The following is a 72,089-nucleotide window of genomic DNA, read 5'->3' as shown; positions in this document are numbered from 1 at the left end:
TGGAGTTTTTAATCAAGACAGCAGTTGATGGTCTTTTCGAAGTTTACAAAATATGTAAATGATCTAGTTTCTCTTTGTTCTTGCTAGAATTTGGTGTTGACGCTTTTTATTTTTTATTTTTATTTTGGGGCTGGGGTTATACTAACGAGTAAAGCTAGGGCCTAAACAGTCCTACGAACTGGGAATCAAGCATTCAAACAAATGAGCCTACGGGGGCCACTCTTATCCAAGACTTCTCTCTATAAGAACAAGTTCTCTTACGCCCCAGGCCCAGCCATCTCGGCAGCTCCCTGCCTGCCTTTTACACTCCTCAGGTGTCTTTTAGTGATGGCGTTATTTTATTTTTTGTATCACCTGCATCTCCCTTTGCCAGCTTTCTTTTTTTTTTCTTTTTTTTCTTTTTTTCGGAGCTGGGGTCCAAACCCAGGGCCTTGCACTTGCTAGGCAAGCGCTCTACCACTGAGCTAAATCCCCAACCCCCTTTGCCAGCTTTCGATGGATGATGCTGTTGGTGTTGTTTGTCAGGACTTTTAGGGCTAACTGCATCCTGAGTTTGTCTCCTCCTCTTGTACCTTCGAGTCATTTACCTAGCTTAGAGGATTTTCAAATATTATCTCTTCAAATACTTCTGCAGCGAGCCCTTCCAGTTCAGTGACACGAACTGAGTGCTAAGGAAGGCCAGAGGCTCAAGCTTCTATGCTTTCTCTGTCCACGCCAACCCTGTTGAGTTTCACTTTTGACCCCCTTTCTGTCACAGTATTTTCCGTTTCCTAATGTCTTCTGTTTCTTGACTAAGATTTTCAACTTTTTGTTTCAGGATAATTTATTCTTGATAGTGGAGATATTCTTATGATACCTGCATTAAAATCCTTCTCAAACAATTATTCATTCTCCACCTCTGATTTTTCTTGGCTTTAGCCAATTAACTGCCTTCTTCCCTCCCTCCCCTTTTTTTAAGACATAGTTTCAGTGTGTATCCTTCTGTCTTGTCCTTCCAAATTCTAGGATCCCAAGAAGGCACCATGCCCAATAAAGTCAGGGTCTCCCTCCCTCCCTCCTTCCCTCCCTCCCTCCCTCCCTCCCTCCCTTCCCCTCCCTCTTTCTTTTTTGATGTAGTCCAGTGTGATGGTTGGTTTTAATACTAACTTGGCCACACATTACAATCATCAAGAAGGGAGCATTACCTGAGGAGTTGCCCTGATCGCCTTCACTGATGTGGAAGACTCACTCCAAGCCTATGTGTAGCAGATTAAAGGAAGGCTCGGCAGAAGGAAAATTAATTACCTTTTGTTTGCTTGGGTGTCCCTCTTTCTAGTGAGTTAATTTACCCTGTTGTTTCTTTGGCTGATTCCTTCCTGGTTCTTCCTGGTAATCAGCACCAGCACGTCCAGGCTTCCACTGTGAACTAAGACCAACAGCTCTCGGAAACTTCCAGAGTTTTGGCATCAGAGGGCATCAGATTGGAACTGTCAAGGCTCCGGCCTTGTAAACTGAGAGGCTACTGGGTCACTGGCCTCTCCAGGACGAGGAAGCCACTGTGGGACCACTTCTAGCTGCTAGGGACAAAACAACTATGGGGCACTTAGCCTCTTAGGTGAGACACCTGTTGTTACTCTCATAATATATGCTGATTTAGCATATTTTCACCCTATGGGTTTTCTTTCTCCAGAGAACCATGGTTAGTACCTGGCCTTGGGTGCACAATCCTCCTACCTCAGCATGCCTTGTGGAGCTTGCTGTGTGTGTACTGAGGCCGGGTAGATGTGATGTGGGGAACTGAACCTAGGGCTTTGTCCATGCTGACTGCTTCATTCAGACGGCCAGACAGCCAGACTCTCTACCAACTAAGTCCGACCTCCTGCCCGAGGAGTGTTCCAAGCACTTCCACCAAGTCTTTTAGCCTTTGAACAGCTTTGCACAACTGGAACAGTGTTCTTTGGCTTAACAGTAGTCCCAAAACAACCACAAAGAAAAGTCAGCCTGATCTTTCCCCCCTTGTCTGACTGTCATCGCCTCTAAGTTACCTGGACTGTAGGCCGAGCCTCTTGGAAGCAACACTAAGTTCACGGCTGTCACTGGCTTGTGGGTCATCCGCTGATATTTGGGGTTTTACTTTGGTAAACCCCATTTCCTCTCCACATTTAGGTGATCTTTAAATTTGCTACTCAGTGGCGTGCGTGCTAGAACAAGGCCCCCCCATGCACTGGCTGTGTATTTTAATTTTCTGGTCCAGTACACTGAACCTGTCCTGGATGGCGAAGATGTTAGAATAAACAAACATTTAGCCCTAGGAACATGCCAGAAACACAGGTTCCTAAGTCCAGGTCATTGACTTTGGAAGTCGGAGGAAGGAGGTCCCTCCGGTTCAGGCTGCACATCATGGAGACCTTCAGGGAGGTCCCTTTTAGTTCGGTACGTATGTAGAGTGCTTGTCTTGTGAAGACAGGTTAATGGACACTACTCAGGTTCAACCTCGGACACGATGCCCCTAACAAAGACATCACATGTTCACTTAGCAGTAGTACATCTGACACCCTCACAGCAGGGGAGCAGAGGCCCCAGGAGTGGTGCTTATGCAGTGACACTGCCTACTCAGCCTAGGCAACTCTAGGACAGGAGAAGAACACCGCCCCTCCCCCATCCCAGTCTCCCCTGCCCCTAACACAAAACCTGACAGGCTAGAGAAGATACTATTCAACGATGAATTCTAGCGCTGGGGAGGTAGCTCAGCTAAGGAGAGCTTGCCTGGCAGAATCAAAGCCCGGGTCAGATCCTCAGTACCAACCCAAACACAAAGCAAGACTCGGATGTACCCCAGCTGTGGCAGGGGCTGCCGGTGAGCCCTGGAAGAGCTGCTGATTCCCACAAGAACATGCAGTGCTGTGGTGTGAAAGATTAACGACCAAATAACTAACAGCAGTATAGGTCATGAAGATAAAGACTAGGAAGAGATGAAAATGGCCGGGCTAGTGGTCACCCAAAGGGGTTAATTGCTAATTTATGGGAACAAGGGAGCTGATTTAGGGGAAATTGCTTTCGTGGCCTGCAGACAGGCAGTGCAGTGTGAGAGAGCTTCCTGTTCTACAGCCCATCCTCCTTTTTCCTGAAAGGAGAGGCTCTTCTTCTTTTTAGTATTTATTTATTTATTTATTTATTTATTTATTTATTTATTTATTTATTTAACAAAATCTTCCTGTTACTAAGGGGCTGCTTCCTGTGGAAAATCCTGAATAGCGTTTGGTGATTGGAAAACAAAAAAGCCATATAACAAAAAAGTAATAATCAGGGGTTAGGATCCTGGTGCTTAAGTCAGGAAGGAAAAACAAAACAAAACAAAACAAAAAACTGCATTTTCAACTCAGAGACCGTCCGGGGGCCTTTGGGAATCCCTGTTTTTGGTTTTAGCAATTTGTTTTGGCTTCTGAGCAACCTCAGAGGGTAACGGCTTTGCTAATTGGATCAGAGAGCACAGCCACTGTAATTCATTTAAGGGTGTGAACACCCCCTCCCTTAATGATATTTGCTGTTACTGAATTCTCTGAGGACCAAGAAAAATGATGCAGACTACAGTGATTGCATTTTCCACCAAGGGAGCTATTAACTCTTGAGGACAGAGAATTCACAACGAATCCGTTCGGACTCTGTTACTGTCTTATCATGTTTCTATAAAATATTTCATCAAAATCCAACAAGGTCCTTCTGGGGAATTTCTCACTAATTTTCAATGTAAACCTGACTGCAGAACATAGAAACATTAGCTTTGTTACTTTTTTCTTCAGGTAATTTCTTCCACACAAAAGTTTATGTCATTTGCTATTTGCCAATAGCAGACCAGTGGTCGTCTCATTAGTGTTGTGTATGGTCTGCTTGTTGAGGGGCAGTGAAGGAGGGTGGTGAGGATGTGGTTTGTTTAGTAAAATGTTTGAATCCCCAGCGTCAGTGTAAAAAGCCAGATGTAGATATGTGTGTTTGTAGTCCCAGGAGTGAGAAGGCAGAGACAGGACATTCCTGGTACTCACTAACCAGCCACTCTAGCTGAATTCATGAGCTCCGGGTTCAGTGAGAGACCCTGTCTCAAAATAGAAGGTGGAAAATGATGGGTGAAGATACCTGATGTCTACTGTGACTTACACACACACACACACACACACACACACACACACACACAGGTGCTCATGCATGCACACAGACACACACACAGACACACACACAGGCACGCACACATGCACACAGACATAAACACACACATACACACACAGGCATGCATGCATGCACACACATGCACACACAGACACACATTTGTGGCTACATGTGAACACGTGTACACAAACAGAATTGAAAAATGGAATTTTCACTAACCACTGAAAATAAGGGCACCTTGGTGAAAGCAATGAAGTAAAATTAAATCCCACAAAAAAAGGCAGCAGAGACAGGATGGTTGGGTGAGTAAAGGTATTTGCTACCAACCCTGTCAGCCTGTGTTTGAGCTTCCCTTTGTACTTGAAGTGAAGGAGAGAATAACCCTTACATCTTGTCCTCTGACCTACACACACACACACACACACACACACACACACACACACACACACACAATCTAAAATGTAAAATTATAGCAGGGTGTGGTGGTGGCATACATTTCAGTTCCAGTCCTCGGGAGGCCAAGGCAGATGGATCTATGTGAGTTCGAGACTAGCCTGGTCTACAGAATGAGTTCTGGAATAGCCAGAGCAAGGTAGTAGACCCTATCTCAAACGAATGGACAGCAAGCTACAATAGTAAAACTAAAAACGCTAAGGTTAAAAGTAAGGAAAACACATTTGTTTTCAGAAAGAAAGAGAAAGAAAAAAGAAAAAAGAAGGGAAGGAGGCAGAAAGAAAGAGACAAAGGAAACCAAGAGGAGGGGGGGACAGAAGCAGGCTTTTTCCAGGCAGCCTCTTGGCTGATGCCGTGGTCCACACCACCAAGTTGTCCTGTGTCAGAAGAGGCTGTGGCCCTGGCATTTGGGGTGCAAGGGAGAGATCTGGTGTAACTGAGTACCTGGGAGCTGACTAGATGGCTGTTGGCTGAGTGAATTGACCTTTTCCAGACCCTTTGTTCCATCCGAAATACCATCTCAAAGCTTGTTAGAGGCCAGTCACTTACTGCTTGTACCTCAGCGCCCCTAACTCCGTGTCTGTTTATGAGAAGGGTAGAGCCCATGAGTTTATGAGATGGGTGGACAGCACTTGCTGATCCTTCCTTCCCTGTGCCCCGTTAGCTTACACATGCGATAGCTAACCTCTGCCTCAGGACAACCCCAATAATGTTTTCAAAGCTTTATTTATTATTATCGGGGTGTGATTACATGGATGTGTGCATGTACATATTCACGAGGGTTGGAACTTACATGTCAGGGTGTACCTGTGGAGATCAGAGGAAGACTTTGTGCATTCAAGTCTTTCCATTCACCTTTACATGGATTCTGTAAAATTCTGGTCACCAAGTTTCTGTGACAAGGGTCTGTCTTTAGCTGCTGTGCTCTCACTCCTTCAGTCCCCACTGAGAATCGATAGTCCCTTTGCAGGTTGATGTCATTTTGCAGGAAGGCAGGTACAGGATAGAACGAGGCCTGACATTGGATGAGAAGGAAGGATGGGCGGGATTAAAGTTTTAGAAAGGAGAGAAGGGGCGGGAGGGAGAGGAAGGAGCTGGGAGAACATGGCGGCAGATGTTAAGATTCTTCTCTGCGCGTAGCTACAGTTTGTTCTGAGTATTTTTAAGGGATGGGTGTGTACAGGATTTTGTGCTGTCTAGGGCAAATTATATCTTATCAATTGGATCAGAGGTTATTGTGTGATGCGTTCTTTCATTGGGCGACTTAACTGAGTCCACAATAAGAGAGCGGCAAGATAGCTGGTCTCTGTATGAAACTGGAGAGGCAACGACCCGCCAAGAGAGCTACGAGTGAGGACGGGGAGGCTTGGCAGGGTATGGTGATGGAATAGCTTGCAGACCGCCTGAGTCAGAGAATACTTGGGGGCAGCTTGGAGCCACTGAGAGCGACCGCCACGGTGTGCAAGGAACTGTTCTGACCTTTTTTATTTTTTACTTCAACATCCCTTTTCCCAGCTGGGATGACCTATGGATAAGCAGAGATGGCCCAAGAGACCATATTTATTAAGTTCCGACTCCACTTTAGAGAACCTGATCTAAGTTAGAACTCAGGTCAACTAACAGGCCGGTATCTAACATTAGCTTCCAGGTTACCCCCCAACAAAACCTGAACCCATCTCCAGTGTCTAGGCTCAACCCCAGCAAGACCTGCATCTCCAGGTTATTACCCCAACAGTTCCGCACACCCTAGTGCAGAAGCAAGCACGAATTAAGTTTATGATATGACTCCAGCACTAACCAATCATGTTAAAGGCCGTAACAACTTCCTGATGAGATGCTCGCACACTCAGCACCCCCTCCCCCACTTACCACTTAAGATAAAGCCTTGCTCATAGGTGTTTGGTGCTCCTCATCACCAGAACTGTCCTGTGTGAAGGCGATGCACTGAGGGGGCCCGAGCTAGCTCAATAGAAAAGGCCCTACTGCGATTGCGTCGGATCAGCTCCTGTCTGCTTTGGGGGATCACTACAAGCCCGCTGAAGCTAGGACTCTTATTTGCAAATTCCCCTCAGGAGCAAGACTGCCAAGTCCTGCTTGGCCATGTGTAAGGGATGGCACGACATGGTTCCTGCCCCTGGAACAGAGGCAGCAAAGCTTGGGTCTCCACAGGTGTAAGGCTTGTTTGTGTAACAGTGTATATATCTTTACATTCCCCCTTCGAGGAACATCCTCTCTGCCAAGGTTAGTGACTCCATGATGATCGGAGACAGCATGAGTCTGGGAGGTAATGGCATGTTTATGTCTCAACAAAAATGGTAGAATGCTATGACCTTCAGGACAGCCCTTAAGGTCTTGGGAAAGAACGCTGGAAACGTGAGTTCAAAATATATTAACTTCTCAACTATGCAAGATATAAGGATGCAACATGAATTGTATAAGGAGCTTCTCAGACTAAAGGAGCAGAGGCAGCTGCACTATGAGCCAGCTTGTCAGAGACTAAGGAAGGCGATATTCAGATTTTGGGAGTGGCGATCATAAGGCAAGATCCTATCCAACTAAGTTTTTTTGTTTATGCTCACAAAGGTAGGTAGATTCCTGAGTTCAAGGTCAGCCTAGGCATGATCAGAATGGTAATTTCAGGGTGGGATCCCACCCAGCTATCTTAGTGTCTGTGCTTGTGCTTGTTGTCTCTTTCCAGTGAATCAAGGGGGTGGAGGGTCATGGGATGTGTATTCATGGGATAATCAAAAGGGAACCTGGGATACTGAATTGATATGTAAGATAAAATATTGGGCTTCTGATCTGCGAGAGATGAGCTATCTAGAGAGTTTGAGAATAGCAGGAGAAAGCTGCCCCGAGAGCAGAACACAGAGAGCAATCTGGAAAGCCATCTCGAGTAGAACATAGGCCATCAGTTTGTAACCCATGATTTGACTTTAAGTCATTTGTTTCACTGTTCTCAAACACCCCTTCTCTCAGGAACCCCCTTCTCCAAGCAGAGGCTGGTCCTTAACACAAGGCTGAAAAGATTGATTCTTTTAGACATTTGGAATATTATACTGTTGAGGTTTTGCCTTTTACTGTTTATTGTAATGCTTAGTGCTGGCCTCCAAGATCTGGAGTCCGCCCATAGCCTCTGGGACCCTGCCCCCAAGTTAATTCTGATTGGTGAATAAAGATGACAGATTGACGAATACAGAGTAAATTTTTCTATCTATAGTGTTAAAGGAAGCTAAGACAGGAAAAAAAATAAGAGAATTTAGTAAATTCTAGAGTATCAACAAGAGGGTTAACAATATACATCCATTAAATCTAGTTATGTAAATAAGGTAGAAATATCAAAGGTTTTTTAAAGTAAAATATATACAATGTGTCATGATTTGTAGATGAGATCTGGAAGATCTGTGGAAACAATACAGAAAGATTTTGTGCAATTAAGTAGAATTGAGGGCAGTTTCTTCCTTTTTTATTTGAGCTGTGTGTGTGTGACATGCGTGTGCGTGTGACATGTGTGTGACATGTATGTGCATGTGTGTAACATGTGTGTATGTGTGTGACATGTGTGTATGACATGTGTGTATGTGTGTGACATGTGTGTATGACATGTGTGTATGTGTGTGTGGTGTGGTGTGTCACATGTGTGTATGTGTGTATGTGGGTGTGGTGTGCCACATGTGTGTATGTGTGTGTGGTGTGGTGTGTCACATGTGTGTATGTGTGTGTTATGAACACTTGAGTCTGGATATGCATGCCCACACTATGATGCTAGAGGGTGTCAGCAGTCATCCTGTACCATTCCCTTTTTGTCTTATTGGCTTGAGTCAGAGTGTTCACTGAACAAGAAAGTCATTAGTTTGGCTGGCTAGCCCTCAAGCTCCCAGGATCCATCTGTCTTTAGCACTGCCCCCATCCCTGTGACCCCCTTGTGCTGGGGCTACAACACACTAGCATGACTGCTTTGTAGGTGGGTTCTTGAAATTTGAGCTCAGGCTCAGAGAAGCCCTTTTACCTACAGAACCACCGTCCCAGCTCCCAGTATATGTTGATCCAGGGTTACTTGCTGTCCGGAAGCTGGTGAAGTAGGTTTGGCTGCTGGCGGTGTAGGGATTACAAGCCTGTGTGAATTACTGCTATGCCTAACTTACCTTTGATGTGGGATCTGAAGTTTCAACTCAGGTTCTCAGGTCGGAAATACTTCAAGTTTTATTTTATTGGGCTGGAGAAATGGCTCAGTGGTTAAGAGTACTGACTGATCTTCCAGAGGTCCTGAGTTCAATTCCTAGAAACCACATGGTGGCTCACAACCATCTGTAATGGGATCTGATGCCCTCTTCTGGTTGTCTTAAGAAAATGACAGTGTACAGTGTACTTACATAAAACAAATAAAGCTTTTTAAACATTTTTATTTTATTTTATATTAAATTGTGTCTGTGTCTGACTATGTGCACATTTGTGTCATTGCTCATAGAGGCCAGAAGAGAACATTTGATCCCTGGACTGGATTTACAGATGGGGGCAAAGCACTCGACATGGATGCTGGGAACTGAACTCAGGTCCTCTACAACGGCAGCGATAGCCCTAGTCTCTGGGCTGTCTCTTCAGCTCCAGAAAGGCTTCTGGCGTATGCGGAGAGACTGTAGGAGACCCTTACAGTTCTGCGAACCTGGGCGATTAGCAGGCTGCCCAGTCTGAAAATGGTGCCACTGTGAGAAAACCAGACTTTGAGGCTGTGAAGGCTCATGCTTGGAACGCTTCACCCAGAACTTGAGGCTGGGGGTCATGAGGTTAGGGTCAGCCTAGGCTATAGTGAGAGTTAAAAAAAACAAGAAAACAAGAAAAAAATCGGGTTTCAAAAATATTCTCTGCAGAAATTCGGATTTTGTGACTTTCTTTAGGTGCCATAATTTCCAGGTTTCTGGGATGTACTATTAATGGTGTGTGTGTGTGTGTGTGTGTGTGTGTGTGTGTGTGTGTGTGTGTGTGTGTGTATGTGTGTGTGTGTGTAAGAGAGAGAGAGAAGAGAGAGAGAGAGAGAGAGAGAGAGAGAGAGAGAGAGAGGAGAGGGAGAGGGAGAGAGAGAGAACTTTTCATTCCCATATTTCGTTTTTTTAAACTTTTGTAATTATATTTATGTACAGAAAACTCTGTACATTTAACCCAGTTTAGTGGCAAGTTCTTTAGCCTTTGCCTTTTCCAGCTTAGCAATGCGAGCCACAGACTTAGGACCCAGGACGTTGCCTTCCCGGTGGCGGCGGATCTCGTCATGTCCATCATTATAATTGGTCCTGATAGCTTCTACCAGCTTAGCCAGAGCACCCTTGTCTTCCGAGTTCACCTGTGTGAAGGCAACAGTGGTGCATGTCTTCCTGTGGACCAGGCGCCCCAGCCTGGCCTTTCCCTTGATGATGCAGCAGGGCACCCCCATCTTTTTGCACAGGGCAGGCAGGAAAACCACCAGCTCAATGGGCTCTACATAAGGGGCAGTCACCACCAGCTGAGCCTTCTTGTTCTCCACCATGGTGGTGACTGTATTGACCCCTGCACGGAGGACAGTGGTCTCTCAGTTGGGACGTCCCCTTTGCCCGCATCTTTCTTCTCAGCTGGGCCAGCAGCCTCTGCTTCTTCTCCTGCTTTGTCTCTGGCCTGTACTTGTGGGCGAGCTTAAGCAGCTGAGTTGCTGTTCGCCTGTCCAGGGCCTGGGTGAACTGGTTGATGGCAGGAGGTACTGTGAGCCGCTTATAGAGGATGGCTCTTTGCTGCTGCAGCCTGATGTAGCAGGGCCATTTGACGAAGCGTGTGAGATCTCTCTTGGGCCTTTTCTCAAATAAAGGATTGACCGTCTTTGTGACCTCCTGTTTCTTGGTGACAGCAGGGCTGGGGCCACCTTGCTCAGCTGGAGGAGGGAGCTCGTTTTTATTCCAGTTCTTATTTTAACACAGTCTGGCCATCTTCAAGTCTCATGTACGCGTTCCTTTACATGTTGGTGAGAGTTGGTTTGTGCTGATGTGTTTATACACACAGTGTGACAGACTTTTAATTAAAAGCGTCAAGCGATGGATGGACGGGCGGAGAGACATTCTTAGTTCTTGGGAATCATCAGTTTTGTGCAAAGCGTTCTTCTGGTCACAGGACCCTGTGCAGCCTGCAGGCCTCAGCCTTTTGCTTTCGACCCTCCGTCACCTGTGGGTCATTTATCACTTGAGTTCAGAGGACTAATAAAGAAGAGCGAGTCCATCCATCCTTAATTGTCATCTATACAAGGAGGAGGAACCTAAATGCAAGCACATCATTCCTTGGACTGAGGGAAAGTGAATGTGTTGGGAAGAGAAATATTATCCGTTTACCTCCTATCTCGTCTCTACATTGAAAATATATTTGGACTTGTCAGCAATTCTAAACACAGGCTTCCTCATATCAAATACTTTAGGTTTGTTTAAAATAATTCAGTAATCTCCCTCCTTTCCTTCCTGTCACTTTGAAAGGACCCTGGGCTCTGTTTAGTTCTCAATGTATTTTTGTCTTCTAGATCCCCACTTTCGCCTGCAGTGGGGACCCAGTGAGGAATTACCTATCACATGCTAAGGAACCGTCTCATGTCTACCACATGCTAAGGAACCGTCTCGAGTCTACTTTCCTTCTTGACAGCCTTTGCCATGTTGCCTTTGGCTCAGTCCCTTGATACAGTTATGCCAGGAGAGACAGGGCTGTGGACTTTGGGGGCTGGTTGTTTCTGGAGCCTGGATTTCCATCACCCTTAGCGAGCAGAAGCCCTGTAAGAGTGCAGAAGAAGATAAAAGAATAGTTTTCTTAGATTAAAAATCAAAACAAGAGCTCTGTTCTCCCTGTGGTGTCTTAGCAGTCCCTGAACCCAAGGCAACTGGTTAGAGGAGAGGGGGCAGGCGCTTTTTTCCACGTAGGCGGCCACAGATTGGTCCCCAGAGGCATTCCCTCCCAAGCAGAACAGAGCTCGCAGCCTGGGTGGTCAGAGACGCCCTCCCTGGAAGATGTGAGGTCGGGACCAGGTGAGCTAGAGAGCTGGAGCCTCAAGGTGGGAGGCCTGACGGAAGCCATTTTCTTGTTTTCTGTTATTTTAAGTGGGCGCAACATTGTTCTGTTCTCTGTAGGAAGATCTCGCCAGTCCTTCCCAGCAGATAACAGTATTGAGAAGTGTGGAGTGGACCCAGGAAACCCTGGCAACTCCACCGCAATGTCCTGGCAGTGACACATTGTCCTGTTCTGCCAAATCTAAGAAAGGTTTATCACATCTCCTTCCAACTCCAGTGCTCACAACTGTCTTGTCGCTCTTAGGACCTATTCAATGTCCATTCCTTCTCTGCAAAGCTGTCCCTGACAACAGTCATCCCACCCAGACTGCCACGTTTTACCTGCTCGTCAGGCAAGCCACTCTTTGAGGAACAGAGCCTTTATTAAAACTGGTTGGTGAGCCGGGGAGATGGCTCAGTGTAAAACAAAGAAGTGTAAGTCCTGTTTGGATCCCAGAGCCCATGTAGAGCTGGACACGGAGGGCTCGTGATTAATCCCAGCGCTCCTCCAGTGAGATGGATGGGAAGACGGTCGAGCTGTGGGAGCTGGTGGGCCAGCTAGCTTAGTGTACACAGCCAGCCAGCAAACAGGATTCTATATCAGACAAGGTGCCGGGTGAGATGGACACCTGAGGTTGTGCTACCTTAACATGCATATTGTGATATGCACACACCCACATCCACACACATGAACACATATATCCCAATACACACACAAAGACAAAACGTATAAAAAATTATTTAACTAAGAAGTCCACGGGCAAACTGCTCACCTATTCTGTCCATTCTGGGGCAACAATGTGACAATGGGGACAGTATATCCAACTTGCCATGGTTAAAACTCATGGTCACCTTGACAAGCCTTAAATCACCATGGGTACACATCTCTGGGTGTGTCCCCCAAGAAGTACTTAATTGTGAGGTACACCACGAGCATAGTGGGTACCATCCTATGGGATGGGGTCCCAGTCTAAATACAAAGGAGGGAGAAAGCTGTGCACCAACATGGCCTCTCAGTGTCCCCTGACAGCAGACCCAGGGTGACCAGCTGCCTCCTCACCTACTCCTGTGCCTTCTCCTTGGAGACAGACGTCTGTATCTTTAAGTGTAAGCCCAAAGTGCCCTTCTTCCTTCTGCTGCTTTGTCAGATGTTTAACCACAGCAATGAGACAAGTGACCAGTGCCCTGCAGGGCCTGTGTTTCTGAGAGACTCTCGAACAGAATTTCAGGAAGAGAGGAACAGTCTTCAAAAGGGGTGTGGCTGAGCCCCTCAGTGCCTAAAAGCCATTCACATTTACGTCTTATTTGACTCCTTCCGCAAACTTCCTCGCACCCATGACCTGCTTTTCATACCAGAGCTCTCTGAGTCTTAGCTGTTACATGGGCCTGCACACAGTAGGTCTAAACTGCTTACTTGTTGAATTAAAAAAACAAAAGAAAAACAAAACCTTCATACACTGCTGATGGGACCGTGGGCTATTCCGGCCACTGTGGAAATCTGTAGAGAGGTTCCTCAGAATTTCTGCTGAGTCACCCCCACCTCATCAATCAAATAATCCACCTCTGCGTGGTGTTCCTCCTACACCGAGGCAGTTACTCTTTTTTTTTAATTATTATTATTTTTCCTTATTCACTTTACATCCCCCTCACTGCCTCCCTCCCAGTCACCCCCTCACGACTGACTCAGGCAGATGCAGACACCCACATCAAGCAATGGATGGAGCTTGGGGGCTCTTATGGAAGAATAGGAGGAAGGATTGCAGGCCCCTGAGGGGATAGGAACTGCACAGGAAGAACAACAGAGTCAACTAACCCGAAGGTCATTACTCTTAAAGTAAGGGTTTGATTTCACTTCCAGAAGAAATGGCGCTGACTTTCTAAACTGAGTGTGGTGCAGAGTGAGAATCCCAGGTCTCAAGTTTGAGGCCAGCCTGGGCGCTATAGACCGTGTTTAGGATGAAATTAGAGATTAAAGAGGTGTCAGAGGCATGGAGAGGGGGAGAGAGAAAGAAATGAAGATAGGGGGTGGGAGGGAAGGAAAGGGAGAGAGAATGGAACGGGAAGTGGAAAAAGGAAGTTGTTTTTCCACATCAGGAAGAAGCAGAGAGCTCAAAGCCAGGTCTTTGAACCTTACCTTCCTGGGATGGTTAATATAGTGTTGACCTCTTTGTTTTCCTCACTATCGGATGTCACAGAAGGATGTGGACAGCTTCTTCCTGTCTGGAAAGCCCAACTTTCTTTCTGTTAGTGACAGTTTAGCACAGCCTCTCTCCTAGGCTCTGCAGGGCTGCCTCTAAGGGCATTTGTCAAGTTCCTTCTTGCCTGTTGTTTATACTACTGCCCTTATGCCTTTGGACATAAAGGAGTGATGTGGCTTCTTACCCTACATCACTCAGGTGCATTCCTCCTTGTCTTTGCCTGTGCGGCACCTCCGGGTGATTTCTGGACTCGGCTGACTCATCGCTTGTGACTAATTTTGGTACGTTTCCTTCCCAAGGAGTAATGTTATAGTTACTCGAAACAAAGACAAATATTCCACAATAATGAGCAACAGAGTTATGAGTAACTGACAGAAACTTCGTGCCAAGTATGCCTTTTGAATGTCTTTGTAATTGACAGGGGGAAATGTTCACTTAGAAGCTGCATAGCAACATCTCTCTTTAGTCATGAATGAAGGAGGTTGAACCAGTCACTGTATACCTACCTGGCCCCAAGAATGACCAGAAAAAAAACCAGGAACCATGGCTGGCTCTGGCTGAGGAGGGTCTGAGGCTCCTGAGATAGCCCCTTGGTCTCTATTTCCTGGTTGAGCAGTGCTGAGCTTGGCAGGGCTGGGAGCAGGGGTCATGGTGGGGACAGCTGCTGATCCAGTGAGAAGGGGAACAAGAATGTCAGGGACAGAACTGGACAGGCCCAACACGAGGGACATGGAGACAGCTGGCTTTTGGCTCTATTCAAAAGAAGCTACTGTTAAAAAGTATCAAAGGGTACCTGGCTTTATTAACACAGCAGAACTCTTCCCTGCAAAGATGGGAAATGTATGCCTTGGAGTCTCATTCTGTGTGAACATAGAGACACACAGTAAGCAGTTGTGGGAGGCTTTTGAAATAATTTTTATCAGTTAAAGTGAAGAACTTATTACATTTTTGTTTTAAGTTAAATTGTTTTAAAAACAAGGTCTATTTTAGTTTTTGGGGTGTGTGTGTGTGTGTGTGTGTGTGTGTGTGTGTGTGTGTGTGTGTCTGCAGGTGCTTGTGGAATCCAGAAGGAGATAGTGGATCCGTTGAACTAGAATTATGGGAGAGTGAGCCACCCCACATGAGTGCTGGGAACTGAACACTGGGCCTCTAGAAAAGCAGTTAGTATTTCTTAACTGTTGAACTCTCTCTCCAGCCTCTTAGTTTTAACATAAAAGATATACATCTATATTCCTGATTCACCATTAGAAACATTTCTTTAAGAATACTTTTATGTGCATGGTGCTAGTATTCTGTCTAAGTCCCACCCCCTACAGTTGCCTGGCAACAGCCAGCTGTGCCTGTCTATAAAGGAGGCTGCTTGCCCCATCCTCTCCCTCTTGTTCTCTTTGTTCTTCTTCCCTGCTCTCTTTCCCTCTGTCCCTGTCCCTTCTCTCTCCATCCCCAGACCCACTTCCCCCCACGTGCCCATGGCCGGCCTCCTTTCCTCTCCTCTCCTCTTCTTCTCTGATTAAACCTCTCCACGTGGAATCATGTTGGCTTGGTGTGTTCTATCCAGGCGCAGGCCGAGACTTATACCCTTACATTGGTGCCCCGTGTGAGGATTTTGATGTCCCTGTACCCACATGGCCTGGTGCCTGTGGGGTGGAGTATAGGCCCTTCCCACAGTGTGCCTCTGCCACTCGCTGCGGGCCCCCAGCCCACCCTGGGCCCGGGGCACAGTCGCGGTCGCTCGCCACGGGCTGCGCGCTCGCATTGACTGTGGCAAGGAGGACTGGAGATGCACGCTGCTTCTGCACCCACGATCCAAGAGCTCTGCTGTGCGTCCGGCTGTTGGGCCCTGCCGTCATACCCGCCGCCAGCGCTTCTGCGAGCATCACACGAATTCGCAGCTGCTGCCTCCTCCACACCATCTGCGCCATTGGCCCACCACCATCACCACCTGCTGGCTGCTGTGGGACTCAGGACTTCCACTGCTCCAGCAGGCCTCCCATCGCCATGATGCCCTGCTTACAGCTGCCCACCAAGGAGAGCCCCTCTTCAAGCACATGCTGGTGAGCGGTACCTACTCAACCTCTGTGCGCTTTCTTTACCTCAGAGCTTGACTTCCCATGATGTACTATGGTCTCAGGAGCGTTCTTGAACTTGGAGCTGCTTGTTCTGCCCCCGGGGATGGATCCTTTCACTGACCCTCATTCTAGGACCTTTTCCCTTGGGTGAGACTTTTCCTCCCTCTCTTTTTGAGACAGTTTAAAATGCCAGGCTAGGCCTGGATTAAACTGCTCACTGGCTCAGGAGCACCCGCTCTAAATCTAGCCCCAGTACTGGTCGGGGCAATTAACCCCTATTCTCACCCACAGGTCTATCTGTCTTCGCCGCCTGTCCCCATTTCCTGGGATGTTTTGGTCTAATTTACACTAACCAGAAAACGATATCTCTGTCTGGCCCCATCCCCAGGCCTCCCCCTCCTCCCTTCCTCATTGCTGTAGCTCCTGGTTTGTGCCTATGAAAAGCAGGTATGGCCTCAGGAACCCGGCCTGTGAGGCCTGCTTTCACGCGCATGTGGCCCCTAAGACTCTAGTACAAGTAAGTTCTCTCTTTTTCTTCGGGACTTTGCTCCTGTGTGCTCGAACCACCACCCACGCATAGTGCCTCAGCTGTGCTCACCAGTGTCCCAGCTGCGTGCGCAAGCGCTCATGCCTCTCCCTTGCTCTCTGCAGATCTTAAAGGATGTTCACTTATAAGCTACAGGAAACCCACTCAGATCTACCTCTCATGGATTAAATAGACTCCACCTAGATAAGTACATCTGCCTAAAGTTCCTTTCCAAATGTACATCTAAGAAAAAAAAAGTTTTCTTTTCTCCCAAACATGCTTAATCTTATTCTCTACCTATAATATATATATTGTGGAATCCAGAAGGAGATATTGGATCCTTTGAACTAGAATTATGGGCAGTGTGAACCCCCCCCACATACATGTGTGTGTGTGTGTGTGTGTGTGTGTGTGTGTGTGTGTGTGTGGGTGGGTGTTCCAGAATCTTGTCAGGTCCAGGCACTTACTACACCCAGGGCAGGTCCAGAAAAGTGACCTTCAAAAAAAAGTGACCTTCAGATGTTCCAATCTCCTCTCGCAGACACAGACGCTTCTATTGGACCTATTCCTTCTGACCTATCCTCAGATGGTTCCACTGACCTTGGACAACAAGGAAATAGACAACTCTAAGACTGGACAAACATCCTCCTACCCATTTTTCTAGATTCACTAGAGACACATCGCCCCAAAGCAAAGAGGAAGAAGTCAGAGATCATGACGGCCCTATTCCTGTTCCATCATTGCCTCTAATTTTTCTTTTTATTTAAACCAAAATGGGGGAATGTTGGTATTCTGTCTAAGCTCCACCCCCACAGTTGCCTGGCAACAGCCAGCTGTGCCTGACTATAAAGGGGGCGGCTTGCCCCATCCTCTCCCTCTTGTTCTCTTTGTTCTTCTTCCCTGCTCTCTTTCCCTCTGTCCCTGTCCCTTCTCTCTCCATCCCCCCGACCCCCTTCCCTCCACATGCCCATGGCCGGCCTCCTTTCCTCTCCTCTCCTCTTCTTCTCTCATTAAACCTCTCCACGTGGAATCATGTAGGCTTGGTGTGTTCTATCCAGGCGCAGGCCGAGACTTATATATAACATATGATGTATGTGCACATGCATGTTTGGATGCATGCATCCATAGATGCTCATAGGACAAAAGAGTCATTCTTTTAAGTGTGGTAGGTATAGGCATGTGTGAGGTAGTAATAGGCGTCTTACTTTGATGCTGGGGATTTGAACTCATAACTTCCTGCTTATACAGGGAGTATCCTTGGAACTCTCTAGCTCATAAAATATATATTTTTTTAAAAAAATTTTAGGTCTTTCTTTTACATGTGTGTGTGTGTGTGTGTGTGTGTGAGAGAGAGAGAGAGAGAGAGAGAGAGAGAGAGAGGGAGAGAGAGAGAGAGAGGGAGAGAGAGAGAGAGAGAGAAGAAGGAGAGAGGGAATACCCATATGGAGATCAGAGAACAATTTGTGGGAGTTGGGTCTCTCCGTCATGTGGGCTCTGGGGATCAAAGTCATTTCATCAGACTTGGTGGCCAGTGCTTTTGCCCAAAGATCTATCTTTCTGCCTTTCCAGTATTTAAAGCATCTAACTTTATAGAGCACTGTCTGATAACTCCATGCATATGTCTGAAGACCTAGTCAGTCAGGTTGGCTAACATTATTATTACCTTAAACTTTTTTTTTGAGGTGAAGTCTCACATAGCCCAAGATGGCCTCAGACTAGCTATATAGCCAAGGTTGGCCTTGAACTCCTCCTCCCAAGGTCTTGCCTTCCCCTCCCAAGTGCTAGGATTAAAAGCTCGTGCTGCTACTCCTGGATACTTATAGTTCAAAAATGTAGCATGTAATAGTTGTGCATTTTCTGGAGTATAGTGTGCTCTGTCAACATGTGGGACACTTTGTGTTGCGGAACGACATCCCATTGTGTGTGAGGCACGTTTTCTGCATGCACCTGAGGATGCCTAGACTGACTGCATGCTTTCGTTATGAGTAGGAGGACGCTGGACCTGGACACTAAGCATCTCTGTGATAAGATGATTTACTCCCTTTGGCTAGACTCCCACAAACTCGGTCAGAGGAAGCATATAGTTACAGCTGTTTCTAGTTTCTTAAGGGATCACCATACTGTCATGGGAAAAACTTCTAAATTAGTTATAAAAGAACCCGGATGCAGAACTGGTAAGATGGCTCAGTAGTAAGGGAGCTTGCTGCGAAAGCCTCATGATCTGACTTTGATCCCCAGATCCCATGAAGGTAGAAGGAGAAACTGCAGGACATTGTTCTTCGAATCCTATACAGGTATCATGGCATGTGCACACTATGCATATCACACACAGGTAATAGTAATAGATACATAGATGATAGAAGATAGATAGATGATAGATAGATAGATACATAGATGATAGATGATAGATAGATTATAGATAGATGATAGATGATAGATAGATAGATGATAGATAGATAGATAGATAGATAGATAGATAGATAGATAGATAGATAGATAAAGTTTGTAAAGGCCAGTTGTGGCAGAGATCTGCAGTCTTGGCACTGTGGAGGTAGAGTTGGGAGGGTCAGGAGTCCAAGGTCATCCTTAGCTACATAGATAGTTTGAAGTCAGCCTGGGCTACCAGAAACTCTGTTGTAAAGGGAGAACATGTTTTTTAAAAATTCAAGAAAACAAGTTACCAGTAGTTTACTAAAATAATGAGTTGTCTTTTTCAATTTTTTAAAGATTTATTTACTTATAATATATAAGTACACTGTAGCTGTCTTCAGACACCAGAAGAGGGCATCAGATCCCATTACGGATGGTTGTGAGCCACCATGTGGTTGCTGGGATTTGAACTCAGGACCTCTGGAAGAGCAGTTAGTGCTTTTAACCACTGAGCCATCTCTCCAGCCCAATAATGAGTTGTCTTAAAGCAACAGGAAAAGGAGGATGTCAAGAGCTAGGTCAGGCAATTTAAAGAGTGGGAGGACGTTGTGTGTAGTGGCTCATGCCTTTGATCCCAGCACTTGGGAGGCAGAGGCAGGTGGATCTCTGTGAGTTCCAGACCAACCTCATCTACATAGAGAGTTCCAGAACAGTCATATATAATGCAATGCTATCTTGAAAACTAAATATGATGAAGATGATGATGATGATGATGATGATGATGATGGTGGTGGTGGTGGTGGTGGTGGTGGTGATGATAATGATGATGATGATGATGGTGATGATGGTGATGATGGTGGTGATGATGATGATGATGAGGAGGAGGAGGAGGAAGAGGATGATGGTGATGATGAGTTGTTTTAAGACTCATTATTAAGAGCGCTGACTGCTCTTCCAGAGAGTTCTTGAGTTCAAATCCCAGCAACCACATGGTGGCTCACAACCATCTGTAATGGGATCTGCTGCTCTCTTAGTCTTAGTGTTCTATTGCTGTGCAAAGATGCCATGACCACAGAAACCCTTACACAGAGAAGCCTTGCTTATGGTTTCAGAGGTTTAATCTGTTATCTTCGCGGCAGGGAGCGTGGTGGCACGCAGGCCAACATAGTGCTGGAGAAGTTGAGAACGTTACATCCAGATTCACAGGCAGCAGGGAGAGAGAGCCACTGGGCCTGCCTTGAGCTTTTGAAGCCTGCAAGCTTAGCAGGGGATGCCTAGGCAGGGACGCACCTCCTCCTGCAAGGCCACACCTCCTAGTCTCTCTTGTAAGCAGCACTGTTCCCCAGTGACAAAGCATTCGAGTACATGAGCCTGTAGGGGCCATTCTTATTCAAACCACCACACTAATAAAAATGATAACAATCATAATCGTAATTAATTGAGTGTTGGAGGAGTTGAGGCAATGGATTCCTTTGAACTGAGAACATTGGCCAGGTCTGAGTGCTTCCCATCTTCCTCAAGACTGACCCTCTAAGAGCCATCTTGAGCCCCGTCCAGACCCTCATCAGCTGGGGTACTGGGAGGGGAAACTGGAAGCAGACCCATGTTCAGATGGGCCGTCACCTCCTCTTCTGGGGGCTGCTCTAGACAACTTCCCTGCTCGAAGGCCTTTTCTACATTGCAAGCCCAGCCTCAGAGAAATGGTCCCTACTGTCCCTTCCCAGCAGTCTCAGGATTCAGTCCTTCAGTTCAGGGCACTATGAAAGCTTTAATCAGACTCTTATGGAGCCATTTGCTTTGTTTATTTTTCTCTTGTAAATTTAGTTTTACATGAATTTAATTTGTGGTTCAGCCAGAAACTCGGGAAGGGTAGTGGAAACCACCATTCATTCCCTATCCTTATGCAAGCTGAGAATCACGGAAAAATAATGTTCAACTGTTGGCACCCCCAACCCTCTATCCCTGTGGGTGTACCCTACATAGGGGACGTGACCTGCACGGGGGTCGCACACCAGGTATCCTGCATATCAGATCTTTACATTACGATTCATAACAGTAGCAAAATTGCAGCTACGATGTGACAATGAATTGGTTTTATGGTCGGGGGTTGGTCACCACAACCTGAGGAACTGTGTTAAAGGGTTGCAGCCCTGGGAAGCTTAAGAACCACCATCAATCTCTAGTCAGTGTCCACTCCCACCCAGACTATCTATCAATACTGTATGCTGTATTTACAGAGGAAGACTGTGCATACCTTAGTTATAGACATTTCTGGCTACAGGAGGGTAATAGGCAGGAGGGCAGAGAACAGCCCCGGTCTGTAGATTCCAGTTCTATTGGGAAAGCAAGGGCAGGTGAGGGGCGGGGCAAGGAAATATGTTTTAAGTTAATGAGCAGTTACTGCAATTTCACAGGACTTGTGTCCTAGTTCAATTTCCCTTCCACAGTCAACATGCAGCCTTTTGAAATACATTGCAGAGTTAAATTAGCTTTAACACGTTTTAAAACATCATTCCGAAGGGCAGAGGTGTGCTTTGGCTTGGTTCTGGCTATTTTCCACTTCTTTAAATCCACAGATTTCTGTGTCCCAGCTCAGAGAGAATGTTGAGGCTTCTCAGGGGCGCCACAGAAAGTGAAATGGATTCAAATCTAGGCATAGGCTCCTCCTCAGGGGAGAGCCACCCTGAGTCACCTTTTTACTGTCAGTGTTCATCTAATGCAGTGGGTGCCCTGACTGCCTTCCTGGGTCACTGTGACAGTTTGCTGGGCTCTGCTCTGGCACGTTTACAAATCCAGATGCTGGCCATGCTTTCTGTTCCCACCTGCACAGACTTTCTGCAGCGACTGCAGCAAGGGACACTGGCTGGACCCTTTGCCTCAAACAAGCTTCACTCTAGTACAGTTCAGTTCCTAGGGATGTCGAGCTCTAGAGAATGGTGGTCTGAGGATCATTTCCCTGTTTAGCTTCCCCAACACTGTCTCCCTTGCCTCCTACACTATCTCCTTTCCCCTCCCCTCCCCTCTCCTCCCCTCCCCTCCCTTCTTCTCCCTTCCCCTCTTCTCTCTTCCCTTTTCTCCCCATTCTAGTCTTCTCCCTCTCTTCCCCTCTTCTGGGAATGACTTCCCAAATAATTTTCAAGTGGAAAGAGCCCTTTATCTCAGGCTCTCCTTCTATGAAACCAAACTCAAGACACTGCATAAAAGCCCTTTAGCTTATCAAAATCATCGAGCACTTATTCAAAATGTAGATGGAAGCCCAAGACAGTGTGCCCATCAACACCTTTTTTTTTTTATTTCATCAAGACAAAGACTCAGATCCACTTTGTAGCTGAGGGTAGCCCTGAACACCAGATCCCTCTCCCTTTAGTTTCTGTGTACACCACTGTGCTCAGTTTAAGCAGGCACTGGGATGGAATCTTGGGCTTCAGGCATGCCAGGCAGACAGTCTGCACCCAGAGCTACATACTCAGCTCCCTCAGTGCAACGTTTAATAGGCCTGCACAATGTCTTTACCTAACAAAGCAAGCCTCAGACTTCAGCGCTCCTCCTGATGCTGGCTACACATGCACTGTGTCCTCCCCAAAGCTTGCACACCTGAAACTTCAGAGGTAAAGAATGGACATGAACAGGGAGGGGACAGCATGGGGAGAGGAACGGACACTCTGCTTTTCAGGTTTCAACTTTAAGACCATGTGGATGTATAATTCTATGCAACTTTTTAAAAGAAAGTGAGTTCCTAGTGGAAATAAAGACATGAGGATTATATATGTTAATTAAGGAACCATGTAATATTTTTACCCATTCGCATTTTGTGTAAAGCTTGTGGTAGGTCTTTCAGTCATCGGAAGTCTTTTCTTTGTGGTGTAAACGTTTAGTGCCTTTCTCCTGGCTTTCTATCTGTGCTCGCTCTACTGCACAGCCTCATCTTGAGTGTGTAAGCTCACATCCTCTATGCTGAGCACCTCTCCCGGGATCTCATTCCTGTTCTCCCCAGCCTCCAATAATACATACTGTGTGCATCCTATTTCTATATGGATTAAATCCTCTTTATATAGTGCATTTCTGAGATTATAATCACGTCATTTCCTTCCCTTCTGTCCCTCTAGTCCCTTCCATATACCCTAATTTGCCCTTTCAAATTCATTGCTCCTTCCTTCCTTCCTTCTTTCCTCCCCCCCCCCTTTCTGAAACTTGCTCTGTAGGCCGGGCTGGCTTTATACTCAGTGTTCACAGAGCTCTGTCAGCCCCTGTCTCTTGGGTGCTAGCAGTAAGATGTACATCACTGGCTCAGCCTCTTTTTCTTTCTTGTTTTTAGTGGTGGTGGTGGTGGCAGTGGCGGCAGCAATGCTGGTGTGTGTGTGTGTGTGTGTGTGTGTGTGTGTGTGTGTGTGTGTGTGCATTCCTAAACCCGCTGAGCCTGTGTCATGTTACTCGCGTGTACACGTTATCAGGGCTGGCCATTTGGCAACCGACAAGTGTGCCGTCTCCTGGGGAAGACTGTTTTCCCACTCTACACGCCTTAGCTGCGTGTGTGTCTTTGTCTAGGGGTGATGCCTCTTTAGCGTTCTTGATCCCACATTAGCATATCTGTGGGTGTTGTCCTTGGTCAGGTCACATTTAGGCAGCCATGTTTTCGTGTGATTTCATGGGAAGAGCATCTAGCACATCCAGGAGACACAATCTCATCGCAGACTTCCGGTCCTCCGGCTCCTCCAATGTTTCTGCATTCTTGTCCTGAATGGGCCCTGAGCCTTACATGCAGGGGTTGTGTTGCGGATATAGGAGTTGGGACCAAATCAGCTTTTAAAATTCTACCTGTACTTGAAATCAGCAGTACGTAGCTTTCTGTACGGACTTATTACATTTAAATAGTGAGCTCCAATTCTATATTGTCTTTTTTTTTTTTTTTTTTTTGGTTCTTTTTTTCGGAGCTGGGGACCGAACCCAGGGCCTTGCGCTTCCTAGGTAAGCGCTCTACCACTGAGCTAAATCCCCAGCCCCCTCTATATTGTCTTAAATGACAGGGTTTTATTATTTCTAGTTATGTTTGTTATTAATATTTTTTACAGATGAATAGTATTCCATTGTATATATACATGGACCACATTTTCCTTATTCTTTCTTGACCGATGAATATGTCAGCTGTTTCCATTTAAAAAATATTTTATGTAATGAAATGTTGTAGTCAAAATTAATCGGGGGTTTCTACCCCATCTTGGATCATTTAGTTCCCAGACAAAAGACACAAAACACTTATATTTATAATAAGCCTTAATAGCACTAGATCTGGGCAGGTATCAACCCTACTTCCCTGTCAATAACCCCGAGTTATAACTCGCCATGTTCCGCCTGGGCTGCTCTTTCTCCAGCTGGCCAGACCTCATGGCCGTGTTCTCACGAGTCACCTAACCGATGGCTCCCACCCCGTGGTGGGTGTCTCCTCGCTCTTTCCCATCCTGCTCTCTTTCATGGTCTCTGCTCAGACCCCAAGCCAGGAAACCAAAACCTGGCTTACCTCCCTTCTGCCCAGCTATAGGCTGTTGGCATCTTTACTGACCAATCAGGAATAACCTGGGAGCAAGGTTGCACAGCACACGAGGACCTCCTTGTCTCTGAGTCAGCCAGGGCCAGTGTCTAGCATTGCCAGACACAGCAACAGACTATGCCTCAAGAGTGAAATGCAGTGACTGTAATAATGTGTGTGTGTGTGTGTGTGTGTGTGTGTGTGAGTGTGTGTGTGTGTGTGTGAGAGAGAGAGAGAGAGAGAGAGAGAGAGAGAGAGAGAGAGAGAAGGAGAGAGAGAGTTATTTGCACACAAGCATGCAGGGACTTTCAAAGGCCAGAAGAGGGTGGAGGCTCCCCTGGAACTACAGTAACTAATGGTTGTGAGGCTGCCAGGCAGGTGTCAGAAACTGAACCCTGGTCCTGAGCAGCAGTGCTGTTAGCTGCTAAGCTCTTTCCAGTCTCCGCATTCCTTCACTGTTGTCACTGATGCTACAAAGAATACGGGGTTTCAATCGTTCATGGGTACGTGTACGTGCGTAAGTGCATGTAGATGGATATATGTATATATCTGTATATATATTTGTGTATATATGCATGAATGTATGTTTATGGAGATATATAGATATGGCAGTATATGGGATTTATAGCCATATACTACTAGTTGCTTTTTACGTTTCTTTAGCCAAATCTCCATACTGTTCTACCTCATTACTGTACCAACTTATATTCCTATTGAAATTATGCAAAGGTTCTCTTTTCCTACATGTCCTCACCAGCAGTTGCTGTTTTCATGAAAATTTAAGACTTAAAAAAATGTAGGCAAAGTGTGGTGGTACACACTTGTAATCTCAGCACCTAGAAGGCAGAGGCAGGAGGATCTCAAGGCCAGCCTGGCCTATATAGTGACTTTCCAGGCTACATAGTGAGACCTGGCTCAACAATAACAATAACAACAATAACAACAACAGCAGCAATAACAATAACAACAGTAACAACAGTAACAACAAACCCACCCTCAAAAAAAAACCTTATAAATTGAGAAAAAAATCAAAGTAATTTAATTCTGTAACTAGCTAGAAGCAAACATACAGGGAACAACTACTTGAAGTGCCTCTAGCATTCACTTGATTCTAACACCTAGGCAGTGGTTCTGAACTTTCCCGATGCCATGACCCTTTAATACATACAGTCCCTCATGCTGTGGTGACCCCCAACCATAAAATTATTTCACTGCTACTTCAAAACTGGAATTCTGTTAGTTATGAATCGTAATGTAAATATCTGATATGCAGGCTATCAGATATGTGACCCCTGTGTGGGTCGCTTCCCACAGACTGAGAAGCCTTGCTCTAGAGGAAAGTGCTCTATGGGAAATTATACACCAAAAAAAAAAATGGTTTCTTTAACAATGACAACAGAATTCACAAGGAAAATAACTGAAAAAAGATGGAGAGGAAAAGCCACAGACTGCAACGTGTGAGGTAGAAGCTCCATCAGGTACGACATATAGACCGTGCTCGGTTCTTCACTCAAAAAATTGCCTGGGAGGAAAGGAAACCATGGTGAGGCGATTGGAGAAGTCTGGGCACTGCTGAGAATCTGGTGATATTGAGGAAGTATTGGTGTTTTTTTCATGTTTAAAATCACTCAGGATGGGGTTGGGGATTTAGCTCAGTGGTAGAGCGCTTGCCTAGGAAGCTCAAGGCCCTGGGTTCGGTCCCCAGCTCCGAAAAAAAAAAATCACTCAGGATTTAAACACTGATTTTATAAAATGAAATTACAGGTGATCTAATTTGCAACTCGATTTGTTCACATGACTGCTCTTTCGAACACACCGCAGCTAAGATCCTGCATGTGTGCTGTGAGGAACAGCTCGGGAGGAGCTGCTGCTTCAGGAGACTTGGTCAGACCACCCCAGACTGTGAGGTGAGGATCACATGGGCCTTGCTGGACACACAGACAGCACCTCCTCCATGTAGGCCAAACCTGGACATAAAGCAAAAGGCCTGATTCAATTTTTTGAAGGTAAACTCTTTGGACAACTTCTCTCTTACTGAATTCCAGCTGTCCTTTTGCCTCAGGCCAAGAAGAACTTGTTTTTCTTGTTGGCTGTCTACCGTTGAGCGCCTACTGACAGGTGCCCCTATACCTCTGTACCCTCACCCCAAGATAGTAAGTGTCTTGGTCATGTCTCTATTGCAGTGATAAAGCACCGTAACCAAGGTAACTATAGAAGGAAGGGTCTATTATGGCCTTCCCCATCACCACAGCGGGGAAGTACGGCAAATACCTGCTGTGGTGGCAGGGTACAGAGTCCCCCCCTCCCCTAGTGGCAGTGTTGTAAACAGAGGGGCTTTGACCAGATAAACAAGCCAAAAGGCAGATTTCTGTTCAAGAGAAAAATTGATATTCTATATAAAGCTGGGTTTGCTAGGAACCACCCTTAATCCCTCAGAACCTCTCTCAACCTTCCCACAAAGGTCAATTACCTTGGGCAAGGCTGCCCAGTCGATTGGAACAGCCCATAATGCTCAGATCCCCACTCTGCTGCCATATATAAAATCTACTTACTTTTCTGACATTTTGATCTTCTCTCTGACCCCCTCCCCCAAAATGGCCTTGGCAGTTTGACCTCCAATAAATCTTTCCTTCTACCCACAGGGTAATCTCATCGGTAATTTCTCTTCACTGTTGCTTATAGCAGAAACATGGGAGAGTTCACACTTTAAACCTCAAACAGGAAGCAGAGAGAACAAACTCTCAATGTTATAAGTCTTTTCTGAACCTCAAGCCCTAGCCCCAGTGACACATTAACTCCAGCAAGACAACAGGTCGTAGCCTCCTCAGAAAGCCACTCACTGGGAACCAAGTATTCAATACCCAAGAACATAGGGGACAACTGACTCAAGCCTCCTAGTAACAGAAGTAGAAATGTTTAATGACTAAATGGTACCTAAGATTGTTTCAAAATAATTCTGGGATGAAGTAGGTAGGTACTTGAATTTATACACACAGAACCCCATTGATATGCAAGCTTTTCATGCCTTTATGTATCAGCTAAAATTTAAATTTTAAAGACTTGTGTAGCAAGTGAGAAGGAAGTGGAGGGGGAGCAGGAGGGTTGGCGAAACAAGGGTCGGAAGAGAGAGCTTGGGGAAAGGGAACAGCATGGGCAGGGTCAACTGAAACCCAGGATCTACAAGGTTTTATAGGCTAACAAAAAACATAATTAAAAAAAAAAAGTCTGCATGGAGGTAGCCTGCATGGAAGGACAATGCTGCTCCCAGAAGCCACGGACTTAGTGAAAAGCCTGGTGCCCACTGCGGCCGCTCTCAGGGGCTGCCGGAACAACAGAGGCTATTGACGCTGTTCTTGGCCACCTGCTAGAACTGAATGATACGCCCTTTGTGCTGCAGACATCCCATGCTCAGGATACACGGCCCAGAGGATGCGAGCTGGGGTTGACCTAGAAGCTTCCACACTGTTGGCTAGCATCCACAATGCTGGAGGTGCAGTACAGTTACAGGAGGTGAAGATTCTTCATTAGCCTTACCCAACCGGGGACCCTGCAAGCAGCAATATTGATCTTCTGGGTGAGGTGTTGAGTACTAACACAGCCATGGGGTGGCTGTTTGTTGGTTAATGCCCCACTCCCAGAGACACGGAAGTAAGTAACACGCTGCTGTTCGCTTTTGTTCCGTTCCCCAGACTCTACCACCCGTCTTCAGAATGAGTCTTGCACATCACTTCACTGATCACATGCCAATTGTTTCTGGAAACATCCTCACAGTCATGCCCCGAAGTATGCTTTATTAGTTTTCTAGGCAACTCTCAGTCCAGTCAGGGGCCGTAAGACACCATCATGTCTGCTGTTTCCCTACCATGCACCTCTGTCATGTAGTAATAATGTCCTAAGTGTCTTTAACGCATGTAGAGCCGATCTCAGATTTTTGTCTTTAGAGATTCTGTACGGTAGGAGGCCCATCTCTAGGAACATGTGATCGCAGCAGGCCTTCACACACACGTGTTTATTTAGGAGAATCTTCAGACTCTAGTGCTGTTTTCAGGAGGGCACTGAAAAGCATGGGGAGAAGGCACAGAGTCCTCTGAGGAGTTAGCCCAGTCTCTGGAAAGAGATACTTCACACACACACCATGAAGGAGCAGAAGACAGAGTAAGTTTTCATTAGCAGAGCCTGTGGCAGATTCCTTACTCTGTGGAGTGTTTATGTGGAGTGTAAGGCAGGTAAGGAGGCCTATCTGTAAGAGTGATTGCATTTTAAGGACGATCAGGGGTGTAGTTCAGTGGTAGGATGCTTGCCTTGCACACGGGGGGCTCTGGGTCCCATCTCCAGAACCAATCACTATCACAACAGGATCAACGAGAGCAAAACCTCTCTTAAAGATAAGTGAGGGGGCAAGAGAGAGTTCAGAGTAATGCTCACCAATATGTGGGTATGCATATATGTCGCTCCTTGCTTATAAGCTGTTAAATTTCTAATGCGAGTCATGAAAATTATTACCAAACTTACCAAAGATGATCAAATCATCATCATCACCATCACCACCATCATCATCACAATCAGTCTGGTGTTCATCTTAGCTATAAGTGAAAAACGTAATACACTTTTGTCTGGCTGCTGGCTAATGTATTTGTAAAATTGCTTCTGCTAGTACTAAAAGCCCAAAGGATAAACATTATCCAGGCAAAGAAATTATTTAACAGTGTTCAGTGGAGATCCTCTTTGTAAAAACACCACACTTCTTCATTTTTCAAAATCACCCCTGCAGGTGATGCTAAGTCGCCCGGAAAACAGATGTAGGGACTGTTAAAGTCATCCCTGTGACTCAGTGGTTGATTTGGGAAGATAACTGGCCAGATCATAATTGATCTATCTTGTCACTAATATTTAACACACGCTTCCATGCACTATACTCGTAAACCCCTAACTGTGGTGGTTTAATATTACATGCCAATGGAAGCAGAATAAATTACTATTCCAGACAGCAGCTGACCTAATTATTAACAGCCAGCATCCTCAATGAAGACAAAGGAGAATATTCCAGACAATTCCCAAAGAAAGAGTCTTAAGCTTAGCTTAGTATGTTTTCTTGTGATTTTGTTGGGGTTTAAGGGAAGATGGTCCAAGCTGGCAGGCAAGCTTGAAAACTGTATTAGACTAGTTAATGTGTGTGTGTAGGTCATGTCATGATGTGAGTGTGACGGTCTGAGGACAACTTCCAAGAGTTAGTATTCCTCTCACACCATGTAGGTGCCAGCGATTGAACTTGGGCTGTCAGACTTTGTGGAAAATGCCTTTATTTACAGTCATTTCACTGGCTGGAGAGGCAAGTTTATTATTATTATTATTGTTGTTGTTGTTGTTGTTGTTGTTGTTGTGCTCACTTTAGTTATACTGAGGAAAGCATCACACTTTTGTCTACTAGCTGATCTGCTTATGAGATTGCTTCTGCTGTTGTAGGAGGCAAGATGGCAGAATGTGCAGGGAAGGAGACTGCTCAGCACAGGCCTACGGAGGCAGACCATCAATTCCGGCGACAAGTTGATTTTCCATATTGTGGGCCTATATTTCAACATTTTCCCCATTAACTCTGGACCGTGGCTTGAGAACAGACTGCTCCCGGCTTTACCAAGTTAAGGTCAAGCTTGTCTTTCACACCTGAAAATAGAGCTCTCTGGAAATAGAATTTGTCAAATTACAACATGAGCATGGTTTGTAAATGTGTTCTGGCTTAGTCAAGCACACTCTGTGCTAGAAAAACGAAAGAGCTCTGCCCTGGAATGTGCTGTCGTTTTGATATTGAGACCATCTAAACCACAAGGCAACATCCTGAAAAATGCTCACCTCTGTTCCTGCTCATCTCAATAAACTAGGGTCCTCGGGAGGGAGTGGGAAAAGAGTCTGACCCAAAAGTAAGAAATAAAAGTAAACTTCCAAGGAAGACACGGTGTTCTTTTGGGGTCAAGCACATGTAGTGAGTTATTTCGTTTATTATAGCCAGGGAAAGACGGAAAATAAGCTGCCAACAGCAGCAGCAGCAGCAGCAGCAGCATTAAAAAGCAAGTTTATTGGTCTGCTGTGTTAGCCATGGCGAAGCCATCAATATTGTTTCTCTGTTGGAACTCATATATGGTCTGGTCTCTAAATTAAACTTGACATTTCCTGAAAGGCAGGTACCCAGGGTATTTTCCTTAAGTATTTTCATCTATTTCATAATTACAGAACTTAAATTATGTATTTAAATATTTATTTAATTATTAAATGTTGATTAATTAAATATGCAATTATGTAAATAATTTAAGCTAAATAGATAATTTAAATTATTATTTAAATGCCCTGATGGTGAACAAGATGGTAAAGGAAATACAAAATGACAAAAGGTGATTAATTTGTCACCACCATCTAGAGTTGAGTTCTTTATTGGTGGGTAGCCACGAGCCTCATGAAACCACATCCTCTTAAGATTGTGGCTAGTGTACCCAAGGGCCTGACACGTTATCTAATTGACATTTAAGTGGATACTCAGCTTAGAGATTGCAAACAACTTATCTTCACTGGGGACAGAACTTCCTCCTTTTTCTTTCTTCCCTTTCCTCCTTACAAGAGCTTGTTATTAGCCCAGGCTGGTCTTGAACTCATGATTTTTTGGACTCGGCCTCCAAGTCTTAAATTCTTCCTTCCCTCTAGTCTTACACCTTAGGAGGCTTGACTCAAAAGAACTTTCAACCGTCAAACCTTTTGAGAGTACAGAAGTCACACATTAATATTCTACATACCAATAGGAAGAACCCAGTAGATGAAGAAACCGGTATAAAATACAACCACCACACACTCCAGGGACCACGCCTCCCACCACTTCTTCCTTAAAGGTAACATCTTACCCTCAATATCAGATTAGCTTAACTTTTTTAATGGTAAGCTAATTCTAAAAGTGTCTAAGTAGGTTCAATATTTTCATGTAAAGTATTGTGGACTTTTAAAACCATAAGGAATGGGTAGTGGCTTGCTAGCTTCTGGTTCGGTTCATGTTCCTACTTCTGTGTGGTGTGGGCCTGACACGAAACAGAGGTAGGATCACACCCCAAAGGCTGCTCATGCTCAGGGTTTGGACTTTCTAAAGTGCTCCTTTCCTGGACAGCCTGTAAACCAAGTGCGTGGCCACAAATGCATCCCAGCACTCTTTGTGCAGGACTAAGTCACTACCTGGTAGCATTGCCCATCATCCTGAAGGCCTTTCTTTCAGGGAGAACAAGTATCTGAGCAAAGTTGTTTTCTGTCCAATGCTATCTGTGGTTGGATGTAAGGTTCTCATGTGTTTGGGACTTAGTCCCTAGGTGGTGGCACTTTCAGAAAGCTGTGCAGCCTTTACAGGGTCTAGATGAAGGAAATGGGCCCGAGCTGGGACAACACTTAAAGTCTAGAGGCTGGCCCCACTTGCATTTTTCTGTCTCTGCTTCCCAGACCTCAGAGCTGAGCAAGTGGACTCAAGCTTCTGCCTCCAGAGTCATTTGCACTCACACCTCCCCTTCCCCATGGCCCCACACTGTCAAGCAGAGTCAAAGCAAGTCCTTTCGTGTTTATGGTGCTTGTTCTGTGTTTGCCATCAACAAAAACAGTAACCAATTCTTCTAAAACATACTACTTCAGCATCTGCTTTGAAAATTTCCCTAGCTACATTCCCTGGGAGTTTTTCTTTCAAACTCAGAGATCCACCCGCCTTTGCCTCCTAAGGGCTGGGATTAAAGGTGTGTGACCGTACACCCAGCTTCCAAGTGAGTTTAACATGAGTGCAATGTGAAAACAAAGTGAAAGCCAATGTTTTCATACCCCCAAATCAATGTGGAGGGGTGCGTGTATGTGTGTATGTATGTATGTATCTGAACCTCAGATTCAGAAATCCAAACTCAATAGAAACGAAACATTATAAACCGTGAAATATCGAACGCAGAGTTTCAGACCTGATCTTATTTGACCCAGGCTGGTCCTGAACTTACTCTGTAGGTGACGATGACTTGAACTTCTTCCTTATTCTCTTGCTTACACCTCCCAAGTCCTGAGAATAAAGACAGGGGCCACCAAGACTGGCTTATGGGTAGGTGCCAGGTATAAAACCCAGGGATTTGTGCATGCTACCCCAGCACTCTGCTAGCTGAACTGTACACCTCTAGCCCTAAAGAATAGCGTTGAGAAAAGACGTTACATACAGTATTACTGTTTTTGAAATGTGCTCTAGTATATACTATGTAACATACACATCTTGAACAAAAGAAATAAAGTGGTGACTTCGGATAACTGGACAAGCTGTACCATTTTTTTAAATTTATTTTTTATTTAGTATAGTACTGGGCACAGAAAGAGCATCTAAGCCTCATTTATAGTGGGACACCATTAGAGGGCTAGTATGTAAAAAGAAACTATTTTTGTAGATCATACCATCATAACAAAACAGTTAAATGAGCAAAGGAAACTGCGCACTTTTCTTTCGAGTGCACGTATGTAAGTGGGTGGGTCTGCCTGTGCCATGGCGTGTATGTGGAGGCCAGCAGGCTTGGTCCTCTCTTTCCACCATGTGGCTCCTGAGGGTGAAGTTCATGGCAAGCACTCTTTCACACTGACTTACCTCGCTGGTCCTCCAAATTACAGATGGAAGTCATTTTTTCAGACTTAAGGCTCATTTTCTTCTTCTCAGATGTGATTTAATAAGCTGCTTGAAACTGTTGACAGGATCTCAGTACCTCTAAGACACAATGAGGAGTCTTATGTCTCTACCAAAGCCCGGACAGCATCTTAAGTCGGAGACAGTTTCTGGCTATTCAGATGAGATGAATGAGCCGATCACTCCTCCACTGGGCTGTGTAAATGTTAGGAGTTGGACATTTTCACCCTGACTAGTGGACATATTAGATGGGCTTGCTAGCCCTATATATATATCTTCTTCCTTGCATATTATTTTTATGGAAAAACATCCAACTTTTTGCAATGTATCAAGAGACATCTTTTAGAGGCACAGACTTACACGTGTGGTTTCACATTTTGGTTACAGTGAAGTCTAATGCATGTTCTCTTTAGCAGCAATGGGCAATCTCAACAAGCTGATTGTCTTGAACTGAACAGAAATAACAATGGTCCTCTGGTCAGCCTTTAACACAGACATCAACAAGCCCTGTGAGAAGCATGGGAAGAAGAACATGGCGGCACAGGAGGAGAGGACACCTTGTGTCAGTGTATAAATAGGGCAGCAGCAAGCGCATGCGTGAGGGGCAGAGCAGTTCACCTGGGTGGGCTTCACAATGAAGCTCGCTCCATTGCCAAACACATCCAACCCTGCGAGCCATCAGCATGCTACATTTGTCATCTTAAAAGAAAGCCCTCAATTTTGGTATTGGTTAGTAACTAAAATTTGAACACTCCTAGTATTATTACTAAAATTTAAACCTTCTCATTTGCAATTCAATACGTTTGGCACAAAATATTTGATAGTCACAGGTAAAACTGGGGGCTTATTGCCTTTATGGATATTCTAGAAGCACCTTAACCTAATTCAATCCTAGTGTTGAATGAATTATCCATTTCAGCAGATGCTAGGTAGGACTGACACAATCTGGTCCTAAGTTAGCATTCTGCCCGTGGCTACCTGAACGCAGGGTAACTCAGGACGGGTGGAAGCTCACATGCTCATTCGCTCACAGGGAAAGGCAGCCTTCATTCATCTGTGATGCATTCCCAGCTCTACACCAGCCTGCTTTCAGAATCTCCTTGGTAACGGGAGACAGGTCAGGGCTGGGGGCAGGGTAAAGATGAGGAGCTGGTTTTAATCACTGCCACAGACACTTGGGAAAAAGATAAGCCTTAAGTCACCAAAGACCAGTATTTCCTTACAGTATTTTCAAAATAAATATGAGACTGATCTTCAGAACAATACATGGTTAGAGATATGCTAAAATGGCCAGGAAGAAGGATCTTTGGGACAATGCTTGAGTACCACATAATCAAGTCCCAGGAGGACTGACATGTTTCCAGTTTCCTGCCACAAAACACACACACTCTCTCTCTCTCTCTCTCTTACACACACACACACACACACACACACACACACACACACACACACACACTCCTCTCTCCCTCTTCCTCCTTCCCAAACAGCAAACACCCCAGGACCAAAAAGGAAAACCAAAACAGGATGGTAGGGATGTGGGGTGTGACATTTTAATATTTTATGAAGCAGATTATATTTTATGTGTAAGGCATGTGTCTTAAAGGGAAAAAAACCCATATATACAACTCTAAAAATGTTATCAATGTTTAATGTGAAGATTAAATAACAAATCAAAGATTTTGTACTTAAACTAGCTTCATTTCCTCTGAATTTTTCTAAGAGTTAGAAATTTACCATTACATTTACTAGTTTAGGACCACCAAGATTTTACTTCTGAAAAAATCTAATACCTTTAAAAAATAATTTTAATGTTAGCACAAAATTACTTCCTAACATTTTGTTTTAGAAAACTTTCAGCAGCCAAAGCTATTTTTGAATTACAGTACTGCAAGGCACATACAGGACTCAGCTCCTTTAAAACACACAGGAGATGCCCTCCCTGAAACAGGATTTTAAAGTCCTTGGACAACTGGAAATACTACAGAGTTGGGTTAAAAACACTGCCTACGGCATCATGCACCTTCCGTAAATCACTTGCCATGTGTGGTGTAGATGATCCTTTAAATGACACTTGTTCCTCAATCTGGAGCACAATGCCGAGGAGACGGACAGCAGCCCAGAGACTGGCAGCTGGGGCGGAGCGTGGTATCGACTCCACAGAGACTTGAATTTAATATTGGGGTAATTATGCCAGAAACGAAGACTTTCATTTTTCTTAAAACAAGATATATATCTAGCATCAATTCTTATAAGAATGCAAAATGAATTATTTTGTTCAGTACAAGTAAAATACACCATTTCAATCCTTCTACCAAATTTAATGAGCTTAATTAGAGACCAGGTATGCCTTTTCCTCTCAACACTTTTGGCCAAGCATGTCTAACCATAAATGCAAATGGAAGTTTAAGAGGTAGATTTTTTTTTTCCATGATGCATTTTTGTCAAGAAAATAAAAACAACCACTGAGTGTATTTTCTTAAGTATTTGGGTCTAATGAAAAGAAAAATAAAAGCTAGATATGCTCTAGGTCACAGCCTAACATTTTAACAGCCACAGTATCGGATGTTTGGTGACCAGATGCATTTTCAGTTCTCTCAGGGTCAAAAGACGAGTCTGCCAACTGCGTTAAATCCTCCTCCGCCCCCTCCACCCGTCGGCCCACAGCTTCCTGGTGGGTCATTGTCGTCAAATCCATTGGGCCGAAAGGAGCATGACGCTGACGCAGCTTGTAGGGCCCGGGCTCGAGCATTCAATTCTTGTTCCTAAAATTAAAAGTAATGTTTATGAAACTAATTAGCCAAGTAAACAGATGAGTGTGGCACATACACACTTCTTTTCAAACTGTGCTCATCTCTACCAAGCAAGCAACCTTCATTTCAAACTCTGACATCCAGGCAGGCTCATGTCTTTAATCCCAGGATGCGGGAGGCAGAGGCAGGCAGTCTTTGAGGACAGTCTCATCAACACAGAGTTCTAGGATAGCCAGGGCTACACAGAGAAACCCTGTTTGAAAGAAATTAAACAAAAATAAAATAAAACCTGACATCTATCTTTGCTATCTCCCCCTGAAGTACATGGTCACCTTTGGAGAAAGCAAGGCAGAGAGGGCAAATTCCTCAGTGACAGAGACTTTACAACAGAGGGTCAACTCCTGCGAAATGTCTAGTACAAAAGGAATTTCAACATCTATAATCCATTTTGGAAGTGTATGAATACGACAGGTCAGAAATGACCACTAATGCCTAAAGTTTTCCCTCTACTGCTTCCGTAGGTTAATGAGTCAGACAGATCTCGAGGAACAGCGGTAAGTAAATGAAGCCTGTCTCTGTATAGTGGGACAGGGGGACTTAGAACTCTCCTCTCCCCCATGGTTTACTAGAAAGTTTCCCAGAGAATCAGTGATGTCTGCCTATGAGTAAACGTAGGTGCTCACTAAACACTAACGCTCTGCTTTAGAACACCATGAGTTACGGAGAAGCTGAGACGGACAGCCTGACGGTCTGAAGCCCACATGGTAGGAGAACGGACTCCCATAAACTTCTCTCATTTCCACATGTGAACAACATGCATGCACACACATACACTGCAAAACGTGTAAAGGCTTAAAAAGAAATCATTATCAGTTTACAGAGGGCAACTGTGAATAAATAAAGGCAGAATCACAGAGTGCAGAGCTGGACCTAAATCAACCATGAAAGGAATGGCTGCTCGCAGTCAAATACCACGCGGCCACATGTAATGTGCGGACTCGGACTGTTTTCCAAGTAGGAACAGCCGCAGCTACAAAATGTGCGTGCCAGCTCCACCATGGATACAGCTCCTCATCTGGTGAATGTCGGAACACTGATAATCTGTTTACTTCAGAAGGGACGGCTGTGCCGCGCCTTGTAGTAAGCAGTTTCCCAGTGTTCAAACACTATCATCTGTAATGACTGGACACATCCGACTTCCTTTACCTGGGTGTGAAGCCATCTGCACTAAGTATTAATGGTCAGTCAGTCTAATTCTAAAATTCTAATTATTTTGCAAAGCTAATTTAATTTTTGTAACACTCTAGAACATTGCCATTCCTCTGGAAAATGTATCATGTCTCATCCTTTGGGGAGGTTATAATTCAGTAAATTTAAAAGCCTTTGAATAGCCCTGCAATTTCGTCTGTAAGTCACTGTAGCTCCTTCCTGTTTGAGGGCAGGGTCTCCTCATGTGTCATATGCCAGCATCCAACTGCTGTCTCCAGTTCCTTCCTGCTTGACTTTGCTGGCATGCACCACCACACCTAGCATCTAGTGGCTCTAGTTGAGAAATTTCACACACACACACACACACACACACACACACACACACACACACACACACACACACACACAGCCAAACAAATTTGAAATCTGAATTCCAAAGGAAATAGTTTCTTGAAAAACTTATTCATAATAAATCCCTGTCATATGAAACTTTTACTCCATAGCTTTTCCTTAGCAAATATTCTTTATTCCTTGGCTCTGTGGTAAATCTTTGAAGAAAACAAACATCCTTTACATATTCATTAAGCTCTTTATCTGGCTCATCTGCAGATCAATACATTTTCCTTAGAATACTGACAAAAGAGTCTGTATTTGGTGAGGTGGTTCAGTGTGTTTGCTGTGCAAGCCTAAGGGTCTGAGTTAACAGAGCCATTGCTCTGCAGTTGCCTCTGACCTCCACTGCTGTCCTAAGCACCACAATAAAAACAGAAAAAACAAACAAACAAACAAAAAAATAGCTCTTTTCCCTGCAGGAGAAACTGAGGGGCAGGAGGAACTGAGGAAGCAGAACACTTACATTCCTTTAAGCCCGTTTCTGTACGGCATGATCTGATAATACTTTGTACTAATAGGACACCATTTGCAGTTATAAACAACTGAGGCACAGCTTTGTAATTAAAGACAAAGTCTTTGGGGTTGGGGATTTAGCTCAGCGGTAGAGCGCTTGCCTAGCAAGCGCAAGGCCCTGGGTTCGATCCCCAGCTCCGAAAAAAAGAAAAGAAAAAAAAAAAAAAAAACAAAAACAAAAACAAAAAAAAACCCAAAAAAACCAGGGGTCTTCTATATTGCAAATAATTGGCAATATTTCATACTACATGTATGAGTGGAAATCTATACATCCAGACTTAGGCGTCAGTACCCTGGAAAATGTGTCAGGTTTAAAGTTGGAGCGCTGGATTAACTGTGTTCCATACTGTCTGTCAGAAACGACACCTGTGCTTGCAACTCACCTGCAAATACAGTTTGTTGTCCTTTGTTATGGCATCCATGAGCTCTTTCTGTAGTGGTGGCTCTCCATTGACCCAGACGCCACTGGCTGGATTGTCACTGCGTACACCATTAGTTCTGCTTTGCTTTTTGTAGAAAAGCACGTACGCTGTGTCTTTTGGAAACCTACTTGTGATTTTCTGGACTGACTGAAATGAAGTAAATGTCACCCTGCTGTCATTAAATAAAAACCACTCTTGTGACATTTCCTTATTTTCCAAGTCCTGTTCAATGACTGTATTGGGGCTTTCTCCCCCTAATAAACTACTCTGGGAGGGTGTTAATGACAGACTTTCAGACTGGGGGCGCATCTGGTAGGAAGACTCTGTACCTGTGATGTTTCTGGCATAAGAATAGTAATGGCCACTTTCAGAGGACACACCAGAGTGCACAACAACAGAACTTAATAGGTAGGGCACTAATTTGGGGCAGAAAGCTTCTTCAGTCCCAGAAGGTTTTAATTTTTTAGCTAGGTTCTCATTAACATCAGTGAAGTCAGCATCTGCAGACCAACCTTCCGACAAGGAAGAGAGGGAAGTCCTTTTAACGGGCAACTCCAAAACCAGCGGCAGTGACACATTGTCTAAAATCTTTCTTCTCACGTGGTACTTCTGATCATAGGAGAATCTCAGGAGCGTAAGGATAAGGTACTCAGGCTCCTCTGTGATCTGCATAGTCTTCTCTGCATTCTGTAGAGAGGCACAGCTCTCACAGTAATATTGGTTCTCACCAGTCAGAACCTCGGGAGCCAAAAAGTAGTTCAGTAAGTCAGTCACCGAAGTTGTGCTCTCACCTCCTGGGTTCTGAGGTACATCTTTACTGACAAGAATCTTTGCAGATTCCCCAGGGACAGAAGAGTTTTTGGCACAGGGAAACTCAACAGGAGGACTGCCCAATCGTCTTTCATTCACAACTGAGTCACAAACAAAGGCAGCTGCTGCTGGGTTACAAACTACTGGCTCTTCTTCTGCGTCAGTGACACTGGTTTGCATTAGCCCATCATCTTGTGCACTGGGTAGCGAAGCTGGGTCTTGGAAAGACGAGTCTTCCACAGAAGGGCTAGGACAGAAGGCTAGCGAAAGATCTGTGAAGGCTTCCACTTTGTGTGAGGTACTCCTGCAGTTCAGGCAGCAGATGTGAGTCCGTAGTTTCCCTCCAAACATTTTCTCTATTAGAGTCTTCTCACTGCCACCTGTGCTAGGGGACTCTGAGGGCACAGCTACCTTATTGGTTACTTCTTGTAAACAAGTTTCAGTACAGCCCAGACCTTCAGAAGGCTTATGTGAGGACTGAATTCGTAAGATCTTTTCTTCTTCATGGAGTCTGCAAGAGGGTATATCATTACATAGCCAAGATTAATGGTATTTATGTTCGAGATTATACAAACATGTTAATTCAACCAAGTACAAAGCTCATAGTCGTTTTCTCCTCCCTTACTCAGGAGTGTGAACAGTTAGTAGGAAAGGCCTTAAAGAGCATGCTTGTTCTCCATTCAGCTCCCATCCTGTGCACTGTCATACAGCGTACACACACACACACACACACACACACACACACACACACACACCCCTGCTCTACTGCTCTGTCTCACACAGCTCCCTGTGCTTGACATCTCAGCAGCTTAGCACCAAGAAACCAACACTACACTAAGGAAGGAGGACTAGCTTTACTAGTTGTTCATACTAGAGAAAGGAATGGACGCAGAAGTATACAGGTACTGTAGGTCTTATTATTAATGAAGAGGTAAAAAGACATCATAAAATACCAAGTCCTTAAAGTCTTGGCTCTTCAAGCCTGCTGAGGGCAGGCTTTGAAGATTTTATAGCCTGGTCTCACTTTCCATTCTCTCCCTGCTTCCCAACTGCCAGGCTGGTCTTAAACTCCTGCTGCCAGGCCTTCTCTGCCATGACAGACTAAAATACTCTGAAACTGTGAACCAAAACAAACTTTTGTCCTCTGTCTTGTTTCTGGCCATGGTAGTATTTTATCAAGCAATAGAAAAGCAACAACATACATACATACATACATACATACATACATACAATAAATTGATATTTATATAAAATATATAAAACAATATATCTAAAATGAATCCATTACAAATTAATTTCCAGCATTTCTAAGCAAGCATCATCGCTCCACACGTCACTGCAAGCGTGTATCTCCACAGACGACAGCTGGACACGGTACCTGCACTGCATCCTTCCTTACTGAGGTCCGCTGTTACAAGATGAAATATGTGAGGAAAAGCTGAGCTCCCACACATGTAGTTAAAAGGGGATTGGGCAGATTTGTGAGGTTTTGGCAGCCCCTTGGGAACTCTGCTGCTATATTTTTGTAACAGGTACTCTAAAGAGAAAGCATCCAAAGCGAACAGCAGACTAAGAACAAACACAACCTTATAAACACACAGCCACACGGGGCGCTTTAAAGATCAAGTCTGAAATGAGAATTATGGAAAGTAGGTACTAAGACAACTTAATAAACTTTAAACTGTTTGTACCTGTCCAGCAGAAACCTGAGGTACTCAGAGCAATCCTGTTGTGACCTGGGAGTAAACCACGGAGGTCTGGAAGCCTCAAAAAATATCCGAGGTGCGTATGCTTCCCTCTTGATTGTGCAAAGGAAAATGCAAAAGTGACTTACAGTACGAACCAGTGACTGGGCCTATAAAGATTTCTCCCATACTCCATTTTTACCAAAATATGCCAGGCACTGGTACAGTGCAGAGGCAGCATTTACATTAAGCAGCCATTAGATTAGTCATAATGAATTCTGCACAGAAGTGGAATCCCTGAAAAGCCATGGGAGCTGCTGACATGGAACCAAGCAGACAGGGTGCTTACACCTTATACTGGGACTCAGACATTTCACACTCCTGCCACAGCGTCCGCTTTTATCCCCCATGACATTCATGGCTCTGCGTCCCTAAGTTTCTTGAAAAAGACAAATAACAACTCCCCCTCCCAGAGTGTAAGAATGATATTAATGAACGTAAATGACGTGTGTGTGTGTGTGTGTGTGTGTGTGTGTGTGTGTGTGTGTGTGTCTGCTGTGTAGTGCAACAGGAACCGTGCATACTTACTTTGCTGAAAACTTCTGTCAGGTATAAGTTATACATGTGTGGAGTGGGAACATTTTGTTGTTGTTGTTCTTGGGTACAGTTTAATACTGTGTTAGTAGCACTATGACTGGCTTGAGACGTGCGTCTGTCTGAGCCTCCTGCGCCCAGCCCTGGAACACCGGCACTACAGACGTGTGCCACCACACCTGGCTAAGAGGCAGTTTTCATGTCCCTGGGTCCTGATGTTTATTTGTTAACATATTTCCCCAGGTGAATCATATCCTCTGAGTGTATCACCAACTCTAAGCCACCACAGCCATCTCAAACTCCCTCTCATTCTTTTCATTTCACTTTGTAAGAATTTATTCCAGCTCTAAAGACTCTCATTTCCTGACAATCGCACTGAGACAATGGCAATTAGAGTGAACCAGAACAATAATGATTTATGCTCTTTATGAGCAACACGTAAATTCTATGCATGTTCAAGCCTTAGCTAGAGGGTCCTCGGGAGCAGGATCCCTGCTTCATTCTCACTGGATGACACACAGAACCTCTGAATATGTCTGCTCAATGAATTTACCTAGAGGACCTATAGACCCCACCTCAAGTCGACTTCCCTGAATTAACTTGTGGATATAGAAGAATACCACAAAGTTTTAAGTTCAAAAGCTTAAGAGATCTGTGATCACAATAGAATACCTAAGAACACAGGGCAGGCCAGCTGTGGTGGAGCCCACGCCTTTAACGCCAGCACCTGGGAGGCGGGGCAGGCAGATGTCTGTGAGTCTGAGGTCTACAGAGTGAGTTCCAGGACAGCCAGGGCCACAGAGTGAAACTTTGTCTTGAAAAACAAAGCCATAACAAAACCAAAACAAAAGGACAATGGAGAAAAAAAGCCTAGACCACAATTACTTTGTGTTCATTATTATGTCAATATATTTAGTCTCTGTAAACCAACGAAACAAAACAAAATCCCAACCAGTCACTTCTTTTCCCTCCCTCCCTCCTTTTTTGTCTCTTTTTGAGACAGGCTCTTGCTACATAGCCTAGACAGACCCTAAAGTCACTGCTGAGTCCTGCCTCAGCTTTTTGAGAGCTGGAGTGGCAGGTGTGTGACATTAAGTCAAGCTTTAAAATTCTTTTTTCAGAAAGGAAATTCTTTATCAACTAGACTTCATGTGTAGTAGGTTTTACAACAATATGTCAGCATAGTAATCCTCTGCAGGGAAGGGAAGCAGGGAGAAGAGACATGGCTTCTAGGTGTCCAGGAAGAGTCCCTGAGCATTTGGAAGTGGATCTGTTTGTTACTTGGGTAAGACATGTATATAATAGATAGATATAATTATAATATATATATAGATATAATTATAACTGATAGATATAATTCTATCAGTTAAAAAGATTCATTATGCTATGTAGTTTAAAGAACACAGTCATGCAGTTAATATGTACATATTACACACATAAATACTCACTTGTGTATGAGCCAAAAAAGCAAAAAGATGTTGTAATTTTTTCATTAAGGAATTACACCCATTTAGATTTAAAGATAATACTTGTCTTCTGAACCTGAAAAAGAACAAAATCTAATGTTATCTCTATACTCCTACACTTTTTATAAGTGAAGCTAAAGAAAGCTAGTTTAAGAATGGGTCATCCTCTGCGGTCCCTGACTTACAGGACAGCTCTTTCCTAACAAAGTTACTACTGCACTTTGTGTGTACTCAGATTTCCCCTCACCTCCTGAGTGCTGCATTACTGGTATATGCCACCACACCTGGCCCGTAGCACGCTCCTTTTAACTCTGAGGAAGGGAAAGAAATTCAAGTACTTCCTGAGGCTGTAGGAGGATCCCCTCGATCTGGAGTACCTGCCTGACATGGGAGCTGGGAACCAAACTCTGAGCCTTCTCTCTGCCACCATACGACTTCTGTTTTTCGTTGTCTGTCTATGTTGATGTTTTGACCAAGTGTCTGTCTGTAGACTTACATTACAAAGGAGGCAGAGTGACAATAAATGGATGGGCTCTTGCTACATGGCCTGGTCTAGATGCTATCATAGTTTTATTTTCTGGGTTAGCAAATATAAATTGGCTAAATATTAATTTTAACTTATAAAAACCAACTTAATGTTAATTATTTCAGAAGTAAAAAATATTCTTCCATCAAAACATACAAAGGGTGATCTAAACAGAGTAGGAGTGGGGCTGGAGAGGTGGTCAGCGGTTAAGACCACTGGCTGCTCTTGCAGAGGCCCTGAGTTCACCTCCCAGCACCCATAAGACACTCACAAGCACCTGGAACTCTGGTTTTGGTGGCTCTGGCAACCTCTTGTGGCTTCCACAGCACCAGGCACTAAAGTATGGTACGGACAGACACTCAGGCAAATATCAGCATAGACGAGGTAAAAATATGTCATATAGTCCCAGCACCCACGTCAGGCAGCTCACTCCAGCTCTAGGGGATCCTGCAGCCTCAGGAAGCACTTGAATTCCTTTCTCTTCCTCAGAAATAAAAGGAGTGGGCTACAGGTCAGGTGTGGCAGCACGTACCTGTAATCCAGGACTCAGGAGGTGAGGGAAAACATGTGTCTGAGGCTAGTCTGGGCTACCAGAGTGAATTCCAGGCCAACACTATGAGAGATACAAGCTATCTCAAAAAACAATATAGGAATAGCTAAAATCTGAAAAAAAAAATCACTCAAAAGTAAAAAGGGACTTTTTTTGTGGGTCTAAAATCTAGACAATACAAAAATTGAAGATGGGACTATATAAAACAAAAAAATATATAAATATAACACTATAAATTTGAGTCACATGGTTGGAAGAGTACTACAATATTACATACCTAATTTATATCATATGAAACAAACAAAAAGTCAACAGAGAAACACAGAAAGAAAATAGCTCATTTACTTGGTTGTGCTCTCAGTAAAGAGGGAAAACTTCTCCAATGGTCAGCAATGTTCAAGTAAGGACACAATCATTGACCGTGTTGAGTCTGGGTGTGGGTCTGTAGTCTATAGTACAAAGAGCGCTGTGGCAGGAGGATTGTGAATTTGAGGCCAGTCTGGGTAAAACCCTATTTTCCTAAAATAAGAAAACAATAATAATACTCAATAAATTGTGAAAAGTTCAAGACTGACTGATTGAATCAAGTGCTGTCAGAGGCAGAGGCAGAGTCACAGATATAGTCCTATATAAAGTATATAAGGTCAGATTTGGGCTAGGGAGATGGTCCATTGGGTCCCCTCATGTCTCCAGCACTCATGTGAAAGCTGTGTAAGGTGCTTCTCCTCTGTCACCCCAATACTGTGGGGCAGAGACAAGTAGATTCTAGGAGCCTGCTAGCCAGCCAGTCTAGCTACAGAGAGGAGCTCCAGGCTCTATGAGGGGCCAGAAGGTCAAGAAGTGACTGAGGAAGCTATCCTGACATCAGCCTGTGCATCGAGGAATGTCCACACGGGTTAGCACTCCCCTCAATCCCTGTAGTGTGTAAGGGGAAATCATTTGGCATGTCCTTGTCACGGACAGTCTCATCTGTGCATGCTAGAGAAATGTCAACTATGTGCAAAACACTCTGATATTTACCAAAAGTATGGGTAAGGAAACGTGAGGCTGGCACGATGGCTTGGTGGGAAAGGTGCTTACCCCGTGGGCCTGATGATCTGAGCTTTAGTCCTGGAACCCATGTAAAGGTAGAAGGAGAGAACTGACTCTACACTTTTCTTCTGGCTTCTACACCTGTGTCATAGCACTCGTTTATTATGTCCCCCCTTAACACTAACAAACATAATTAAAGAAAAAAGATAAACACCATGTCAGGTGACTGACAAAAACAATTTCAACAGGGTTCCTTCCAGATGTACGTAAACATGTGTTAATTATATGCAACAGTTTTGTATTAGATAACTGTACAAAAAAGATCTAAAACAATGCACACAGCTGACATTTTTAGAATGTGTGCTTCTCGGTTTTTACAAGTTCTTTTTTTAAACCGAGCAAAATAATTTATGTATTTCCTAAGAGATTTTTGTTCTGAGGTATCATTATCGGTGGCCACAGCACTTTGCAGTTACAAGTGCTTTGGGTCTCTACTTTCCCTGATGGCTAGCAAGGTGACCTCTGGACTCTTCAGCCTTATATTTAATACCACGTGTGTCTACGAGTGCCCATTTACCCATTTAACAAGTTATTAAATGCAAACTAACCAACGAAACTCAATGGAACCCCAGATAGGTGGGTTTTATGGTCTGGGACAAACAACCGAGCACTAAAACCAAGCCCACACGTGACAGCCCACACGTGACAGCCCACACGTGACAGCCTACACGTGACAGCCCACACGTGACAGCCCACTCCTCTAGGAAGTGTGTAAGTGCTAACGCCTTCCATCTTTGGGTCAGCTCAATTGACACTATTTTTAAGGAAAAGTTGACAATTATTTTGTATCTTCAAGGACAATTTCTTCTGAGACAGAGCCTCTCATGTAGACACACACCATGCACACAGGGATCACAATGAACTCTTCGTCTTCCTGACCCTATCCCAAGTGCTGGGACTACAGATGCCCAACGGCAAGCCTGGCTTCATGAGGTGCGGGGGCCATGCACGGGCAGGCGGTACACTAGAGGAAGGCACTCTAGTGGCTGTGCTAAGAACCCATTTCAGGTTTGCTACATTCAAAAGAAAACGAGTTTGAAAAAAAATTCACAGGAATGCAAAAGAGCATGCCTCTTCTCATATCTGTTCAGGAACCAAGAGCTTGGCACGGAAACAAAGCTTAGGTTTCCTAAAAGCAAAAAGTCACAATATATGAATTTAAAAATACAGTGGGACAGTAGAACACTGTAGGGCACACAAACCCTTTGGAGTAGGTTCAGTCAATACTTTTGGTTACATTACAAAAGTCCTACTGATTAAAGATCAAACAGTGGGGGTTGGGGATTTAGCTCAGTGGTAGAGCGCTTGCCTAGCAAGCGCAAGGCCCTGGGTTCGGTCCCCAGCTCCGAAAAAAAAAAAAGAAAAGGAAAAAAAAAAAAAAAAAAAAAAGATCAAACAGTGCACTGTAAATACAATGTCGATGAAATTGGTCAGAGTCTGTATGATGGTGTCCCAACCCTTCGAGGCATTAGAGTAGGTTCCTTTCTGACTGAGGAAACTGATGGCAATGTGAACACTGATGCTGCTTACACGTAGGTGGATGATTCTCCCCTCCTCCTGCCTCCGCAGCAGGGACGCATTCCTACTTCAACTCAGAAAGTTCATATTTAAACTTACTCTGTAGCCATAAACAATGCTTGTAAAACACTGTTCATGTAACACGTGTTTCCCAGGTTAATAAGACCAGTTTTCCCAGTTTCAGATTTTCCAGAAAGTCTAGACAAGCAAGATGCCAAAGCGTTGGATTGAGAAGTCCAGGCACTTTGATTGAGAATCAACTTAATCTTCTCTTCAGTGGGCTTAGGAAAATCCTAGATCATGAAGAAAACAACAGTTTAAACGTAAAGAGAAAGCGATAGTTTGGTTGAACAAGCCAACAACACAGTGTGGTCTTCCTGCTGGCGTTTGTGCTCTTTGCTCTCACTCACTTTATACATGACAGACAACATTCAATCCGTTCCTCAGAACATCACATGGCAGGCAGGGTGATGGCTAATTTCAACTGTCCACTTAAAAGCAAGGACAGTATAAACAGGCACAGTCTTTGGGATGTGTGAGGGTCTCTAGAGAGGAGTCACCTAGAGGGAGACTTCCCCTGAGTGTGGGCTGCAAGTCTTTCTCTGCATAGGTCCTTCTCATTACAGCTGAGAGTTGCTCATGTTACCATGACGCCCTCAGACTGTGAGGCACAGGTACCCTTCCTCCTAGTCACTTTATCACAGCAACCACAAAATGAAACAGGGACAAATGCCTCTCAGAATCTTGTTAAGGGCTTTTTTTTTTTTTTTATTTTTTGAGACAAAAAACTCAATCTATAGCCTAAGATGGCCATCAACTCACAGTAATCCTCTTGCCTCAGTATCCCAAGTATAGAGATAACAGGCATAAAATATGATGCTTGTCTTAAAATACTTTAAAAGTTGACGAAATCAGGAATTCAAGTTGTGTGTGAATCACTTGTATTCCAATCCTATGATTAAAACAGATGATGACTCTGGCGCACCCAGTCCCAGCCCTTATAAATGCTGGCTTTTAGCAGTGATGAAAAGAGCGGTTACAGAATCACCCGGCTGTGAAAGGTAAGACTCAATGTGATGGCTGCCATCTAGAAAATTACTACTACACACCTTCCTCTTACTTAGTAAAGCAGGAAATAACGAAATAAAAATCTAAGTGTAAATGATTTCATGCCTGAGCAGGGCAATGGGCAATAAGGAATGCTGGGAAAGTAATTTTTGCTTAAATGATTGGCTTTCTAGATCAAGTGTGGTGGTCTGAAAGAAAATGGCCCCCCTTGGCCCATAGGGAGTGGGGCTAGTAGGGGTGTGGAATAGGTGTGTCACTAGGGGTAGGGTTTGAGGTCTCAGATGCTCAAGCCAGTTCTCTTCCTGCTACCTGCTGATCCAGATGAAGAACTCCAAGCTCCTTCTCAAGCACCATGTCTACCTGTATGCAGCCATGCTGCCCACCAGGATGATAATGGACTGAACCTCTGAACTGTATGTAAGCCAGCTCCAGTGAATGTTGTCCTTTCGAAGAGTTGCTGTAATCGTGGTGTCTCTTCCCAGCAATGGAAACTCTAAGTCATCAAGATCACCATCTAACGTTTACACCACAAAGGACTAACACTTTGAAATGGCATTTTAAGCTGCTTTTGTCTTGTTTGATTTTGCTGCTGACAGCTACTTGAAAATACTTTCCTTGGGCTAAGAGTAAACCCCTTGCTTCTGAGTACTGGAAATGGAAAACTATTAGTCAGCAGACATGGTGGTAATGAGGGAGACAGTAACAATCTCTCAAGTCCCTGGCAAACGCTTCTGTGCACCATTTACACAGGCCCAAAACCTTGTGATTCAGATGTAGTCCTCAGTCTGAGTTAGTCGGGAGGAGGCAAACCCAGCTTGTTCTTAATTTATCTTACGTGTATTAGTGAGGCAATGAGGCCTGTATATTGCTTTTGCTACATCAATATAATGATTACGTTGATATCTAGCAACTTCTGATTAAGCCCGACTGGACTCAGCTCTACGAGTGTTTGGCTATGTTCTGATTTTTGCAATCATCCATTTCTCTTATATTTTTGGTTGTGAGCCTAGCCTTTAACGGCTGAGCCATCTCTCCAGCCCACAATCATCCATTTCTCAACACAAATATTCACCACTTTTTAGAACCTATCTTTTATGAATTTGAAAATCAAGGTGACAGATAATTTAAATAGTAATTCTAAAAAACTTAGACATACGTAAAGTGTACAACACAAAACAATCAAAAGGAGGGAATTGAGCATTGCCTTGGTTGTAAGAGGACAGGTTTAATTGTCCACACCTCTGAGACTGATGCAGAACTGACGCCTGTATGCATCTTATGCAGAACTCCATCACTGACAATTTCTCTAACAGCTCATACATTTAAAGTGACAGCTTTTATTTGATGACACTACAGAATTAAGAAATGTGGTTATTGATCTAGCATGGTGATAGGAAATAAGAGATTATGCCCTGGCACTAATGAAACCACCGCCTTAAACACAGCTCATTACAGTAATGTAATATATTTACCGAATTTGTCCCTTATGTTGTGTGTAGCTCACAAAGCCGACATACCTTCACCGCCTCCAGAATAGGCTCATAGAGATCTGGAAACCCAGAATAATGGTACATCATACAGTGAACCAGCTCTGTTAACTGCACTAAGAAGGCTGTGCTGGAAGGCAGGCCATCACTTCTGAAGGAGTGAACCAAGTTAACTATATGAGGGACAATCTGAAGAGAAAACAGAGACAAGCATTCTTAATTCATACAAGCTGACAGAAGAAGGACATACTTTTCTGCGCGTTTAGTCTTTTTTTTTTTTCTTAAAGTCACACACTGTTCAATTAGCAAGGTAAATCTAATTTTTTAAGTCACATAACTGCAACTGCATTACAAATGTATCTTTTATTTACGTGTGTATGTATGTGTCTGTCTGAGTGTATGGATGTGTGCCCACTGAGGACAGAAGTGGGTGTTGAGCTCCCCTGGAGCTGGACTTACAGGTGGTTTGAACCGCACAGACGTGTGTGCTGAGAACTGACCTGGGGGTTTCTGGCACGCACTCTTAACCCCCGAACTCTGTCCCCAGCTCCTGTAATTGCATTCAATATGCTTCTCCTTCAGCTCAGCTCTAAAAACCATCTGTCTCCCACCAAGCCAACAAGCTCAGGTTCAACCTCTGGAACCTACAGTGTGGAAGAACTCACTCTAATTGTCCTCTGACTTCCACACACACTTAATGATGTCAAAGAAAATGATTTACAAGGGTCAGGGAGATGCCTCAGTAGGTAAGGTACTTGCTACTAAGCCCTAGGGACCTGAGTTTGATCCAGAGGACTGACTCCCGTCAACTGTCTTTTGATCTCTGTGTGTATGCGCACAATGCACCTAAAACACAAATGAAACGTACGTAGGAGTTTCAGTCACTGCTGCATTTAAAACACTTTCAGGTGAAAATGCTACGGTCATTCTATTGAACAGACCAATTGTTTTTTTTTTTTTTTTTTTTTTTGGTTCTTTTTTTTGGAGCTGGGGACCGAACCCAGGGCCTTGCGCTTCCTAGGCAAGCGCTCTACCACTGAGCTAAATCCCCAACCCCGACAAATTGGTTTTTAAAAAACATCTTTTGTGTACCATGGCTCAAGCCTTACCCTTGTGTATGCCAGGCAAGTGCTCTATTAGGAGTTACACCAGAACCAACCAGACTAGTTAACAGAACAATGTTAACACTCCCACAAAAATAACAGTGATCTCTCCCCGCAACGGGAATTAGCAAAAGAGCTCCATCTAGTGTTAAGTTTAAGATTTCCGACTGAAAAATTAAAAAAAGCACATAGCAATGTATACTTCAAAAGTCTTCTGAAGTAACTTAAGTATTTACTAAAATTGTGTTCGGGTAATAACAGTCTTATCGGTTGACAAGCACAGGAATGATACCTTAGATAGATCAAATCCTTATTAACAAGACAGCCACTCCAAAAAAATAATGCTAATTATTGATAAAAATCTTAAAAATATTTAATACTGGTGAACAGTACAGTAATGCTCTTTCACTTAAAATCAGTCTAAATACCAACTCTTATACAATCAAAGATTTAAGACATAACCAAAATGAAAATTCTAGTTTACAGAAGTGGCTGATATCAAGATAGAATATTTTTTCAACTAATTATTAATCATAATTTGATACTGTATATATGTGTGTATGTATGTGTGTGTGTGTGTGTGTGTGTGTGTGTGTGTGTGTGTGTGTGTGTATGTATATATACTTCTGAACTAAAGGTGTCTCAGGTTTTGTATGCATAATACCTTTGTAGCTCCACATTCTGATAAACCGCATTCACAATTCTATCAGTGTTGTCTCACCAAACAGTACTAAGAGCAGCCAATACTGGTCCAATCAGCTCCCTTTCTTGCCACTGTGGCCCCAATCAGTGGTCAGATTCTCCAGTTACCAGTGATTGCTGTCCTACACTGTCTGGACTTATTCTGTGTCAATGCATTAAGTCACACTGTTTGTTCTATGCCATCTTTTAAAACCTCAATTCTATTACAGTTAACTGATGTGGTCACACTACAACAGTGTGCATAGTACCACACCGTCAGCCACTAGGTCCATGTTCCAGAATTGGGGGCCGGAAAGGAGGAGGCACAAAAAACACACAATTTAAATTTATGATTAAATATAAATAAATATCAAAATCTCTTGGCTAACTCATGCACATACATTAACATTCTACTTACTCTCAATCCCCACCCTCTCTTGAATTTTTAATTTTATGTACTTGAGTATTTTCCCTGCACGTAAGCCATGTGCCTGCATGTGCTCACAGAGACCAGAAGAGGGCATCAGGTTCCCTGGAAGTGGAGTGACAGTCACCTGTGAGCCCTGTGTGTGTGCTGGGCATTACGCAGGTCCACTGGCAGAGTAGCCAAGCTCTGAACTGCTGAGGCACAAATCCATGCCTCCCTAGGATCCACTGATCCCTTCTCAGTCGGCTTAGGACTGTGCTGTGCTCTCATCAGCTTCCCTCAGTACCTGTGGCTGCCTGGAGTGTGAACATTCTAGTGAGCTTGTTCTTTTGCTACCATGTCTGCTTTCCTCCCTCCTTCCTCCTCACCCTGAGGATACAACCCAGGGACTCCAGCATTCTTGGAAAAGTGCTCTATCACTGACAATGTCCTACATTTCTAACACATCTCAGTGACAATTTCATAAAGCTAAAATCTGTCACTTTATTGCTAAATTAGTCTGAAATCCAAAATTACTTTGTTTTCTCAGAGGTGAAGGGAGAAGATGAAAGAGAAGGACTCTGAAAGTGAACTCAGAGTTTCAAGTCTTCCGAAGCTCTTCAGTCAAGAGCCGGTCTTTAGAGCAGGCTGCAGTTTTGTCTGCTATCTATCACACTGTAAATGGGCACTCACATCTCCAACATGGACATCAGACACCATCCTTCCTAGCAGCACAGACTGCTGCACAAGCAGGCTGATGATGCCTTCTAGATGCTTCTGAGTTAGATTAAAAAATATTTATTCTGCTTTATGCGTATTAGTGTTACCTGTATGTATGTGCACACATAGGTGCAGACCCAAGGAGATCAGAAGGTGTCAGAGCCCTGGGAACTGTAGTTAGATGGTTGTGAGTCACAGTGTGGCATTGTGAACTGAGCCTGGGTTGCTCAAAAGTGCTCCTAACCACCGAGCTATCTGTCTAGCCCCCAAATTAAGTATTTTTAATATGTGAAATTAAATGCATTTAGAAATTACTACAATACTCATTAAACTACTTGAGAAAAATACATATAACTTATTTAATTAATATTTTGCATTTTTTTCTTTTTCCACTTTAACTATGTACCACAGATCTGTCTAAAATGGGTTTTTACAAGAGTATATGAAAAGCAGCCTGTAATGTCAGAACTTGCTGTTTACTCTCAGATCTCTAAACACAGAATGTAATGGATGACTACGCTGCTCCTCCCAGGTTACTGCTCACACCCACCTACCCCACACAGAAAGAACCCTGTGGAGTTACTTGGAGTCATGGCTAACTTAGCCACCAAATGTGAGCTTCATGACTGGATCTCCAGGCTATTTTCAGTTGAGCTTTGCAGAGAATTCACACAGTATTAGGTCTTGATTTTCAGGCTTTACTTAATTAGATCAAAAATTTCAAATTTCAAACCTGGCTGTTTCTTAAATAGGTGATTTAAAACTGCTTTAATCCAATAGCCAAGATTTTAGTTAAGCATTTCAACTTTGTTACTTCAACTTCCTTTTTCAGAAAGAGATAGAAAACCAGTACAAAAGGTAAGGAAGTATCTTTCTTCTAACAAACTGTAGGAGGAATGAGGTCTCAGTAGAGCCTGTGTGATTTTCCACCCAGGGTAAGGAATGGCGACAGTGTGAAAGGTGATATGTAGTAATTCCCCTCCCACAGCTTTTGAAAAGACGCCTTTACTCAAATGTCCTGTACATGGTGATGTCAGAAGACAAGGACAAATGTTTCTTCTTCTGGCGCATTTTGTTTGTAAATTAGTTAAAAACAGAGTAATCTGATAATAAAGAATTTTCTGGTTTCACCATCAATGAGAGCAATGACTACAGAAATCACTCATCCAAAATATGAAATGAAGTCACTCACTGGCAAGGTTTCCTTGAAATAAAGTCTATGAATTCCCCAAGGACGAGGCACTGGGCAGCCCATGTGAGCCCACAGTGCGGGTGCTGAGGCCGCCTTGCTAGCACAGCATGACCAAGAGGAGCTATCATGGTGCATTAGTGTCCCTCAGGGAAGGGATTGTCATGATGCATTAGTGTCCCTCAGGGGAGGGCTACTGCTGAATTTATTCCCGTAAAACACACTCAGACCCTGGAGAATGCAGATAACCCCGTGATAGTTTCCTCAAACAGATTCCCAATAACGTTCTGTCATTTCTCACATGTGGTAACCAACAACTGCAGTCAAATCAGAGCCAGCAAGCAGCTGGCTTTATGTGGTTGGTAGAACTGTGACCATCATTAAAGATGGGGTTGGAGGGCTGAGAAAGAGGAGAAAGCCCTACGTCCACAGCTAACTTGTTTCTGTGCTTTCCTGAGCCATCGCCTGTAGCTTCTGCCACCTTGACCCCGTGTTGCTGCTGTGTAAAGGCACTCTGTAGTGACAGCTCCCTCTACAGCAGTTACTTCCAGTTGCTGGCAATGGTTGTGAGTGGGGCAGTTTTGGTGAAGTATAAATTTTCTCAAAATATAGTGTTTGTCAGGATATTCTACAAACTCAATTTGTTAAGAGTTTATGAGGTTACACGATGTATTATAAAGCTAACGTACAGTCTTTTCATTAGACATCCAATGTGAGCTACATTAGGAGAACAGGTATTTCCAATTCAGAGAGCTTGCGCTGTACTTACCACATGGAATGCCTCTGGAGAATGCTGAAAACTAAGCAGCATATGAGAGAGGACTGCAAGAGCACCAGGTCTCACAAGAGGAAACCAAAGTCGATTAAAAACCTGCGGAAGGAGACACCATCCTCAGAGTTCACAGCTAAGTATTTGTGAGCCCTTCTCTACAGCTGACAGCTCTTTACATATGTCAGTGTCCCTCTTTCTTGAAAGCCCTATCATAGCACATTATTAGAAGAAAAGGAAGTAACAATAGGATTGAAATGAAAGAGAATCTAGTGCTCTAAACAATTCTCAAAATTCCCACAGTAAGTGAGGACACACAAACAAGGTTATAGCCATCTGGGTCACTATCTGTTCTGTTCACTCAGTCAGTATTCACTGAACAGTCACTGTAGGTCATATATGGCTCACCACTAAGAGGACATGTACAAGATAACAAGAAGAAATAAACAGCAATGCATGCTGAAAATACAAGGTAGAGCACAGTGACCAGCAAACACTGGGTAGCAAAGGATTCTATCATTTTAAAGAGGGTGTTAAAAATAACCCAGAAAAGTGTGATGGCTGAGTGTAAACTGAAGGGACATCAGCTCAATACAGAGTTAGGACAAGAGCATTTATGAACAGACAGACAGTATTGCAAAGGCCCCAGGCCATCTAGACTGGGGCAGCAGACAACTAAGGGCAATGTCACTGAGGTCAGGGATGAATGTGAGAGCATGTGGAGAGGATGACAGAACACAGCCACAGGAGCTCTTGTGCACACATACAAGGGACCAAAGACAAGGGGCAAGGATGCTGCTGAGTCAATGTGACAAGTGATGATGACTTTACACCAACAACGGGGAGGTGATGGGTTAAAGTGGTAGTAGGACTCTGGGCACTTAAAGTTAGTAAAATGTACAGGACAGTGATTGAGAGACAGGAAAAAGAGAAGAGTTGCTCCAAAGACTAGGGCTTAAGTGAGTGGCAGCTATTTAAGATAGCTATTTATCAAGAGGGAGAGGACCAGGTTTGGGAGTAAAATGTGAATGATATGAATTTAATATTTTCGAGTATTGGCTACTCACTTCCTGAGTTAGTCAGAACATGCATCTTTGAAATGTATTTTAGCTTTCTTTTCCTGTAATAACTTTTTATGGAAAAAAACCCCACAAAATTCAAAATACCTCCACTAACCCCTCCCCCACCAAAGAAAAGAAGAAAAGCAAAAGACTAAGATCTGAGTTTAGATAACTGAATAAATATGTGATGATTTGAATCAAAATGTCCCCCATAGCCATATTTGAATGTGTAGTCACTGGGGAGTGGAGCTATTTGAGGGTTAGAAGGATTAGGAGTGTGTCACTGGGGATAGGCTTTGAGGCTTCCATGCCAGGCCCAGGTTCTGTCAGTCGGTTGGTCAGTTGGTCGGCCTGCCTGCCTGCCTGCCTGCAAATCAGGATGTAAAGCTCTCAACTACTGCTCCAGAGCTATGCCTGCCTATTTCCAGCCATGAAGATCATGGGCCAACCCTCAAAAATTGTAAGCCTGACCCAATTAAACACTTTCTTTTATAAGAGCTTTTCTCGGTCACTGTCTTAGGGTTTCACTGTTGTGAAAAGACACCATGATGAAGGCACCTCTTATAAAAGAAAACATTTAATTGGGATTGGTTTATAATGGCAGGAAGTAAGGCAGAGACTAGGCAGATATGATGCTGGAGCTAAGAGTTCTACATCTTAATCTGCAGGCAGAAGGGGACTGTGTCTGGGCAGAGCATGAGCACAGAAGACTCAAAGCCCCCTCCCCTCCGGCACACACTTCCTCCAACAAGGCCACACTCCTTGGGTCAAGCATACAAACATGTGTGTATATGGGGACCACACCTGTTCAAATTACCACAGTCATGGCATCTCTTCACAGCAATACAATAGTAACTAAGACAAAATTAATACGTAATCAAGGGTAACGAACTAAAATATAAATCCATTATGCCTTAAGATGGACACCTTATTAGCAATGAACATCTTAGTAAGAGCATCAGTGGAAGGGGAAGCCCTGGGTCCTGCTAAGACTGAACCCCCAGTGAACTAGACTGTTGGGGGGAGGGCGGCAATGGGGGGAGGGTTGGGAGGGGAATACCCATAAGGAAGGGGAGGGGGGAGGGGGAGGGGGATTTTTGCCCAGAAACCGGGAAAGGGAATAACACTTGAAATGTATATAAGAAATACTCAAGTTAATTAAAAAAAAAAAAAAAAAAAAGAGAGATGGACACCTTATTTAAATCCATGCAGCACCTATGGTTACTGTATGGTATAGAACACTTGCCACAGTGAGTATGGATTAAAAAGAAAGTGGACTAAAGATAAGTTAGAACAGAGCCTGAGATATCAGTAAAAGTAAGAGCAAAGAGGGCCTAATGTCCTGGGAATAAGTAAAGATAGTGTTTTAATGAAAGAGTGACTTGGCCTAGGATGAAGGTTAGGGGTGAAGCTTGCCTAACCTTGGGCTGGATTCCTAAGCACTGGGGAAAAACCAAACCCCCGCAAAGAAGTGCTGATCAATTGTGTCCTGGGTTGGCTACACAGAAACCAGAGTCTCAAGGCAGGTAGAGTGCAGTGCTAGAGGTCTGACAATTTGCATGGGAAGCCCACGGGAGCCAAGTGTGGTGCTAAATACCTATAACCTTTCTATTTGTGAGGCTAAGGCAGGAGGATTGTGAGTTTGAGGTCAGTCTGGGCTCCATAGTGAGACTGTCTCTAAAAACCAGAAGACTGAAACAAGCATCATCATAACCAACAACCGAGAAACAACAAACGTAAACCGTTTGAAAGCTGCAAACTAGTTTCAATTGACTACCTGTTTCACTGCCTTTTGCCCCCAAACCTATTTAAAACAAAATGTAAACTAGGAACACACTCAGAATTCTACGCACCCCAATGGGCTGGCCCACTTCTACTCACCAGTTCTATTTTCAGCAAAGTAACATCTATCAAAATAGTAAACTTCTGAACAGCTGCCAGTCCCTTCAGGAGAGCAATTACCCATGTATCCACATGCTGAGCCAATGGCCAGGACAGCCAGTCAATCATTCTGAAACAAACAAAACACATTTATCAGTATTTAACATTAGTTAGGAGTTATTGTAGCAAGAGTCACAGTAAGTAAACATTCAGTTTGTGACTCAGTATTTACTGAGCTTATAGTAAAAAGTAATGTACAGAAATGAATGTCACAGTAGCCTGTTTGAAGTATGTTCTGGTCTTCTAAGCTGAGTTTCCTTACTTAATTTATTCCCATATCACTGTAATAAATGATCACTTTATTATAAGTGCCAAATTTCAAATGGATGTTTGATATAGGGATATCAAAAACTTGTTCAACAGGAAATATTATAAGGAATTCATCTGATGTATGAGTATCAACCAAGATTTTGCTTTTTGGTAAGCAATGCAATGAAAGTCACCATTGAAGAGGTACACTGAATCCTGAAGCAAGTAGATCTACACATCTTTCGAATCCTATACACAACGACGACAGAAGAAAATCTCCAATCTTTACACACACCGCCCATGCAAATATTCTAGACCTGTTCTCCATTACTGCGTATTTCCTTCTTAAATATCAAGCCACTTAATGGAATAAGACAAAATCGTCTGGGTTCTGGTGGAGCTGCTTTCTAAAGCTAGATAAGCAGCACATTGAAGACCAGCACAACTCTTTGGAAGGCGGCCAGACTGCATGTTTATGAAACCCGATGAAGCAATCTATTTAGATGGACTAGATACTAATAAAAGAGTAAGAGAAAATTCTCAGGTTTCTGAAGGTTTAAAAATCTCAATTCACAATTTATTAGTTGGGAGAATCTAACATTGGAAATACTCATCATGACTGTAACCCTCCATCAAATATTAACACAAGGAGCAATTTGCATCCTTCTAAAAAGTTTATTTATTATTAATGTGTGTGTGTGTGTGTGTGTGTGTGTGTGTGTGTGTGTGTGTGTCTGTCTTTACACACACAATGAGGCCCAAGTGTGGGATCCGAGAAGTGAGCTTAGGCTGCCAGCCTTGTGGAGAACGTACATTTATCCTGTGAGCCAGCGAACCAGGCCAGCAGTAACCCTGTGATTGTAAAGACTGTCAAATATAAACACTGAGAACACAAGCCTGTGACCAAGGGGATACCACCACAACACCAGTACTGCATGACCATCTACCTGAAGACTGGAGTGCGGTCTTTGTCAGCCTTTCTTTCTCTTCTGGCTTTCAAGACAGGGTCCCAGACTAGCCTTAAACTTGTGGCAATCTTCTGTTTTTTGCTTTTAAGATCTAAATGTTTTTAAAAGTATGAAGTAAGGATCCCAAGTACAGCACACACTAACTGTTGTTATCTGGGTGCCCTCCATTCTCTACACAAAATTTCTTTTTTTTTTCTTTTTTTCTGGTTTCTCACAACAATAATGGTTACAAGTCATTGAAGCAGTTGTTATTAGCTATCTATCAACTATCACAGCGCTGCTTTTCAGAAAACTCTGTAGGCATTATACAGAGAATACGGAAGAACTTTCAGTTCTGAAGAGAGGTTCACATTATACAGAGAATACGGAAGAACCTGCAGTTCTGAAGAGAGATTCACATTATACAGAGAATACGGAAGAACCTGCAGTTCTGAAGAGAGATTCACATTGGGAGCAGGTACTGAGTTGAGCTGGTAGAGTGCTTTTTGGTTGGCTATGCACAGAGCCTTGGGCTGGATCATCAACACTTTGAAAGTCAGACATCCCTACAATTCCAGCACTTGGGATGAGGATCAGAAAGTAAAGGTCATCCTCAACTACTGTCAAGTTGGGGGGTGGGCAGTCTGTGATACAAGAGATGCTGACTCAAAAGGTAAAAGCAAGCTTAGTGTGGTGTCACATGCCCCTTTAATTTCAGCACTTGGGGGTCAGAGGCAGGCAGATCTCAGAAAGAGAGGTCAGAAAAGGATATATAACAAGACTGACAAGACTGTCTCCAAAAAAAAAAAAAAAGGGCAAAATACAGCTGACAGGAGTATGCTGTACTCTCATGCTGGGAACATGTCTTAGAGATAGAACGCTTGCTTCATGTGTGCCCTGGGTTTGATCCACAGCACTGCAATCCCCTCCCCCAAATGTATACTCCAGCATGTGTGTGACATGGTAAGACTTAAAAAAAATGTAACCGGCCACCCGTAAGGGAAAGACAGGTGCACTGTAGTCATGACAATGTAGAATACCATGGAGGTCTGAGGACTTTCCAAGGTAGGAGCAGGGCATGGTGGCTCACTTGTAATCTTAGTACTTACAAGACCAAGGCAGGAAGACTGCCATAAGTTTGAGGATAGCCTGAACCAGAGAGTGAGTTCTAAGCTAGCCTGGGCCAGACTAGAGTCTCCTCTCCCAAATAAAAGATCTGAGATATTATTAAATTAAAAATACTAGTGAGTTAAGAAATCCCAGCAATTTATTTTTGTTGAAATGGAAATGTGCACATGAAAATGAGGTAGTGTGGGCACTTCTGCTTGGCTCTGTGGACTCACTGCCAGAGCAGTTCAAGTGTACACAGGGCCAGAACGTTCCTCTCACTTTAAAGAGAGGACCGAATGGCAGGAGAGTAAAGTCCACTGCAATGGCTCCTGACCACTGACAATCGTCTTACTTGCCTTTCCTGCCTTGTCCTCCTCAAGCGTCTCACTTTCTAAGTCTCCATTCTACCTTATCCCAGAAATCAGACAGTGCTAAAGCCTGCGTCTTCCTTATATACTCATGTGCTGAAGTCTACTTCTACAGAGAAAGGAGGTGGCTGGGAGACACCATGCCATGACCAAGTCCCCTTTGACTGGAATTAGTACTCTGATGCTAACTAAGGTATGAAGGGTGAGTGTCCCCGCACTTCCACCATTCCAAACATGAGGAAAGTTTATGGGGTCTTGAGTTCAGATTTTCAGCCATCAGAACTGTAAGAAATGTACGTCTGCTTATAAATTACCCAGTCTTTGGTTTTTTTGTTTTGTTTTCTACAGCAGCCCAGACAGAAGTCATTCATGAGACAAATATCTGAGTGTTTCCTCTGTAGCTGGTAAGTAAGGTCTTAGGTACTGAGAGCCTTACGGACAGATGTACTTTGTGCCCAAGGACTAGAAGGAGAAGTCAGTGAGGACAGCTGTGGACTGTGGACGACTCACCAAGCTGTGTTTCTGACTGACGTTCACTATGCTCTGGAAGTTATAATGCACTTTGGGATGCGCTGTAGTTTTGTTCCTTGGGTTTCTCTATCTTGTATGTTTAGCCTGTGTAAGCAGGTGAGGATTACGGTGGCTTCTGTGTCTCTCATGACAGTTACATGAACTTGGGCTCTCAGACAGTGCCGTGTGCACAGTGGCCGTACTCTGTAGTCCAATCTCTCTTCCAGGAATTGTGTTCTCATCTAATGCTTTGGATCCCAGTGTTTCTAAGTAAGGCCATTTATCCCTACAGCTCACAGAAATACACACAGCTTTAAAACCATAACAGTAAAATAGGCAGGTAGCTGGGTGGTGGTAGCAACTTTTAATCCTAGCACATGGGAGGGAGAGGCAGGGAGATCTCTGTGACTTTGAGGTCAGCCAGGACACCCAGGGTTACACAGAGAAACCCTATCTCAAAAAACCAAAAACAACTCCCTTCCCCCCAAAACAAACCAGGCAATATTCTGAAAAGCAACAAAATAGAGTTAACCATAAATTATGGAATATGATATAAAACCAACTTTTGCTTCCTGAGGCAGCTTGAGGTCTTACCTGGCCCACTGTTTTAGAGATAGGACATTTTATACAGAAAATTTGACTTGAGGCTTCTTTTGAAAATTCTGAGGAAGCAAGACCAGATTCAAGTATCAAGAGACGCTGGGGCTGATGGCCACTTTCCTCTCTCAGAAGCTACCTATACAGTGCAGTCCACATCATTTCACTGACTCCTGGCCTGCTTCCTACTTGAATGTTATACCTGTTCTTGGAATATATTTACATTTGACTAACTAGACTAGTGTAATAGTACAGGCTCCATTTCACAAATGGTAGAGCCAGAAAAGTACTTTTTATTTATTTTTTAAAGATTTAGCTATTATATATAAATATTATGAGCACTCTACCTGCATGTACATCTTGCACCTGTGTGCCAGAAGAGGGCATCAGGTTCCAATACAGACGGCTGTGAGCCACCATGTGGTTCCTGGGGATTGATTTCAGGATCTCTGGAAGAGCAGCTCTTAACCACTGAGACATCTCTACAGTATTCTTAAAGATAGAATTCAAAGGACTAGTGATATTAATCAAAGTAAGAGAGAGGATAGAGTTACTTGCTTCTAGATTTGTGATCTGAGAAATTAGAAGCACAAGTTACAGATTAATTTGCTCCATAAAGAAGCAGCTAGCATGAGTTTGTGCTGTAGAAGGTGCACATGTGTCAGTGCACATGGCACTGTCTGAGAGCCCAGCATAGAGTACCTGAGTTCATGTAACTGTCAGAAGAGACACAGAAGCCACTGTAATCCTCACCTGCTTAAACAGGCTAAATATACGAGACAGGGAAACCCAAGGAACAAAAACTAAGCAGCTAAGTAGAGAAAGTCCAAGCTCAATCTAAAAACAATGCTGTCACTGAACTCAGCAGCTGGGACAAGCATAATGGATGGGTACTGTCATAAAGAAAATGGAGTAGGTTAAGACAAGACAGGTACTCCCTGACTTAAGACAGCACTAGAGATCTAATGTAAATGGAAAATACCACAAGGAATAAAACCTCTAATAGAACAACTTACCAAACACCCTGATTTAGCAACACATTCCACTTGAGAACCCTGGGCACTTACCCTGTTTGTAGGAGTGACTTAGAGCTCACTAAGTGGCTCACCGAATCTACCCAGCATTTGAGAAAGTCCCATGCTCTATATGGTGGCCCAGGAAAAGCAGAACTTAGAGGTCAAAGCATGGCTTTTACGGAATGCTTGTTTTGGAAGCATCAGAAAGTTGAGAAATCAGACACTGAGCCACCCAACACCAGACACTGTCTGGGCTACTCTGTCCCTCTAATACAAAAGCCATAGCACTGCTTCCTTTTTTACTTCAGTGCTGTGGGCACCTCAACGAACCCTTACTTAGCCATATTACTGACAACTGCAAACTACCTATTCACAGCCTACCACCCTGCTCATCTCCAACAAACACTCATCATTTAACATACTAAATCATTCACTGTATGTTCTAAAACAAAACCTAAATCCAAACAGAACCAATGTGATTATATAGCAGTATGGCAAGAAAGCCAGGCCTGCTTACCTAGGGCACCCATTCCCACACATTTTAGCATCCTAAATATCAGGGTAAAGGCTGGAACCGTGCAGTGCTATTGCATTACTGTTGGTCTCTGACCAGAAAGCAGCTATTTTTATCAATTTGCTCAGGAAAATTTGAGTGGTCTGACACTCTTATTAAGCACCCAGTAAGTCACTTTGAATGAACAACTGAATATATGCATAAAAGTACTGCAAAGGGCATATCAGTTTCTATTCAGACATGGAGAGTAAGACTGCAGATCATCGAGGACTTAAAGAAAAGCATGTTATCAGAGACAGCTGACAACCAGACTGGCAGCAGCTCCCACCAGCAACAGTAGATGCCAGTGACAGCGTGCTATTACTTTCAAAATGTTAAAACAGCTAGAACAAGGGAGAGAAACCAGATTCCATGAGGCAAAGGTAGGGGCTGGAGAGATGGCTCAGCGGATAAGAACCACTTGTCCTTGCAGGGACCCAGGTTTGATTTCCAGCACACTCAGTGGTTCATAAGCATTCATAACTCTAGCTGCAGGAGCTAACCTCTGATGCCAAGGATGCACACAGTACATATACATATTCAACACACACAACAAACAAGCAAACGAACAAACAAATCCGAGGAGACAAGGGCAGAGGTATCGCCTATGGAGTGCAGTTGAAAGAGAAAACCCCTACCTAGCTAAGAGAAACCAAACCAAACCCAGAGCCATACAGGGTAACCACCACCACCCACACGGAAGTAGGCTACAGGAAACAGTAGGGACTAGAGCATCGAGAAAAACAAGCCAACCACACAACTTCAGATGTGACTATACAAAGGTAAATCATTCTAATTGATCTGGAGAAACTACAGATTTACTTTTGGATTGGTTTTAGAAATTTCTCAAGTTTTCCACTATCCAAAAACCAGACCACCTCCTGGTATGAAGGACCGGTACCTGCAGAGAGCTCGGGTCATGCTTGCATCCTTCACGTTTGGGTCGGTGGTCAGGCTCCTGATGAGGACCGTGATCATCTGCAGAGGAATATGCTGCACCAGGCTTGCCAAGGCCACCGAGGGCTCAAAGGACGCATCTAGTTGTTAGTTAAAGAGACAAATACGGCATGGAGGTTCAAAGTGAGGTACTAGTTCAGGGAGAAAACACACACACACACACACACACACACACACACACACACACACACACACGTTATGTCATACATCATGGGTAGACGCTAAATTGAGTTAAACCATAGAAATGAGAGGCTGAGAGGAAACAGCAATACCCACTCAGTCCACAGCCACATCACTAAGAAGAACACTATTGTTTTTTCAATAAGTTAATTTGTTGTTAATAGTACATTTTTGGGTTTGATAATGCTTTGGAAGGCAGTAATCGGGGATGGGGGTGAGAAAGAACCAACTAGGCAAATCTTCTAATTTCCATGTCAGAGGCTCATATTGTCGTTGCACTACTGTGATAGTAGAAATTAAGGTGAGGGGGGCTGGCTTTGCTTATATAAAATGTAAGGCATCCAGATGGTCTGCTTCAGTACGACAGTGAAAGACCTGGAGAAACCTCCAAAAGCTATGACGACTACAAGTACAATTACAGGAATGGGAAGCTAATGCACCTGGTATTTATTAAACACATTATTAGACTATGTGAGCTTTTAAAGCTCAACCCTCATTTCTGGCTAAGGTAAAACAAGGGCAGGTCCACAAAGTTCAGTCTGAATCTGGTTGTGAACCTATTGTTTCACAACGGACAGATTTTAAAGCACCTTCAGGGACAGACACGGACAAAACTCTAGGTGAGAGGTTTTCTAAGTAGAATCCTTTGCCCTTTCCCTAGTTTTTGAGGATGAAGTTCATGATAAAGACAAGGCAGACTGCTATCTAAGCTGTTACACTTGTCTTCACGCTCCCTGGATCTCCTGCCTTCTGTGGAGTGCAATGATATTTTAAAACCACTACATGGTAAACTGGGACAATCTTATAATAGATTGTGCGCAATTCATGAATTTTTAAAAAATGAGAACACTGGAAAACAGGAAAAAACAAAACAAAACCAACCCTTCAATAAGATGATAGGTTACACATAGGAACAATAACGCCCTGAGGCGAGCATCATAGATGACCATTAATCAGTAATGACTAGAAGCTTCTCATCCTGGCTGTCTGCCCATAAGAATTCCAAAACTGGAACAGAGGTGGTGTAATTAAATGACTTGTTCAGTGACAAAGGTCTTTGGACTCAACATTTTTGCTCCAGCATACCATTCTGAACAAGGCAGTGAAGTGGAGTAAAATTTTGGATGAGAATTATTTAGATTTGCTATCCATCAAGAATGTCTCTTACTGGAGGATTTACTTCAATACAATATGCCTGCCGCCCCCATGAGAATGTTTCCGGGAAGTGCACTGTGTTTATGAGACACACATGTTGAATTTCCAAGACATACTTCCCTGAAATAATGACCCTTACCTGTGGAAGAGATGCTTGCAAAAACTTCTTGCAGAGAAGGTAGCAGCGTGGAGGGCTCAGCCTTCCAAATATTCTGTAGTAAGTTACTCACTTTTGTTACCTGGGAGACATACTCCCGGAGCTCCTTCTCCTGGGTGGACACACACTGGAAGTGACCTATCGTCCGAACCAGCTGTTGACAGAAGGTAATGGACAGTTTCCCTTTGGGGACGCACTGCACGAAATCCGTCAGGAGGTCGCTCAGCCTGGCACAGAGTAGTGGCTCCGGCCTCTCGCAAACCATTCGTAAGACCTCCACCTGTAACAGGCTGAAGAGGTCCAGCACCGACGGGCAGCTCATAATCAGCTTCAGGCCGTTGTGAATGTAGTCCAGGATGGCTACGTCCTTCCTGTCCAGTGAGTGGTAGCCCTGCTGAAGGAGGCCCAACACGAAAGTCTTGTTGAAGAAGGACTCGAACTCCGGCCGGTGGTACCGCGCGTAGGCCTCCAGCACCTGGTGGCCCACTTGTCGCTGGAAGGGGTCCTGGCCCTCCAGGATGAGGCGGGTCGTCAGGTCAAACATGGCCTCGCACTGCGCCTCGTCGAGCCAATGCTCCGCGGATTCCACCACCTTCCGCACAATCATCCGCTTGAGGGGCAGCGGGTGCGAGGAACTCACCAGACCCTCCAGAATCTTGTCCATCGTCGCCACTCTGCAAGGCCAGGCCCAGGGGATAAGGAGCTGGCGGCGGCAGCCCGGGGGGACACCAAGGAGCCGCGGTGGGGGTGAACTTGAAGCCAAGCAGCAGCAGGTCTGGCCACCGCCACCGCTGCCTCAGCAGCCACATTTATCGAGTGGGAAGGCCCATCCGAGCTGGGACGGGAGCGGGCGATTCTGGGGCGCCGAAAGGCTGTCAGTCCCCGCGGTCCGCCTAAGGAGCCGGAGGTCCGCACACGGCTGCCTCGCTGGGCCCGCGACCCCTCTCAGCATTCGGGCACAGGGACCCTCCAGGCCTCCAGGCTGAGCTGGAAGGTGAGGAGCGCCTTCGCGTCCCGGGGTTGTGAGGCGTCCAGACGTCCGCGGGTGGGCAGTAAAAAGCCGCCCTCGGTTGAGTCAGGAGGCGCTGTCAACCAGAGTACCTCGATCTGCCAAGGAGAGGAGCTGGAAGCGCCGAACACCCTTAACCCGGAAGCAGAAATACCGGCAAATAGGAAGTGAAGTTCCGAGGCACAGCAGATAGGTCCGCCCTCGCCCCGCCCACTTTCTTCCGGTCCTTTCTCGTCTACATTCGACACATTTCCTGCGGGCCCCGCCCCTCCCCCTCTTCTCCATCTAGCTCCTCCCCCCGACAGGCCGCGGTCCCTTCCCTGGCGCGCAGGCGCAGAGGCACTGAGTGAGTCACGCGGCCACTCTCGCGTCACTGGCGACGATGAGGAACGTCACTGGCGGACTTCCGGAGGAGCTGTTCTGGGAATCTGGAGGGCATGTCTGTACTGTGAGGGTCTGGTCACTCGACGCACATGGATCCCGTCGGTGTTGCTCCTTAGAGACCCAGAGGTCGCTCAGCACGACAGAATGGAGAGACTATATTAAGCGACTGCCTGAGGAGAAACTCTTCTCACAGGGCAGCCCGAATAACGCATTTCACAGGGAGCTTTAAAAGGCAAAGAACACGGAAACACTATTTCCTACTTTGCTGTTGGCACGGGGAATAAAGTAAGCAGGTAGCTTAATAGAAGCCCCGAACCTGCAGCTAGGGAGGCATTTCCCCGAGTTTCTAGGACAGGGTTGGAGTACAGGACTTTTCACTTTCATCAGGGGATGATGGTGTTAGTTTGAGAGTAAGCCGAAGATGGCTCCTGCTGAGACAAAATGGAGGAGCCCTTTTACTCTGTCGTAGTCTGGATCACGTTCCTTATGAAGAAAATTCGAGGAAGTGCTATATTAATTGTTTAAAATCTTGAGTCTGAGAAAGTTCTGCAAACTCGGGAGCACTGCTTGAGGAAGTGAGAAAAGTATAAGAAAAAAACATGCTTTGGGGGAAATTTTTTAGAAGACATACTGCCTTAAGTGGCTGTGTTTTTCCTATGAGACGATTGCTAATGTAAGGAGTGCTGGTAGCTCATGCGTTTAGTGATGATTTGAAACAAGGTTGTAAAAATAGTGAGCCTTTTTAGTCAGTGTTCAGTGTATAAGCTGTGCCTCAAGTAGGCCGGAGCGCAAACCTGAGACTGAAGGCATGTGTGTGTGCTTGTATAAAAGAGAACTTTGAAAAGAAAACTTTTGAAGATACCATAAAGCTTATATTAAAGATCTTTTAGAGCAGGGAAGGACAAATGGGGGTCATCACACGTGTACCCTTTCAAGTTAAGTCCCAAGGATTCAGATGGATTTTAAACTCCAGGTCTTTGTAAGTGACCTAGTCTTAAAAGTACCTGACAAGGCCCGGCCCTTGGTACCCTTAGTACTGAAACACAAACCTTAATCATAGACTATTATTTTGGAAAATGTTGCCTAATTATATTTTCCTTCAGTCTTGTTTAATATAGTTGTGAAATCATTGTGAAACATTGCTAGTTATCATTGTATACCTTATAAGTGTCCAATAGGGGGAAAAAAGGTTTTTCTTGCCACAGACATGATTACGTCAATATTTTTAACATACCCATTTTCATAGTATTAAAAGTAGCAGTGGAGAGGAGATAGGAGCTGGGTGAAGAGAAATTGGAGACTGATTTGTAGGAAGAGAGTAAAGAGTTTGAATCTAGACCTAGGAATGGCTTTCAGCCCCTACCCCCACCCCCCCAATCCCTTTTCAGGTAGGTAGAACATAAAGCTACAAGGAATATTGGCTTGGCTATCCTGCTACATTTGAAAACAAGTAACAGTAATATTTCCAGAAGAACCAGGATTGTGCTTATGTTGCTTTTGTCTTTGCTGCTCCCGGAAAGGCTTATTTGAATATACCATGACTTACTGATTCCTTCTGCCTTCCATCTCCTAAGTGCTGGGCTCACCTGCCTTTGCCACTATATAGCTCACTGCATGAAGAACTTAAGTAGAGATCATTCCACTTCTAGGCACATACCTCAAAGAGTTAGAAACAACTACATTAATGTTCACAGCATTGTTTTTTAAGATGGCCTAAAGGTGGAACAGATGAGTGGTTAAGTAAAATGTGATACAAGCATACAAAGGGACATTATTCAGCCTTAAAAGAATGAAGTTTTGATACCTGAATGAAATCTGAACACACTAACTCAAATGAAAGAAGCCACCCAGAAAACAATGAATACTGTGATTCCCTATTTGTGCAGTAACTAGAAAAGTTAATGGAAACAGTAAAATAGAGGTTGCAACAAGTGTAGGGAAGAGAGAAGGGGATTATTTAGAGGGTGTACAACTTCTGTTTGGGAAGATGAACAGTTCTGGAAAGGAACAGCAGTAATGGTTGCATGCTAATATGAAAGCAGTTTGCCACTGAGCTTAATACTTTAAAGTATGGCTGCAGATCAGTTGGCAGAGTGCTTTCTCGCCTAGCCTGTGTTGAGCCCTGTGCCTCAGTACTGGGTAAACTGAGTATGGTAGTGTGTGCCTATAACACCAATGTTCAGGAGATAGAATAGCTGTGATGGTTTGTATATGCTAGGCCCAGGGAGTGGCACTATTAGAAGGTGTGGCCCTGTTGGAGTAGGTGTGTCACTGTGGGCATGGACTTTAAGACCCTCATCCTAGCTACCTGAAAGTGAGTATTTTGCTAGCAACCTTCAGATAAACATGTAGAATGCTCAATTCCTGCACCATGCCTGCCTGAATGTTGCCAAGTTCCCGCCTTGATGATAGTGGACTGAACCTCTGGAACCGTAAGCCAGTCCCAATTAAATGTTGTCCTTTTAAGAGTTGTCTTGGTCATGGTGTCTGTTCACAGCAGTAAAACCCTGAGACAGAAGTTGGTACCAGGTACTGGGGTACTGCTGTGATAGGCCTGACCATGCTTTTGTTTGGAAGAATGTGGATTTTGGGACTTTGGATTTGGAAAGCAGTAGAATGCTTTAAGTGGGGCTTAGTGGGCCATCCTAGTAGGAATATGGAAGACTTTGTTGCTGAGAATAATTTGAATTGTGTGGACCTAGCCCAAGAGGTTTCAGTGAAGAATTTCAATATATGGCCTAGGGACTATTTTTGTAGTATTTTGGTGATGAACATGGCTATTTTTGTCCTTGTCTGAAGAGTCTGCCTGAGGCTAAGGTGAGGAGACTGAGATTAATAGCATTGACAAAGGAAGTCTCAAAGATGCCCAGCATCGACTTTGTCCTCTGGTTAAGTCTCATGAAAAGCATTTTGAACAAGTGTAGCAAGCTTAAAAAGGAAGAAAATAAAATATGTGGTTTGAATATTAAAGGGGCACCAGGAAGTGAAATGGAGCTGAATCCTGTGTTCTTGGAGATAGCGGATTAAGGAATGGAACATTGGGGCAAGATCCTACCCAGTTAAATCTAGATCCATGGAGGTACACAACTTTAATTAATTAAAGGCACCTTTAATCCCTGGAGATAAAGCCGAGCAGATCAAGGCCAGCCTGGGACAAAGCAGGTTCTAGGTGAAGAAGAGCTTAAATCCAGGCATAGTGGTACACGCCCTTAGTCCCAGCATTACAGGAGACAGAGCCATGCAGATCTCTGAGTTCAAGGTCAAGCTACAGAACAAGTTCCAGGAAACCCAAGATTAGGCAGAGAGGGAGTTCGAAAACGGAAAACTGGTAATAGAGTAAGGGGCTGGGGGATGTTCCAGCTCCAGCAAGCAGCAGAACTTGGTAGTCAATTAGTCCCTCAGGGCAAATGTCTAGATGACAACCCTGAATGGCTATTACAAGCAGTTTTTATACTTTTTAGGGGCACAGGTTACCTCAGCAAGGTTATAGTTCAAACTTATTTGCTACACATATTAACCTTTAAGTCTATTGGCTAGCAAGCATCAGTCAATACATTCTGAGAATTTTCTACTCAAGAATGTTCCTATGGGTGGAGACTGGAACTTGGTCTAGCCTCCACCCAAGGCGGGAAGCTGGAACCTGGCCTAGCCTTGCCCCGAGGTGGTTGGGTGTAAGGCTGGCGGAGGCCCCTAGGTTCTTTCAGCAGAAGCTGAGAAATGAGTGGTGATTAAGAAGAGCCCAGCATCAGTGAAGTGAAATCTTCTGGAAAGTGTTTTCTGAAAGCACAAAGAAGCTGTGTCCCAAAGATACCAAGGTTGTACCTTGAGCTGCAGCTGTACTTGGTAATGTGTAAGAGTCACCCAGGTGGTACTTGTTTTGAAGGCAATGAAGGGGTCATGAAGTGCAGCTGAGGCTTAGTACTATGCAAGGCCACAAAAGGCCATTGGTGAAGGTGCAGCCTCAGTTGCAGTTGATAGCCCAGGACTGAAGAGGTCATGCAAAGGATTTGAGGCTTGGCACCATGAAGAGAGCCTATGAGAGGCTATTGGTGAAGCCTAGTTGTGGCAGAAGATCCAAGTGTACTGGAGATGCCAGTTAGAGAAGGATCCCAGAAGATCATGTGTGGCTCTCAGACACTGAGACAAGAAGCTGTAACACTGAAGTTGCCTTGGAGATCCCAAGATGCTTGAGAAGCCAGAGCTCTGGGCTATCTGCTGAGGAAAGCTGCTAACAGGGAGTGGACCTAGCCCAGGAGAAGAAGTTTGTTGCAGTCAACAAAGATGAAAAAGGAGTGGAGAGCTGAAACTTCAACTGTTTGACATCAGAACTGGAGATACAGAGTTTGGAGTTTGCCCAGCTGGTTTCCTGTCTTGCTTTGGGAGTTACAGTTAAGAGATTGGATGAATCCCAGAAGAGACTTTGAACTTTGGACTTTTAACATGGTTGAGACTGCTATAGTCTATGGGGACTCAGGAAGTTGGACTAAATGTATTTTGCTTTATGCTATATTTAGGTATGGCCCCCATAGACTCATATGTTTGAACAAGCCTATGGGGCTCAAGGCGTGGAATGTGATGGTTTGTATAAGCTTGGCCCAGGGAGAGGCACTATTAGGTGTGGCCCTTTTGGAGTAGGTGTGTCACTATGGGTGTGGGCTTTAAGACCTTCATCCTAGCTGCCTGGAATGAGTATTCTACTAGTAGCCTTCAGATGAAGATGTAGAACTCTCAGCTCCTTCTGAGCCATGCCTGCCTGGATGCTGCCAAGTTCCTGCCTTAATGATAATGGATCGAACCACTGAACCTGTAAGACAGCCCCTATTAAATGTTGTCCTTCTAAGAGTTACCTTGGTCATGGTGTCTCTTCACAGCAGTAAAACCTTAACTAAGACAAACAGCACAGGCTATATGAAACCCTGAGTAAAAAGAATACATACATACATACATACATACATACATACATACATACATACTAAGAAGCAATCCAGCTAAAAATGAACAAATTTCATGAAAGACATTTAACTGAAAAGGGCATGCAGATGGCAAATACAGGAAAAGATAGTATCACTAGTCACAAAAGCAATGTAAATCAAAACCATGAGGTACTACCACATGTAACATGTAACATGTCACATGTAACAGCAGTGAACATTAAAATTGGTGACAATTCAAGGAAGAATGCAGAGAAAATAGATATACATTATTGGTGTTAATATGAGACGGTTTAGTTCTTCTGAAAAATTACTTAGCAGTTTCTTTGTGTAAGCCAGGTTTGCCTCACCACTTAGTCTTTCTGCCTCAGCCCCTGAGGTACTAGAATTACAGTCATGCCTCCTTACATCTATCTTATTTGGATCCTTATCCATCTCCTCACAACATCTTAAAATTAACCATGTTGGCTGGAGCCATGACTCAGCAGTTAAGAGGACATACACTGCCAGCATTTTAAGTGTCCACATTGGGTGGCTTTGAGAAGCCTGTAATTCCAGCTCGAAGAGCCAGTACCTGTGGCCTCAATGTACATCTGTACATAGCCAACTTGTCTTAGTTTGGATTTGAATTGCTTCAGAGAGACACCGTGACCAAGGAAACTCGTATAAAGGACATTTAATCGGCGCTGGGTTACAGGTTCAGATGTTCAGCCTGTTATCATAGAGGAAGGAAACTTGGCAGTGTCTAGGCAGGCATGGCAAAGGAGGAGCTGAGAGTTCTACATCTTGACCAGAAGGGCTCCATAAGAAGACTGACCCCTGGTAGCTAAAAGGAGGGTCTGAAAGCCCACCCCACAGTGACACACTTCCTCCAACAAGGCCACACTTCCTAATAGTGCCACTCACTCCCTGGCCAAGCATCTCTACTCCCACAGAGACATATATGTACAACTTTAAAAATCTTTTAAAATTAAGCATGTAATTATCGTATGACCGTGCAATTGAATTCCATGGTATTTATTTCAGAAAAA

At 44.2% G+C, this 72,089-nt stretch overlaps 1 protein-coding gene across 5 annotated transcripts; it reads right to left on the bottom strand.

Annotated features, from left to right (window-relative positions):
* Nucleotides 1-34,510: 34,510 nt before the first annotated feature.
* Nucleotides 34,511-65,927, bottom strand: Usp38 (ubiquitin specific peptidase 38). 5 transcript variants are annotated; one of them, NM_001107418.2, is made up of 10 exons: nucleotides 64,717-65,912; nucleotides 63,187-63,322; nucleotides 56,876-57,005; nucleotides 53,934-54,035; nucleotides 49,096-49,254; nucleotides 46,610-46,803; nucleotides 42,807-42,900; nucleotides 40,771-40,877; nucleotides 38,231-39,590; nucleotides 34,517-35,744 (listed from the first exon to the last, which is right to left on the bottom strand). In NM_001107418.2, exons 1-10 carry the CDS (start codon nucleotides 65,396-65,398, stop codon nucleotides 35,583-35,585), a joined length of 3,126 nt encoding a protein of 1,041 aa, NP_001100888.2. In that variant the 5' UTR covers nucleotides 65,399-65,912; the 3' UTR covers nucleotides 34,517-35,582. The 5 variants fall into 5 exon arrangements, 4 of the variants coding, with proteins under 4 accessions (XP_063134089.1, XP_038953655.1, NP_001100888.2 ...); XM_063278019.1 differs by lacking the exons at nucleotides 63,187-63,322; nucleotides 64,717-65,912 and adding an exon at nucleotides 61,064-61,084 and having other exon boundaries at nucleotides 34,511-35,744; XM_039097728.2 differs by lacking the exons at nucleotides 34,517-35,744; nucleotides 40,771-40,877 and having other exon boundaries at nucleotides 39,382-39,590; nucleotides 64,717-65,925.
* Nucleotides 65,928-72,089: the final 6,162 nt, after the last annotated feature.

The sequence above is a fragment of the Rattus norvegicus genome, chromosome 19, assembly GCF_036323735.1.
Source record: "Rattus norvegicus strain BN/NHsdMcwi chromosome 19, GRCr8, whole genome shotgun sequence".
Taxonomy (NCBI): domain Eukaryota; kingdom Metazoa; phylum Chordata; class Mammalia; order Rodentia; family Muridae; genus Rattus; species Rattus norvegicus.
Note: the sequence above shows the minus strand (reverse complement) of the source record. Positions and strands in the feature narration are given on the sequence as shown.

Bases quoted from the DNA above. Each gene is read 5' to 3' on its own strand.
- Usp38 (NM_001107418.2), bottom strand. From the start codon at position 65,398: ATGGACAAGATTCTGGAGGGTCTGGTGAGTTCCTCGCACCCGCTGCCC. The intron at 57,006-63,186 runs GTACCGGTCCTT...TGTTTGTTTCAG, and splicing joins ATGACCCGAGCTCTCTGCAG to AATGATTGACTGGCTGTCCT. The intron at 40,878-42,806 runs GTGAGTATTTAT...TGCACAATCAAG, and splicing joins CTTTTTTGGCTCATACACAA to AGGGAAGCATACGCACCTCG.